General features: G+C 47.7%; 2 protein-coding genes across 8 annotated transcripts in view; both read left to right on the forward strand.

Moving 5' to 3' along the window:
- Window positions 1-3,247: 3,247 nt before the first annotated feature.
- LOC110491163 (alpha-enolase) lies at window positions 3,248-36,044 on the forward strand. Of its 2 annotated transcripts, none has more exons than XM_036947763.2 (12): window positions 3,248-3,307; window positions 7,013-7,107; window positions 21,160-21,255; window positions 21,393-21,451; window positions 22,469-22,538; window positions 24,780-24,913; window positions 25,680-25,902; window positions 31,246-31,443; window positions 32,748-32,949; window positions 33,393-33,501; window positions 34,692-34,750; window positions 35,463-36,044. In XM_036947763.2, exons 2-12 carry the CDS (start codon window positions 7,023-7,025, stop codon window positions 35,524-35,526), a joined length of 1,299 nt encoding a protein of 432 aa, XP_036803658.1. In that variant the 5' UTR covers window positions 3,248-3,307; window positions 7,013-7,022; the 3' UTR covers window positions 35,527-36,044. The 2 variants fall into 2 exon arrangements, with proteins under 2 accessions (XP_036803658.1, XP_036803657.1); XM_036947762.2 differs by lacking the exon at window positions 21,393-21,451 and adding an exon at window positions 21,883-21,941.
- A 6,519-nt stretch (window positions 36,045-42,563) lies between these two features.
- The window catches only part of LOC110491178 (arginine-glutamic acid dipeptide repeats protein), a 323,796-nt gene continuing 294,270 nt past the window's right edge, over window positions 42,564-72,089 (forward strand). For 4 of the 6 annotated variants that reach the window (XM_036947767.2, XM_090203963.1, XM_090203965.1 and 1 more), the window contains exon 1: window positions 42,564-42,908. The gene's annotated coding sequence lies outside the window, so the exon portion shown is untranslated. The remainder of the gene's footprint in view (window positions 42,909-72,089) is intronic. The other 2 variants (XM_036947766.2, XM_090203962.1) reach the window with 1 other exon arrangement.

The following is a 72,089-nucleotide window of genomic DNA, read 5'->3' on the forward strand; positions in this document are numbered from 1 at the left end:
AGGCAAAGGGAGAGGATGTGAGGAGAGAGGAGGTGAGGAGAGATGAGGCGAGGAGAGAGGAGGCAAGGAGAGAGGAGGCAAGGAGAGAGGATTCAAAGAATCACAGAAAGACAAATTGAGGTAGAGCCTGAAGTAAGCTGCGTCACAGCATGATCAGCATCACAGCTGCATGACAGTAGATGATCCATGATCAGCATCATAGACAGCTCAGCTCAGCCTCAGTGAGGAGGAGAACCACTATACCCCTACTGCCTTTCACACATCAGCTAGCAATACATGATTCAGCCAGGAAATTCCTCTTCACAAAATGGAGGTCCAGCCTCTGAACTGTCACTGTGTGTAGATCCTTTATTCACCATGGTCTGTCCCCTTGTGGCTCTCTATGGTCTGATTCAGCAGCATGACAGTAGGCTGGGCATGATCACAGCTCAGCTGCATGACAGTAGGCTGGGCATGATCACAGGTCAGCTGCATGACAGTAGGCTGGGCATGATCACAGCTGCATGATAGTAGACTGGTCATGATCACAGCTGCATGACAGTAGGCTGGGCATGATCACAGCTGCATGACAGTAGGCTGGGCATGATCACAGCTGCATGACAGTAGGCTGGGCATGATCACAGCTGCATGACAGTAGGCTGGTCATGATCACAGCTGCATGGCAGTAGGCTGGTCATGATCACAGCTGCATGGCAGTAGGCTGGTCATGATCACAGCTGCATGACAGTAGGCTGGTAATGATCACAGCTGCATGGCAGTAGGCTGATCATGATCACAGCTGCATGACAGTAGGCTGGTCATGATCACAGCTCTGCTGCAAGACAGTAGGCTGGGCATGATCACAGCTGCATGTTAGTAGGCTGGGCATGATCACAGCTGCAAGACAGTAGGCTGGTCATGATCACAGCTGCATGGCAGTAGGCTGGTCATGATCACAGCTGCATGGCAGTAGGCTGGTCATGATCACAGCTGCATGGCAGTAGGCTGGTCATGATCACAGCTGCATGGCAGTAGGCTGGTCATGATCACAGCTGCATGACAGTAGGCTGGGCATGATCACAGGTCAGCTGCATGACAGTAGGCTGGGCATGATCACAGCTGCATGATAGTAGGCTGGGCATGATCACAGCTCAGCTCCATGACAGTAGGCTGGGCATGATCACAGCTGCATGACAGTAGACTGGTCATGATCACAGCTGCATGACAGTAGGCTGGTCATGATCACAGCTGCATGACAGTAGGCTGGGCATGATCACAGCTGCATGACAGTAGGCTGGGCATGATCACAGCTGCATGACAGTAGGCTGGTCATGATCACAGCTGCATGGCAGTAGGCTGGTCATGATCACAGCTGCATGGCAGTAGGCTGGTCATGATCACAGCTGCATGACAGTAGGCTGGTCATGATCACAGCTGCATGGCAGTAGGCTGATCATGATCACAGCTGCATGACAGTAGGCTGGTCATGATCACAGCTCTGCTGCAAGACAGTAGGCTGGGCATGATCACAGCTGCATGTCAGTAGGCTGGGCATGATCACAGATGCATGGCAGTAGGCTGGTCATGATCACAGCTGCATGACAGTAGGCTGGTCATGATCACAGCTGCATGGCAGTAGGCTGATCATGATCACAGCTGCATGACAGTAGGCTGGTCATGATCACAGCTCTGCTGCAAGACAGTAGGCTGGGCATGATCACAGCTGCATGGCAGTAGGCTGGTCATGATCACAGCTGCATGGCAGTAGGCTGGTCATGATCACAGCTGCATGACAGTAGGCTGGTCATGATCACAGCTGCATGGCAGTAGGCTGGTCATGATCACAGCTGCATGGCAGTAGGCTGGTCATGATCACAGCTGCATGGCAGTAGGCTGGTCATGATCACAGCTGCATGACAGTAGGCTGGTCATGATCACAGCTGCATGGCAGTAGGCTGGTCATGATCACAGCTGCATGACAGTAGGCTGGTCATGATCACAGCTGCATGGCAGTAGGCTGGTCATGATCACAGCTGCATGACAGTAGGCTGGTCATGATCACAGCTGCATGGCAGTAGGCTGGTCATGATCACAGCTGCATGGCAGTAGGCTGGTCATGATCACAGCTGCATGGCAGTAGGCTGGTCATGATCACAGCTGCATGACAGTAGGCTGGTCATGATCACAGCTGCAAGACAGTAGGCTGGTCATGATCACAGCTGCATGACAGTAGGCTGGTCATGATCACAGCTCAGCTCCAGTGAGGAAGAGAACCATAGAAGGGAAAACACACTATGCTGCTATTGGCCTCCAGGAATCAGAGAGAAATGGGACAGAGATGGGTTTTATTTAGTGAGTGCGCATGATGATTCAGCCATGAAATCCTCTTCAAAATAGAATAGCATAATCATACGTGAACGTCATAAACATCGTCAGGCCTCATAATTGAATTTGTACATCATGCATTCACACGATACACTCAGATTATACTTTGCATGTGAAATGTTGTCCTATACTGAAACTATAATTTAAAAAAAATTACTAGGCCTAATTTGGATTAGGAAGATTTTCCACAGTAGACTATCACATCCTTATGACAAGTTAATGGGAGTGGAGTCCACTCCTTTATTAGAATTAATAGCTTTATATGGTAGACCTGTAATGAAGGCGGTACTAGATGTATAGACTGTTACGTAATAAATAAATCACTGTGTTAACATACTTCTGGGAGGAAAACGTTAACATTAGTACAGTCTATCAAGCAGCATAAACTCTCTACCCCACACAGTGAGTGAAATGATGTGCCTCGCCCTCATTTGGACCCGGGCCTGGGACACTGAAACACAGGCTGCAAACTGACGTTGAGACAACAACAAAAAAGCTGCGTCTATCTAACGAACCATCCTGTGTCGTTGTAGAGAGCCGCATCTGATATGATTTCTGCACGTATTCAAAATCTGCATCGTCACATCGCCCTTTTCCTTGCCCACTCGTGTTGGATCAATTCAACAACTTGTAGCCTATACATTTCTTCTGCACTTGTGTTTTTATAGGCATGTTATCCTTTACGTTTGAGGGGTGATGCTGGAGTATAGAAACCTCCGCAACCGTTCTCTAATCTAATTGTCAGTCTTGGTATCGCTTGTGAACGTGCAGTCCGATTCGCACCCTCCGGCCACGTGGTTCCCATCCCAGCCAATCAAACGGCGAGGAAGAATGTCTTCCTGATTCGGTCCATTTATCAGCATCGCGGACTGTAACGACCGCCTTCTCTGTCGACCCGAACGAGAGACAACACTACCCTTGCACACAGTTAGGCCAGATAAAGGTAAGATGAAGGCCTTCTATTTCCTATATTTTGCGGAATTCGTTTATTTTTTTGTAATGACTATAATTGTCTCAAATCGTATAAAATATCCGCTACTTTTGCATTATTTGTCTGATGCCATTGTAGACCCTACATTATTTCCCCGTTATCGTATCATCAGAAATGCAAAGTGGTCTCATAAAGTGTTATACATTTTGTCTTTTGCCTTTTCTTTTTCAAGCTATTAATGACTTTCCTAGTTAAATAAAGATAAAATAAATTAATGACATGATGGTGCCTGGCCACGGTTTGCAGCTTGGTAGCTTGTCTATTTTTAACCCCGTCAGCTGGCGAGATGTCACTCCATTTAGAAACGGCAGTGAGGGGGAAAAGGGAAAAAGGCGTCAAGTTGCAACCACACAGCTAGATAACAGTGTTTTATCACTACTGAACTACTCTGCCGCACCTTCCTGTGCCAATTTTCACAGGCAAAGGCATTTCACTGTTCATTCATTGCTTGTCATGCAGGTAGCCTAGTGCTTTTAGTGCTTTTGGCCAAGTAACCGAAAGGTCGGCAGGTTCGAATCCCCGAGCCGGCAAGGTGGACATAACTGCTGTTCTGCCCTTGAGAATGGCAGTTATACCTCAACAAGTGCTCCCCTGACGCCTATGACGTGGACATGGATTAAGGCAGCCTCCCTGCACCTCTCTGATTCAGAGGGGTTGGGTTGGATGCAGAAGACACATTTTCAGATGAATGCAATCAGTTGTGCAACTGACTAGGTAAACCCCCCCCCCTTTCCCCGTTCACTTCTATACAGTGTGGCCAACTACCAGTTTCTGACTGACATGGTGGACAGAATATTAAATGTAGCAATCTGTTGCAGATACAATGTAGCAATCTGTAGCAGATACAATGTAGCAATCTGTAGCAGATACAATGTAGCAATCTGTAGCAGATACAATGTAGAAATCTGTTGCAGATACAATGTAGCAATCTGTTGCAGATACAATGTAGCAATCTGTAGCAGATACAATGTAGCAATCTGTAGCAGATACAATGTAGCAATCTGTAGCAGATACAATGTAGCAATCTGTAGCAGATACAATGTAGCAATCTGTAGCAGATACAATGTAGCAATCTGTAGCAGATACAATGTAGCAATCTGTAGCAGATACAATGTAGCAATCTGTTGCAGATACAATGTAGCAATCTGTTGCAGATACAATGTAGCAATCTGTTGCAGATACAATGTAGAAATCTGTTGCAGATACAATGTAGAAATCTGTTGCAGATACAATGTAGCAATCTGTTGCAGATACAATGTAGCAATCTGTTGCAGATACAATGTAGCAATCTGTTGCAGATACAATGTAGCAATCTGTTGCAGATACAATGTAGCCAACTGTTGCAGATACAATGTAGCCAAATGTGGTTACTTTGTTGTTCCCTTTCAGAGATGCTAAGAAATCAATGTTTCCATTGCACACGCAAAGATAAATGTTTAACAAATAGAAATTAAACTATTTATTTAAAGTGAATCATTAAACTAGGGAGAAAACACAGCAAAAAAAATATACTTATTGTCATACCCAGAGATAAATAAATAAAAACAGGCGAAGGAACGAAGCTGAATTAAATACTTGAATGTCAAGTCTTTTATTATTTATTTCAGTGTGAGGAAGCCATTTTATAGTAGCCATTTTATAGTAGCCATTTTATAGTAGCCATTTTATAGTAGCCATTTTATAGTAGCCATTTTATAGTAGCCATTTTATAGTAGCCATTTTATAGTAGCCATTTTATAGTAGCCATTTTATAGAAGCCATTTTATAGAAGCCATTTTATAGAAGCCATTTTATAGAAGCCATTTTATAGTAGCCTATCAGCAGGTTCAACTCTGTCTTTCTCTGTCTCTGCACACTGAGACAACAGGGAAAAAACCCATTGCCGTTATACATGTTAACTACATGTTATAAGTAATGTGTTATAGCTGTGTTATCCTAGCTACCACACAAATTATGTTCTGTTTCTTTCAAATGTCAGGTGACGTTAGGTGTTTTTGTTGCCCAACTGTAGGCTAAACATGAGTCCTGACCAGTGTTGTGAGTGCTATAGAGAAGACAATCCTGTCTGTGTCTGTTTATGTGGGTTGACATTGGCCCTTCTTCTCCTCTCTGTGCTTTGTCATCCAATGGAAAGTTTCCACATCGTGGCCATTTAATACCTGATCATTTTCCGTTGTTCCAGTAAGGGGTCGGTTGATGGAGAGTGTGTCTGTCTGGTTTTAGTGGCTTAAAGACTGGAACATGGGGCTTCATTCATCAGGGAAAGTCCGATAAAACCGATGAAATGAAAATCCATAGTCTGTGTGCAGAACAGTCTAGTACAGACAAGGGTAGGGCAGGCCCAGACCTGTTATGTATTGGGGAACACAGTCCATTTCACCTGGGGCATCTGCAAAAATACTGAATATAGAGCCTCGATGTGGTTTAAAATCTCTATTCTCCAAACATGTTTGAAATGTGTGGTGCTAACTGGGATGTTTCATAGTAGGGTAATGTTTGGGACATTACAGACTTCACAGTAAAAGTATGTTTTTTTTTAAAAATGGTTTTGAACCAAAAGTACACGCTGTGCTGTATTTCCCCTGTAAAGTGGTACACGTACCTGCCAAAGCCTAGGCAATGTCATGTGTAGTCAGCTAGTCATTTGCTTTGTCATATTGGGGATAAAATGCTTGGATGCGGCATGCAGCAATTGATTTAGGCCTACGACACACATGATTCAGCAGAAAACATCGGTGAAAACATCGGTGAAGTAACACTGTCAGGCGAAGTCTGCATCTTATCCCAGGGGTCATTTGACCAAGTCATGCTGCAGAGATCGATGCTTTCAGCCCCGTGGAGCCCCACCCATACATATTTTACAAGGACGCACCCATGCTTTGGCAAAACACAGACTGCAGCAACTGTGTACAGGTTGTGCTGACGTCGCATGACATTGTCTACAGTATTATCTGCACAGGTCTGTCAACTCATTTCCCCATGGCAGTGGGTACATAGGTACAGTCCGTGGACTTTCATGTTGACTTTATGACTTTGTGTTTTATACCTTAAACTCTTCTGTTTTATACTGTTGAATTCTGTCATTGAGCATTTCAAATATTGCCACATTTCTGTCCTGACTCACTGTCCTGACTCACTGTCCTGACTCACTGTCCTGACTCACTGTCCTGACTCACTGTCCTGACTCACTGTCATGACTCACTGTCGTGACTTCAGACCTAGATCCTCACTGAGGGCTGGTCTTCAACATTTACCTCTAACCCATCCTCCTTTCTCTCCTGTCTCCCATCCTCCTCTCTCCCATCCTCCTCTCTCTCCCATCCTCCTTCTCTCTCATCCTCCTCTCTCTCCTCTCTCCCATCCTCCTCTCTCTCATCCTCCTCTCTCTCTCTCCCATCCTCCTCTCTCCCATCCTCTTTTCTCTCCCTCTCTCATCCTCCTCTCTCCCATCCTCTTTCTCTCTCCTCCTCTTTCTCTCCCATCCTCTTTTCTCTCCTCTCTCTCTCCTCTCTCCCATCCTCCTCTCTCCCATCCTCCTCTCTCTCTCCTCTCTCTCATCCTCCTCTCTCTCATCCTCCTCTTTCTCTCTCCTCCTCCTCCTCTCTCTCTCTCACATCCTCTTCCTTACTTGTCTCTCCTCTCTTCTCTCCTGTGTAGTTCCAGAACCATGTCCATCCTGAAGATTCACGCTCGTGAGATTTTCGACTCCCGTGGAAACCCCACCGTGGAGGTCGACCTGTACACCAAGAAAGGTAAGAAGAGGTTATACTAGAGCAGGACTATCTGTACACTTTGTTCTCTGTAGGGTCAGGGTTCAACTTTGTTCTCTGTAGGGTCGGGGTTCAACTTTGTTCTCTGTAGGGTCGGGGTTCAACTTTGTTCTCTGTAGGGTCGGGGTTCAACTATGTTCTCTGTAGGGTCGGGGTTCAACTTTGTTCTCTGTAGTGTCGGGGTTCAACTTTGTTCTCTGTAGGGTCGGGGTTCAACTTTGTTCTCTGTAGGGTTAGGGTTCAACTTTGTTCTCTGTAGGGTCGGGGTTCAACTTTGTTCTCTGTAGGGTTAGGGTTCAACTTTGGGGGCCAGTTTTCATAGTTTAAGCAACATTGCATGCATGCACATTACCTAGGATATATTTAGCAACTGTCTGCGGTTATCAGATTTAAAATAAAGCATTGCTAATTATGGAACGCCGTTTGGGTCTTTTTGATGTAAAAATAAATTAATTAATACACGTCAAATAACACCATTTGTCCCGTTAAATAAGCTCGTTGACCAATCAGGACCTGCATATGACTGCATCATCATTTAACACGTTCATTACTTTTTTTTAACGTAGCTATTGAACTAAATTCTCCAGACCTCCAAGGAAGGTGTGACAACGACGTGATTTTGGAGGTATGGCAACACGAGGCTAGCTCCAGGCTAGTCCCTCTCCTACTGACAGAGTGAGTTAGCTCCAGGCTAGTACCTCTCTGACTGACAGAGTGAGTTAGCTCCAGGCCAGTCCCTCTCCTACTGACAGAGTGAGTTAGCTCCAGGCTAGTCCCTCTCCGACTGACAGAGTGAGTTAGCTCCAGGCTAGTCCCTCTCTGACTGACAGAGTGAGTTAGCTCCAGGCTAGTCCCTCTCTGACTGACAGAGTGAGTTAGCTCCAGGCTAGTCCCTCTCTGACTGACAGAGTGAGTTAGCTCCAGGCTAGTCCCTCTCTGACTGACAGAGTGAATTAGCTCCAGGCTAGTCCCTCTCTGACTGACAGAGTGAGTTAGCTCCAGGCTAGTCCCTCTCTGACTGACAGAGTGAGTTAGCTCCAGGCTAGTCCCTCTCTGACTGACAGAGTGAGTTAGCTCCAGGCTAGTCCCTCTCTGACTGACAGAGTGAGTTAGCTCCAGGCTAGTCCCTCTCTGACTGACAGAGTGAGTTAGCTCCAGGCTAGTCCCTCTCTGACTGACAGTGAGTTAGCTCCAGGCTAGTCCCTCTCTGACTGACAGAGTGAGTTAGCTCCAGGCTAGTACCTCTCTGACTGACAGAGTGAGTTAGCTCCAGGCCAGTCCCTCTCCTACTGACAGAGTGAGTTAGCTCCAGGCTAGTCCCTCTCTGACTGACAGAGTGAATTAGCTCCAGGCTAGTCCCTCTCTGACTGACAGAGTGAGTTAGCTCCAGGCTAGTCCCTCTCTGACTGACAGAGTGAGTTAGCTCCAGGCTAGTCCCTCTCTGACTGACAGAGTGAGTTAGCTCCAGGCTAGTCCCTCTCTGACTGACAGTGAGTTAGCTCCAGGCTAGTCCCTCTCCTACTGACAGAGTGAGTTAGCTCCAGGCTAGTCCCTCTCCGACTGACAGAGTGAGTTAGCTCCAGGCTAGTCCCTCTCTGACTGACAGAGTGAGTTAGCTGCAGGCTAGTCCCTCTCTGACTGACAGAGTGAGTTAGCTCCAGGCTAGTACCTCTCTGACTGACAGAGTGAGTTAGCTCCAGGCCAGTCCCTCTCCTACTGACAGAGTGAGTTAGCTCCAGGCTAGTCCCTCTCTGACTGACAGAGTGAATTAGCTCCAGGCTAGTCCCTCTCTGACTGACAGAGTGAGTTAGCTCCAGGCTAGTCCCTCTCTGACTGACAGAGTGAGTTAGCTCCAGGCTAGTCCCTCTCTGACTGACAGAGTGAGTTAGCTCCAGGCTAGTCCCTCTCTGACTGACAGAGTGAGTTAGCTCCAGGCTAGTCCCTCTCTGACTGACAGTGAGTTAGCTCCAGGCTAGTCCCTCTCTGACTGACAGTGAGTTAGCTCCAGGCTAGTCCCTCTCCTACTGACAGAGTGAGTTAGCTCCAGGCTAGTCCCTCTCCGACTGACAGAGTGAGTTAGCTCCAGGCTAGTCCCTCTCTGACTGACAGAGTGAGTTAGCTCCCAGGCTAGTCCCTCTCCGACTGACAGAGTGAGTTAGCTCCCAGGCTAGTCCCTCTCCGACTGACAGAGTGAGTTAGCTCCCAGGCTAGTCCCTCTCCGACTGACAGAGTGAGTTAGCTCCAGGGTAGTCCCTCTCCGACTGACAGAGTGAGTTAGCTCCCAGGCTAGTCCCTCTCTGACTGACAGAGTGAGTTAGCTCCCAGGCTAGTCCCTCTCTGACTGACAGAGTGAGTTAGCTCCCAGGCTAGTCCCTTCCCCTCAGTCGGTTGCAGATACAATGTAGCCAACTGTGGTTACTTTGTTGTTCCCTTTCAGACATGTCGATGAAATCAATGCTACTATGTTTCCATTTGCACATCGACAATGGAATAGACATAGTGCACATTTACTAAATATAAATAGTTGAATATCCTATCTGTTAGAGTTATTAAACTAGGTTGAAAACACAGCAAAATATAAATGAAAAACAGGCGAAAGCAAAAAGCTGAATTTAATACTTGAATAAGTATTTTATTATTTATTATTATTATTATTATTTATTCAATTGCACAAGACATTTCATTGCAGCTATTTAATCGTAGCCTGTCAGCAGGTTCTATCCCTCCATCTCCAATCTGACACCTCTGGTTCCCAAATGGCACCCTATTCCCTATTATAGCGCACTACTTTTGCCTGCTACTTTCAGTGCACCCCTATGAGCCCTGGTCAGAAGTAGTGCGCTATATATTGAATAGGGTACTATTTGAGATGGAGCCGTGGATACTTACAGTACAGAGTTCACAGGTCGGACTCTGTAATACCTAGAGGCCTTAATACTTATTATAAACTGGGTGGTTCCAGCCCTGAATGCTGATTGGCTGACAGCTGTGGTATATCAGACCGTATTTCAAGGGGATTGCAAAACGTATATTTTTACTGCTCTAATTACGTTTGTAACCAGTTTATAATAGCAATAAGGCACCTCAGGGGTTTGTGGTAAGAACAGCCCTTAACCGTGGTCTATTGGCCATATACCACACCCCCTCGTGGTAAGAACAGCCCTTAACTCCCTCGTGTTAAGAACAGCCCTTAACCCCCTCGTGGTAAGAACAGCCCATAACCCCCTCGTGGTGAGAACAGCCCATAACCCCCTCGTGGTGAGAACAGCCCATAACCCCCTCGTGGTGAGAACAGCCCATAACCCCCTCGTGGTGAGAACAGCCCATAACCCCCTCGTGGTGAGAACAGCCCATAACCCCCTCGTGGTAAGAACAGCCCATAACCCCCTCGTGGTAAGAACAGCCCATAACCCCCTCGTGGTAAGAACAGCCCATAACCCCCTCGTGGTAAGAACAGCCCATAACCCCCTCGTGGTAAGAACAGCCCATAACCCCCTCGTGGTAAGAACAACCCTTAACCCCCTCGTGGTAAGAACAACCCTTAACCCCCTCGTGGTAAGAACTTAACCCCCTCGTGGTAAGAACAACCCTTAACCCCCTCGTGCTTTATTGCTTAATTCTACTCCATCTTCTTAACCAGGAATTGGTCCTTTTTTTTTACTCTTTCTTTCCTGGGGGAATCACTGGAATCTTCCAATACTCTTCTTTGTGTGAATTTTGAAGTCATATTTAAAGTGTTGTTGATCATACAAGCACAGAACATGGCAGACCTGTCATTTGTAATGGGATTACAATTCATTGGAAATCAATACCTTAACTTTCAAGATGTACTTTAAATTATTTTAATTTTTTTATCTCAACCAACCTAACAATATTCAACCAACTAACTATGGGATATCCTGAATGGGATATCCTGAATGGGATATCCTGAATGGGATACCCTGAATGGGATATCCTGAATGGGATATCCTGAATGGGATACCCTGAATGGGATATCCTGAATGGGATACCCTGAATGGGATATCCTGAATGGGATATCCTGAATGGGATATCCTGAATGGGATACCCTGAATGGGATACCCTGAATGGGATATCCTGAATGGGATACCCTGAATGGGATATCCTGAATGGGATATCCTGAATGGGATATCCTGAATGGGATATCCTGAATGAGATATCCTGAAATGGGATATCCTGAAATGGGATATCCTGAAATGGGATATCCTGAAATGGGATATCCTGAAATGGGATATCCTGAAATGGGATATCCTGAAATGGGATATCCTGAATGGGATTGTTACGGTGCGTGAATGAGGACCCAAAAGCGAATTAACGTAAACAGAGCTTCTTTAATAACAAAACAAAACGTAGGCTCAGATGGACCGGCAGGTTCCGACAGGACAGGACAAGGTTGCAGCAAACATGACGATAGTCTGGTTCAGGCATGAACAACACAAACAAGAATCCGACAAGGACAGGAACAAAAACAGAGAGAGATATAGAGGACTAATCAGAGGGAAAAAGGGAACAGGTGGGAAAAGGGGTGACGAGGTAGTTAGGAGGAGACAAGGAACAGCTGGGGGAAAGCGGGGGAGAAAAGGTAACCTAATACGACCAGCAGAGGGAGACAGGGTGAAAGGAAAGGACAGAAAGACACAACATGACAATACATGACAGTACCCCCCCACTCACCGAGCGCCTCCTGGCGCACTCGAGGAGGAAACCTGGCGGCAACGGAGGAAATCCTCGATCAGCGCACGGTCCAGCACGTCCCGAGAGGGAACCCAACTCCTCTCCTCAGGACCGTACCCCTCCCAATCTACGAGGTACTGGTGACCACGGCCCCGAGGACGCATGTCCAAAATCCTGCGGACCCTGTAGATGGGTGCGCCCTCGACAAGGATGGGGGGGGGGGGGGGGGGAAGACGAGCGGGGGCGCGAAGAACGGGCTTGATACAGGAGACATGGAAGACCGGGTGGACGCGACGAAGGTATCGCGGAAGAAGAAGTCGAACTGCGACAGGATTAATGACCCGAGAAATACGGAACGGACCAATGAACCGCGGGGTCAACTTGCGAGAAGCCGTCTTAAGGGGAAGGTTCTGAGTGGAGAGCCAAACTCTCTGACCGCGACAATATCTAGGACTCTTAGTTCTACGCTTATTAGCAGCCCTCACAGTCTGCGTCCTATAACGGCAAAGTGCAGACCTGACCCTCTTCCAGGTGCGCTCGCAACGTTGGACAAAAGCCTGAGCGGAGGGGACGCTGGACTCGGCGAACTGAGATGAGAACAGCGGAGGCTGGTACCCGAGGCTACTCTGAAAAGGAGATAGCCCGGTCGCAGACGAAGGAAGCGAGTTGTGGGCGTATTCTGCCCAGGGGAGCTGTTCTGACCAAGACGCAGGGTTGCGAAAAGAAAGACTGCGTAAGATGCGACCAATAGTCTGATTGGCCCGTTCTGCTTGACCGTTAGACTGGGGGTGAAAGCCGGAAGAGAGACTGACGGAAGCCCCAATCAAACGGCAAAACTCCCTCCAAAATTGAGACGTGAATTGCGGACCTCTGTCCGAAACGACGTCTGACGGAAGGCCATGAATTCTGAAAACATTCTCGATGATGATTTGTGCCGTCTCTTTAGCAGAAGGAAGCTTAGCAAGGGGAATGAAATGAGCCGCCTTAGAGAACCTATCGACAACCGTAAGAATAACAGTCTTCCCCGCTGACGAAGGCAGTCCGGTGACAAAATCTAAGGCGATGTGAGACCACGGTCGAGAGGGAATGGGAAGCGGCCTGAGACGGCCGGCAGGAGGAGAGTTACCGGACTTAGTCTGCGCGCAGACCGAACAAGCAGCCACAAAACGACGCGTGTCATGCTCCCGGGTGGGCCACCAAAAACGCTGGCGAATGGAAGCAAGCGTACCCCGAACGCCAGGGTGGCCGGCTAACTTGGCAGAGTGAGCCCACTGAAGAACGGCCAGACGAGTAGGAACGGGGACGAAAAGAAGGTTCCTAGGACAAGCGCGCGGCGACGGAGTGTGAGTGAGCGCTTGCTTTACCTGCCTCTCAATTCCCCAGACAGTCAACCCGACAACACGCCCCTCAGGGAGAATCCCCTCGGGGTCAGTGGAGGCTACTGAAGAACTGAAGAGACGAGATAAAGCATCAGGCTTGGTGTTCTTAGAGCCCGGACGATAAGAAATCACGAACTCGAAACGAGCGAAAAACAGCGCCCAACGCGCCTGACGCGCATTAAGTCGTTTGGCAGAACGGATGTACTCAAGGTTCCTATGGTCAGTCCAAACGACAAAAGGAACGGTCGCCCCCTCCAACCACTGTCGCCATTCGCCTAGGGCTAACCGGATGGCGAGCAGTTCGCGGTTTCCCACATCATAGTTACGTTCCGACGGCGACAGGCGATGAGAAAAATACGCGCATGGGTGGACCTTGTCGTCAGAGAGGGAGCGCTGAGAAAGAATGGCTCCCACGCCCACCTCTGACGCGTCAACCTCGACAACGAACTGTCTAGAGACGTCAGGTGTAACAAGGATAGGAGCGGATGTAAAACGATTCTTGAGGAGATCAAAAGCTCCCTGGGCGGAAACGGACCACTTAAAGCACGTCTTGACAGAAGTAAGGGCTGTGAGAGGAGCTGCCACCTGACCGAAATTACGGATGAAACGACGATAGAAGTTCGCGAAGCCGAGAAAGCGCTGCAGCTCGATGCGTGACTTAGGGGCGGGCCAATCAATGACAGCTTGGACCTTAGCGGGATCCATCTTAATGCCTTCAGCGGAAATAACAGAACCGAGAAATGTGACGGAGGAGGCATGAAAAGTGCACTTCTCAGCCTTCACAAAAAGACAATTCTCTAAAAGGCGCTGGAGGACACGTCGAACGTGCTGAACATGAATCTGGAGTGACGGTGAAAAAATCAGGATATCGTCAAGGTAAACGAAAACAAAGATGTTCAGCATGTCTCTCAGGACATCATTGACTAATGCCTGAAAGACAGCTGGAGCGTTAGCGAGGCCGAAAGGAAGAACCCGGTATTCAAAGTGCCCTAACGGAGTGTTAAACGCCGTCTTCCACTCGTCCCCCTCCCTGATGCGCACGAGATGGTAAGCGTTACGAAGGTCCAACTTAGTGAAAAACCTGGCTCCCTGCAGGATCTCGAAGGCTGAAGACATAAGAGGAAGCGGATAACGATTCTTCACTGTTATGTCATTCAGCCCTCGATAATCTATGCAGGGGCGCAGAGACCCGTCCTTCTTCTTGACAAAAAAAAACCCCGCTCCGGCGGGAGAGGAGGAGGGGACTATGGTACCGGCGTCAAGAGCTACAGACAAATAATCCTCGAGAGCCTTACGTTCGGGAGCCGACAGAGAGTATAGTCTACCCCGGGGGGGAGTGGTTCCCGGAAGGAGATCAATACTACAATCATACGACCGGTGTGGAGGAAGAGAGGTGGCCCTGGACCGACTGAACATCGTGCGCAGATCGTGATATTCCTCCGGCACCCCTGTCAAATCACCAGGCTCCTCCTGTGAAGAAGAGACAGAGGAAACAGGAGGGATAGCAGACATTAAACATTTCACATGACAAGAGACGTTCCAGGAGAGGATAGAATTACTAGACCAATTAATGGAAGGATTATGACAAACTAGCCAGGGATGGCCCAAAACAACAGGTGTAAAAGGTGAACGAAAAATTAAAAAAGAAATGGTTTCGCTATGATTACCAGAAACAGTGAGGGTTAAAGGTAGCGTCTCACGCTGAATCCTGGGGAGAGGACTACCATCCAGGGCGAACAAGGCCGTGGACTCCCTTAACTGTCTGAGAGGAATGTCATGTTCCCGAGCCCAGGTCTCGTCCATAAAACAGCCCTCCGCCCCAGAGTCTATTAAGGCACTGCAGGAAGCTGACGAACCGGTCCAGCGTAGATGGACCGACAAGGTAGTGCAGGATCTTGAAGGAGAGACAGGAGTAGTAGCGCTCACCAGTAGCCCTCCGCTTACTGATGAGCTCTGGCTTTTACTGGACATGAAGTGACAAAATGACCAGCAGAACTGCAATAGAGACAGAGGCGGTTGGTGATTCTCCGTTCCCTCTCCTTAGTCGAGCTGCGGATACCTCCCAGCTGCATAGGCTCAGCACCCGAGCCGGCAGAGGAAGATGGTAGTGATGCGGAGAGGGGGGCAACGGAGAACGCGAGCTCCTTTCCACGAGCTCGGTGACGAAGATCAACCCGTCGCTCAATGCGAATAGCGAGTTCAATCAAGGAATCCACGCTGGAAGGAACCTCCCGGGAGAGAATCTCATCCTTTACCTCTGCGCGGAGACCCTCCAGAAAACGAGCGAGCAAAGCCGGCTCGTTCCAGCCACTGGAGGCAGCAAGAGTGCGAAACTCAATAGAGTAGTCTGTTATGGATCGATTACCCTGACATAGGGAAGACAGGGCCCTGGAAGCCTCCTCCCCAAAAACAGATCGATCAAAAACCCGTATCATCTCCTCCTTAAAGTCCTGATACTGGTTAGTACACTCAGCCCTTGCCTCCCAGATTGCCGTGCCCCACTCACGAGCCCGTCCAGTAAGGAGAGATATGACGTAGGCGACACGAGCAGTGCTCCTGGAGTAAGTGTTGGGCTGGAGAGAAAACACAATATCACACTGGGTGAGGAACGAGCGGCATTCAGTGGGCTCCCCAGAGTAACACGGCGGGTTATTGATTCTGGGCTCCGGAGATTCGAAAGCCCTGGAAGTGGCCGGTGGATCGAGGCGGGGATGGTGAACCTGTTCTGTGAGGTTGGAGACTTGGGTGGCCAGGGTCTCAACGGCATGTCGAGCAGCAGAAAATTCCTGCTTGTGTCTGCCTAGCATCGCTCCCTGGATCTCGACGGCTGAGTGGAGAGGATCCGAAGTCGCTGGGTCCATTCTTGGTCGGATTCTTCTGTTACGGTGCGTGAATGAGGACCCAAAAGCGAATTAACGTAAACAGAGCTTCTTTAATAACAAAACAAAACGTAGGCTCAGATGGACCGGCAGGTTCCGACAGGACAAGGTTGCAGCAAACATGACGATAGTCTGGTTCAGGCATGAACAACACAAACAAGAATCCGACAAGGACAGGAACAAAAACAGAGAGAGATATAGAGGACTAATCAGAGGGAAAAAGGGAACAGGTGGGAAAAGGGGTGACGAGGTAGTTAGGAGGAGACAAGGAACAGCTGGGGGAAAGCGGGGGAGAAAAGGTAACCTAATACGACCAGCAGAGGGAGACAGGGTGAAAGGAAAGGACAGAAAGACACAACATGACAATACATGACAGGGATACCCTGAATGGGATACCCTGAATGGGATATCCTGAATGGGATATCCTGAATGGGATATCCTGAATGGGATACCCTGAATGGGATACCCTGAATGGGATATCCTGAAATGGGATATCCTGAAATGGGATATCCTGAAATGGGATATCCTGAATGGGATATCCTGAATGGGATATCCTGAATGGGATATCCTGAAATGGGATATCCTGAAATGGGATATCCTGAATGGGATACCCTGAATGGGATATCCTGAATGGGATCGGGGTTTTCCGCCGCCCTTGTTCAAGAGTGGAGTCCCCCTTTTTGTCGTTCTGCTCCGTGGGCTGAAAACAAAGCAGTTATTTCAACTTAATGAATGAATGTCCAGAATGTTAATGAAGCTATCTGAATTAGGCCACCGAGGAAGAGGAAAGGGGTGGGGGGGGGGGGGGGGGGGCGGGGGGGTTGAGAGAAGACATGTTGGATTTAACATGGGCTTGAAATCCCCCCCCCCCCAAAAGGGAAAGCGTTTTCCATTTGTCTTGCTCTGAGTGAGTTAAGAACAAATTCTTATTTTCAATGACGGCCTAGGAACAGTGGGTTAACTGGTCTAGGAACAGTGGGTTAACTGGTCTAGGAACAGTGGGTTAACTGGCCTAGGAACAGTGGGTTAACTGGTCTAGGAACAGTGGGTTAACTGGCCTAGGAACAGTGGGTTAACTGGTCTAGGAACAGTGGGTTAACTGGCCTAGGAACAGTGGGTTAACTGGCCTAGGAACAGTGGGTTAACTGGCCTAGGAACAGTGGGTTAACTGGTCTAGGAACAGTGGGTTAACTGGTCTAGGAACAGTGGGTTAACTGGTCTAGGAACAGTGGGTTAACTGGCCTAGGAACAGTGGGTTAACTGGCCTAGGAACAGTGGGTTAACTGGCCTAGGAACAGTGGGTTAACTGGTCTAGGAACAGTGGGTTAACTGGTCTAGGAACAGTGGGTTAACTGGTCTAGGAACAGTGGGTTAACTGGTCTAGGAACAGTAGGTTAACTGGTGTAGGAACCGTGGGTTAACTGGTGTAGGAACCGTGGGTTAACTGGTGTAGGAACAGTGGGTTAACTGGTCTAGGAACAGTGGGTTAACTGGTCTAGGAACAGTGGGTTAACTGGTCTAGGAACAGTGGGTTAACTGGTCTAGGAACAGTGGGTTAACTGGTCTAGGAACAGTGGGTTAACTGGTCTAGGAACAGTGGGTTAACTGGTCTAGGAACAGTGGGTTAACTGGTCTAGGAACAGTAGGTTAACTGGTGTAGGAACCGTGGGTTAACTGGTGTAGGAACCGTGGGTTAACTGGTGTAGGAACAGTGGGTTAACTGGTCTAGGAACAGTGGGTTAACTGGTCTAGGAACAGTGGGTTAACTGGTCTAGGAACAGTGGGTTAACTGGTCTAGGAACAGTGGGTTAACTGGTCTAGGAACAGTGGGTTAACTGGTCTAGGAACAGTGGGTTAACTGGCCTAGGAACAGTGGGTTAACTGGCCTAGGAACAGTGGGTTAACTGGCCTAGGAACAGTGGGTTAACTGGTCTAGGAACAGTGGGTTAACTGGTCTAGGAACAGTGGGTTAACTGGTCTAGGAACAGTGGGTTAACTGGTCTAGGAACAGTGGGTTAACTGGTCTAGGAACAGTGGGTTAACTGGCCTAGGAACAGTGGGTTAACTGGTCTAGGAACTGATTTGGCATTGGATGCGTCCCGAATGATGCCGTATTACCTTTATACTGCTCCAGAGCCCAACGGGATCCCCATAGGGCTCTGTTCAAAAGAATGTTATTATAAAGAGAATAGAGGGCAATTCGGGATACACTTTGTGTTGTCTGCTGCTGTATAAATAGGATTGGATTGTTGGAGCATGCAGAGACGAGCCCCCCCCCCCCCCCCCCCCCCCCCCCCCCCCCACAGATTTAATGTGTCTCTGCTATATAACACAAAAGGGGTTTGAATTACAGTCGTTACTAGACGGGCTGCATCGTCGTTGTGTTTTCTATTTTCAGATCCTGTACTAATCCTCTGGGATGAGAGTGACTGTACTCACTGGAAATACTCTTTCAGTTTTTTTAGCCACAGAGGTCAGAAGGGACGGGATGGCTGCCATCGAAACGCGTTTGTTTGTTCTGGTCTCTGCTGCTAAAAGAAACACATTCAAAACGGAAAACGGAAAATAAATATTTATTTCAGTGAGTGGCGGTTTTTCCCCTTTCTTCAAGTATATTATTTTGTGGAACCCGGCACCCAAAGACTTTTTGTTTCAACAAACATTTGAGCTGAGCTAATTTCTCTTTCTCTGAGAGTGACTGTCACGTCCTCCGATGGGGGTTTACAACCACAAAAATAACTTCCGAGTGGTGCAGCGGTCTAAGGAGACCCTGGATTTCATCCAGACTGTATCTCAGCAGTCTGGTTCGATTCCAGGCTGTAGCACAACCGGCCGTGATTGGGAGTCCCATAGGGCGGCGGGACAATTGGCCCAGCGTCGTCTGGGTTCGGCTGGTGGAGGCCGTCATTGTAAATAAGAATTTGTTCTTAACTGACCTGCCTAGTTAAATAAAGGTTAAAAAATAAAATGAAACTGAATCTAGGCATATGTTAAAAAATATAACCTTTCTGAATTCAGACATACTTTATGTGTCCAAAATACAATATGTTGCATGCTTTGATTGTAGTTGATTTGAAAACAAGTGAAATCACTAAGACTAAATTAATCTGAATAGGTTTACTGGGCTTGACTGCTAAACTATATCAAGCATAGCTGATTTCTAGCTGATGCAGATGCTTTGATAAGCCTGAACTCATGGCCTAAATCTCTCTGTGTGTCTCTGTGGTTAAGCTTTAAATCCCTCCTGATCTCAGGACCCCTGTCATTGGTTTGATCAGCATTTTTTATATATATTTTTTGCCCAATGAGCAGTTAGAATCAAATGTACACATCCTGTATCTTTCTTGAATCCCAAATGTCTGACCTTGGTGTGTGCCTGAGCCAGCAGTCGCATCCTGGATGTTGCACTGTGTGTGTGTGTGTGTGTGTGTGTGTTACATCAAATCAAATCAAATTTATTTATATAGCCCTTCGTACATCAGCTGATATCTCAAAGTGCTGTACAGGAATCCAGCCTAAAACCCCAAAACAGCAAGAAATGCAGGTGTAGAAGCACCTGCATCACATTGATCTGCTTAGCATGTGCAACCCCCTCCTCTCCTCGTCTGGGAACAAAATGTGATTAAAATAGGACCGAAGGGATACTTGCTGCTCATTGGATAATTTTGATTTCCTGTTGCTTTTACTATGAATAACAAACAACCTTCATACTACTACAGTAGAAGTACAAATATTTTCCATACTGTCTTATGATTTATCTTATCTTAAGTATGATTTTCAGGAAGGATATTTATGGATAGAGTTTTTTTCTGGATCTGAAATGTTGCTGGACATGGCAGTGGGCGTGGCCATTGGCTCGGTCACCAACCAAACATTTTTAGAAGCCCTCTTGTTGGCCAGCGAGACAAAATGTTGCTGGACATGGCAGTGGGCGTGGCCATTGGCTCGGTCGCCAACCAAACATTTTTAGAAGCCCTCTTGTTGGCCAGCGAGACAAAATGTTGCTGGACATGGCAGTGGGCGTGGCCATTTGCTCGGTCGCCAACCAAACATTTTTAGAAGCCCTCTTCTTGGCCAGCGAGACAAAATGTTGCTGGACATGGCAGTGGGCGTGGCCATTGACTCGGTCACCAACCAAACATTTTTAGAAGCCCTCTTCTTGGCCAGCGAGACAAAATGTTGCTGGACATGGCAGTGGGCGTGGCCATTGGCTCGGTCACCAACCAAACATTTTTAGAAGCCCTCTTCTTGGCCAGCGAGACAAAATGTTGCTGGACATGGCAGTGGGCGTGGCCATTGGCTCGGTCACCAACCAAACATTTTAGAAGCCCTCTTCTTGGCCAGCGAGACAAAATGTTGCTGGACATGGCAGTGGGCGTGGCCATTGACTCGGTCACCAACCAAGCATTTTAGAAGCCCTCTTCTTGGCCAGCGAGACAAAATGTTGCTGGACATGGCAGTGGGCGTGGCCATTGGCTCGGTCACCAACCAAACATTTTAGAAGCCCTCTTGTTGGCCAGCGAGACAAAATGTTGCTGTTTTAAAGCTAACTGCCGGGAATTCCACACATTTTGCCATTTGGCTGCTTCGTAAACAACAGGTAGACTAACAATAAAATGCGTACTTGCGGGTCCTTTTTCAAAAGTGTAGAGTTGAAGATAAAAAATATATAAAAATGTAATTATAATAATAATTATATAATATTTGCAGTTTTAAAGCTAAACATTTTGCCATGGCTTATGCTGTGTTCATATGCTGTCTGAGTGACTCAAACATTCTAACAAAAATCAATGGGGACCCCATGCTATGACAGAAATCAGTGGGGACCCCATGCTATGACAGAAATCAGTGGGGACCCCCTGCTAAGACAGAAATCCTCCTGAATGCATCATTTAAAAGTCATAATCGTGGATCTAATATTGATGTATTAAGGTCGGTTCAGGGTTGCAGTGACAAACATTTCGAGGATGGATATTTCTAATATTGATTTCTTTAATTAGGAAGCAACAGTCAGCCTCTTGCAGTGAGTCAGGAAATTAATTTAAAACACAGTAGAGTCATTCAAAATCCTCTGTGTTCTCCAGGTCTGTTCAGGGCCGCCGTCCCCAGCGGGGCCTCTACTGGTATCTATGAAGCTCTGGAGCTCCGTGACAATGACAAGACGCGCTACCTGGGCAAAGGTACGCTTTTTGATTTTCCCAATGTCCAAAGTCACCCTGCTTTAAAAAACTAAAATGTTCCGTTACATTTTTTTCTTTCCTTTTCCATCTTCATCCTTCCTTTCTGATACTTCATCAATCTTTCCTCCTCCTGTCAGGGGTGAAAAGGGCTGTTAAATATATCAATGAGTACTTGGCCCCAGCTCTGTGTAACCAGGTAAATGAACAGTGTGGAGGAGGATCAGGAGTAAGACACTGAAATGAACTGGAGTTGATGACTTTTGAGTGGGTTTGCTTTGATTTGGACAACTAACTGACCTCTGTCGCAGGCATTCACAGACGATCACAGATCTGTTATTACCCGTTATTACCCAGACAGCAGTAGGGTGACTATAACGGACATCCCTATTCAAGTCAGCGTTCCAAGATGGGTGGATTTAACCGGCGGGCGTTTTGTCATTCTATTTCTGCGACTACCCCCCATGATCCCAATAGTTTGAAGTTTGTTTAACCAGCCTAGTTGCTGCCACCCAAAGCAGCTAGTCTTAGCGAGAGCTCTGTGATCGTCTGGGAATGCATGCTGCTGCTGCTGCTGCTGAATGGTCTACTTCTCCCTGGGTCGTGACGCTCTGCTTGTCCCCTCTGCAGGTGTCTCAAAAGCCGTTGATCATATCAATAAAACTATTGCACCTGCGCTTGTACGGCAGGTAGGAACATTCACTGTTTGACTAACATTGACAACATTGTGCTGGTGTCGAGTCAGAGTTGCAAAGAGTTTACAGTGCGAGATGGAATAGTCACGGCAGTATGTTTGTCATGTAGTAGATTGGTAAACACGGTCCTGACTGAAGACAATTGAGTCAAAGTGGTAAGTTATCTCTATGTAGTATGTATTAATAGTATCTTTGCATTTTTTTGTCTGTTACATTTATCTCTTGAGTTGTTGTAGAAATACAGCACTGTACTTTGATCACTGTCAATGTGATTACTGTCCTTGAGCACAGTGACTGTCACTGCAGAGCGCCAAAGATCTCATCCCCTAACCTGCCTAGTAACACCTCACGATGCTGTGTGCAGTGTGTACTAGTGAACCATAAACGTCCTTCAAGCCTGGTGTTTTGAGCTAACCTGTTTGAACTTTGAACCTTTTTTTTGTTTGTTTGTTGTCAGTTCCTCTCATCTCTAATGACTGGTGTGTTGTTCTGTGTCTGTCCTGTCCTGTCCTGTTGTTCAGGATGTCAGCGTCCTGGAGCAGGAGAAGGTTGACCAGCTGATGCTGGACATGGATGGCACAGAGAACAAGTGTAAGTTGGGGAAACATTTTACTTAGAGCCTGCAGGTTTAAAGCTTTATAACTTGGTATTAACATGTACAAGCCTTTATTATAAGGCATAGTGATAGTGATAGTTGGGTGATGGATGCCTAGCGAACCGTATGTCCCACTTTAAACAATTGATAAAGGCTGATTAGAGCAGTCACTAAGTCTTTACGAGCACCACGTGGATGGTTCACATTTCATTTAGACTAAAATGTTTGCTGCTTCTCTTGGCTTATTTATTAGTTGGGAATATTCAGCAGGCAGAGCAAAAAGTTAAGGTTAAGCATAGGGACTGATGGGTTAGGGTTAGGGACTGATAGGTTAGGGTTAGGGACTGATAAGTTAGGGTTAGGGACTGATGGGTTAGGGTTAGGGACTGATAAGTTAGGGTTAGGGACTGATGGGTTAGGGACTGATAAGTTAGGGTTAGGGACTGATGGGTTAGGGACTGATAGGTTAGGGTTAGGGACTGATAGGTTAGGGACTGATACGTTAGGGTTAGGGACTGATATGTTAGGGTTAGGGTTAGGGACTGATAGGTTAGGGTTAGGGACTGATATGTTAGGGTTAGGGACTAATAGGTTAGGGACTGATAGGTAAAGGACTGATAGGTTAAGGACTGATAGGTTAGGGTTAGGGACTGATAGGTTAGGGACTAGGGACTGATAGGTTAGGGACTAGGGACTGATGGGTTAGGGACTGATAGGTTAGAGACTAGTAGGTTAGGGTTAGGGACTGATAGGTTAGGGTTAGGGACTGATGTGTTAGGGTTAGGGACTGATAGGTTAGGGTTAGGGACTGATATGTTAGGGTTAGGGACTGATAGGTTAGGGTTAGGGACTGATAGGTTAGGGACTAGGGACTGATGGGTTAGGGACTGATGGGTTAGGGACTGATGGGTTAGGGACTAATAGGTTAGGGTTGGGGACTGATAGGTTAGGGACTGATGGGTTAGGGACTGATGGGTTAGGAACTGATGGGTTAGGGACTGATGGGTTAGGGACTGATGGGTTAGGGACTGATGGGTTAGGGTTAGGGACTGATGGGTTAGGGTTAGGGACTGATATGTTAGGGTTAGGGACTGATGGGTTAGGGTTAGGGACTGATGGGTTAGGGTTAGGGACTGATATGTTAGGGTTAGGGACTGATATGTTAGGGTTAGGGACTGATAGGTTAGGGTTAGGGACTGATAGGTTAGGGTTAGGGACTAATAGGTTAGGGTTAGTGACTGATGGGTTAGGGACTGATGGGTTAGAGTTAGGGACTGATAGGTTAGGGTTAGGGACTGTTAGGTTAGGGACTGATGGGTTAGAGTTACATCTAGATGTAGAAATGGTGAGCTGCCGGCTGTACACTGCCTTATTCATTCACAGCATTGAGTTAACATGGAGATTCTGGTTACACATTACATATACAGCACACCAGTGTACTAGGCGTCAATGCAAATTCCCCAAATAGGCTTTCGTTGTCCCCTTGAAGAGAATAGAATACAGAAAAGAGAATAGAAGCTGTTTATAGAAAAGAGAATAGAAGCTGTTTATAGAAAAGAGAATAGAAGCTGTTTATAGAAAAGAGAATAGAAGCTGTTTATAGAAAAGAGAATAGAAGCTGTTTATAGACAAGAGAATAGAAGCTGTTTATAGACAAGAGAATAGAAGCTGTTTATAGACAAGAGAATAGAAGCTGTTTATAGACAAGAGAATAGAAGCTGTTTATAGACAAGAGAATAGAAGCTGTTTATAGACAAGAGAATAGAAGCTGTTTATAGAAAAGAGAATAGAAGCTGTTTATAGAAAAGAGAATAGAAGCTGTTTATAGAAAAGAGAATAGAAGCTGTTTATAGAAAAGAGAATAGAAGCTGTTTATAGAAAAGAGAATAGAAGCTGTTTATAGACAAGAGAATAGAAGCTGTTTATAGACAAGAGAATAGAAGCTGTTTATAGACAAGAGAATAGAAGCTGTTTATAGAAAATCACTGTATTGGCTGTTAAATCTTGGAACCGAGAACTAAATTTAGGGTGCCAGCTATTAATTATGATAACAGTCATTCACAATAGACTACTGGCTCTCTTTTGGTTCCCCCCTCAGCTAAGTTTGGTACCAAGGGTTAGGGTAAAGTTTAGTCATGGGGTTGGTACTCTGCCAGGAACCACTTTTTAAAACCAACGATGAGAGGAGTAAGAGGCAGAAAAGAGCTGTATGGGCACTTACCTCCTCCCCCCCCCAGCTAAGTTTGGTGCCAACGCCATCCTGGGCGTGTCCCTGGCTGTGTGCAAGGCCGGTGCTGCTGAGAAAGGTGTCCCCCTGTACCGTCACATCGCTGACCTCGCTGGAAACCCCGATGTCATCCTCCCCGTCCCCGTAAGCCTGTGTTTAGATTGTATATTTATGTGACTGACTTTGGCTCGGACCTCGGTCTCCTGCTACCAATAAGTCTGTTAGTCCTCCGAGCTAAAGCCCAGGCACTGGGCTCGGGGAGTTCACACAACTCTACAGGTTTCAGACAACATTACTCATCACCCCATAGTTGTAAATGAGAACTTGTTCTCAACTGGCCAACCTGGTTAAATAAAAGGTGAAATAAAATAAACAAATAAAATAGTGGTTCACTCAATGACCTCTTATATTTACAACAAGACTTTACTTAACTTTAACTGTAATTACAGAACCACCTCTTATATTTACAACAAGACTTGACTTAACGTTAACTGTAATTACAGAACCACCTCTTATATTTACAACAAGACTTTACTTAACTTTAACTGTAATTACAGAACCACCTCTTATATTTACAACAAGACTTTACTTAACTTTAACTGTAATTACAGAACCACCTCTTATATTTACAACAAGACTTTACTTAACTTTAACTGTAATTACAGAACCACCTCTTATATTTACAACAAGACTTTACTTAATGTTAACTGTAATTACAGAACCACCTCTTATATTTACAACAAGACGTTACTTAACTTTAACTGTAATTACAGAACCACCTCTTATATTTACAACAAGACTTAATGTTAACTGTAATTACAGAACCACCTCTTATATTTACAACAAGACATGACTTAACGTTAACTGTAATTAGAAACTTAAGCTCAAACCTCTGTTGTTTCCGTCCAAGGCCTTCAACGTGATCAACGGAGGTTCCCACGCAGGCAACAAGCTGGCCATGCAGGAGTTCATGATCCTCCCTGTAGGAGCCAGCACCTTCAAGGAGGCCATGAGGATCGGAGCCGAGGTCTACCACAACCTGAAGAACGTCATCAAGAAGAAGTATGGCCAGGACGCCACTAACGTGGGAGACGAGGGAGGCTTCGCCCCAAACATCCTGGAAAACAAGGAAGGTAAGAGAGAGAAGGAGGGAGGGAGGGGAGAGGGGGGGGGGGAAGGGGTTGAGAGAGGGTGGGAGGGGTTGAGAGAGGATGGGAGGGGTTGAGAGAAGATGGGAGGGGTTGAGAGAAGATGGGAGGGGTTGAGAGAAGATGGGAGGGGTTGAGAGAGGATGGGAGGGGTTGAGAGAGGGTGGGAGGGGTTGAGAGAGAGAGGGTGGGAGGGGTTGAGAGAGGGTGGGAGGGGTTGAGAGAGGATGGGAGGGGTTGAGAGAGGGTGGGAGGGGTTGAGAGAGGGTGGGAGGGGTTAAGAGGGAGAGGTAGAGAATGGGAGAGATGGGGTGGGAGGGAGGGGTAGAGAATGGGAGAGATGGGTTGAGAGAGGGAGGGAGAGGTTGAGTGGGGGGAGAGGGAGGGATGGATGGGTTGAGAGGGAGGGGTAGAGAATGGGAGAGATGGGTTGAGAGAGGGAGGGAGGGGTTGAGAGAGGGAGGGAGGGGTTGAGAGAGGATGGGAGGGGTTGAGAGAGGGTGGGAGGGGTTAAGAGGGAGAGGTAGAGAATGGGAGAGATGGGGTGGGAGGGAGGGGTAGAGAATGGGAGAGATGGGTTGAGAGAGGGAGGGAGGGGTTGAGCGAGGGGAGGGAGGGATGGAGGGGTAGAGAGGGAGGGATTGAGAGATGTAGGGAGGGGTTGAGAAATGTAGGAATGGGTTGAGAGATGTAGGGAGGGGTTGAGAGAGGGAGAATGGAGGAATACCACCAATGTAGAAGACAAGGGAGGCTTCTCCCCCAACATCCTGGAGAACAAGGACGGGGAGAGACCATGAGCGCCAGTCAGTTAATCAGTCAGTTAACCAGTCTGTCAGATTGACAGTCAGTCAGTTAATCAATCAGTCAGATTGACAGTAACTCTGTCAAGTCAGTTAATCAAGCAGTTAGATTGACAATAAATCAGTCAGTCAGTTAATCAATCAGTCAGATTGACAATAAATCAGTCAGTCAGTTAATCAATCTAACTGCTTGATTAACTGACTGACTGTCAATCTGACTGATTGATTAACTGACTGACTGATTTATTGTCAATCAGTCAGATTTGACAGTAAATCGGTCAGTCGATCAATCCATCCAATAATCAGTCAGTCAGTCAGTCAGTCAGTCAGTCAGTCGGATGTGACAGTCAGTCAGACAGTCAGTCAGACAGTCAGTCGGATGTGACAGTCAGTCAGACAGTCAGTCAGACAGTCAGCCGGATGTGACAGTCAGTCAGACAGTCAGATGTGACAGTCAGACAGTCAGTCAGACAGTCAGTCGGATGTATAGCCCTTTTCACAGCATCAGTTGTCACAAGCTGCAACAGGAACACCTTTCTTTTCCCAAGACCAGCAATATGGCACCACTGCAGCTTCAGTTGGATAATGAGTAGTGCTGCTAACATTATTTCCTTACACTTCTGTGCCTTATAGCTGAGAGGGAATGTCCACTGACTTTAACATTCCCAGAACCCTCTAGTACTTCACCAGCATAGACCCCTTTGCCCCCAGTCCCTATCTCCACCTCCCCCCGAGTCGCTATCGCCACCTCCCCCCAGTCCCCATCTTCACCTCCCCCCAGTCCCCATCTTCACCTCCCCCCAGTCCCCATCTTCACCTCTCCCCAGTCCCCATCTTCACCTCCCCCCAGTCCCCATCTCCACCTCCCCCCAGTCCCCATCTCCACCTCCCCCTAGTCCCCTTCTCCACCTCCCCCTAGTCCCCTTCTCCACCACCCCCAGTCCCCTTCTCCACCTCCCCCCAGTCCCCTTCTCCACCTCCCCCCAGTCCCCTTCTCCACCTCCCCCCAGTCCCCTTCTCCACCTCCCCCCAGTCCCCTTCTCCACCTCCCCCCAGTCCCCTTCTCCACCTCCCCCCCAGTCCCCTTCTCCACCTCCCCCCCAGTCCCCTTCTCCACCTCCCCCCAGTCCCCTTCTCCACCTCCCCCCAGTCCCCATCTCCACCTCCCCCCAGTCCCCATCTCCACCTCCCCCCAGTCCCCATCTCCACCTCCCCCCAGTCCCCATCTCCCCCTCCCCCCAGTCCCCTTCTCCACCCCCCCCGTCCCCTTCTCCACCCCCCCAGTCCCTATCTCCACCTCCCCCCGAGTCGCTATCGCCACCTCCCCCCAGTCCCCATCCCCACCTCCCCCCAGTCCCCATCTTCACCTCCCCCCAGTCCCCATCTCCACCTCCCCCCAGTCCCCATCTCCACCTCCCCCTAGTCCCCATCTCCACCTCCCCCTAGTCCCCTTCTCCACCACCCCCAGTCCCCTTCTCCACCTCCCCCCAGTCCCCTTCTCCACCTCCCCCCAGTCCCCTTCTCCACCTCCCCCCAGTCCCCTTCTCCACCTCCCCCAGTCCCCTTCTCCACCTCCCCCCCAGTCCCCTTCTCCACCTCCCCCCCAGTCCCCTTCTCCACCTCCCCCCCGTCCCCATCTCCACCTCCCCCCAGTCCCCATCTCCACCTCCCCCCAGTCCCCATCTCCACCTCCCCCCAGTCCCCATCTCCACCTCCCCCCAGTCCCCATCTCCCCCTCCCCCAGTCCCCATCTCCCCCTCCCCCGTCCCCTTCTCCACCCCCCCCGTCCCCTTCTCCACCCCCCCCAGTCCCCTTCTCCACCACCCCCCAGTCCCCTTCTCCACCTCCCCCCAGTCCCCATCTCCACCTCCCCCCAGTCCCCATCTCCACCTCCCCCCAGTCCCCATCTCCACCTCCCCCCAGTCCCCATCTCCACCTCCCCCCAGTCCCCATCTCCACCTCCCCCCAGTCCCCATCTCCACCTCCCCCCAGTCCCCATCTCCACCTCCCCCCAGTCCCCATCTCCACCTCCCAGCTCCACCTTCCCCCAGTCCCCATCTCCACCTCCCCCCAGTCCCCATCTCCCCCTCCCCCCAGTCCCCTTCTCCACCCCCCCAGTCCCCATCTCCACCTCCCCCAGTCCCCATCTCCACCTCCCCCAGTCCCCATCTCCACGTCCCCATCTCCACCTCCCCCCAGTCCCCATCTCCACCTCCCCCCAGTCCCCATCTCCACCTCCCAGCTCCACCTTCCCCCAGTCCCCATCTCCACCTTCCCCCAGTCCCCATCTCCACCTTCCCCCAGTCCCCATCTCCACCTTCCCCCAGTCCCCATCTCCACCTCCCCCCAGTCCCCATCTCCACCTCCCCCCAGTCCCCATCTCCCCCTCCCCCCAGTCCCCTTCTCCACCCCCCCAGTCCCCATCTCCACCTCCCCCAGTCCCCATCTCCACCTCCCCCAGTCCCCATCTCCACCTCCCCCCAGTCCCCATCTCCACCTCCCCCCAGTCCCCATCTCCACCTCCCAGCTCCACCTTCCCCCAGTCCCCATCTCCACCTTCCCCCAGTCCCCATCTCCACCTTCCCCCAGTCCCCATCTCCACCTTCCCCCAGTCCCCATCTCCACCTTCCCCCAGTCCCCATCTCCACCTTCCCCCAGTCCCCATCTCCACCTTCCCCCAGTCCCCATCTCCACCTCCCCCCAGTCCCCATCTCCACCTCCCCCCAGTCCCCATCTCCACCTCCCCCCAGTCCCCATCTCCACCTCCCCCAGTCCCCATCTCCACCTCCCCCAGTCCCCATCTCCACCCCCCCAGTCCCCATCTCCACCCCCCCCCAGTCCCCATCTCCACCTTCCCCCAGTCCCCATCTCCACCTCCCCCCAGTCCCCATCTCCACCTCCCCCCAGTCCCCATCTCCACCTCCCCCCAGTCCCCATCTCCACCTCCCCCCAGTCCCCATCTCCACCTCCCCCCAGTCCCCATCTCCACCTCCCCCCAGTCCCCATCTCCCCCTCCCCCCAGTCCCCATCTCCCCCTCCCCCGTCCCCTTCTCCACCCCCCCCCGTCCCCTTCTCCACCCCCCCCAGTCCCCTTCTCCACCACCCCCCAGTCCCCTTCTCCACCACCCCCCAGTCCCCTTCTCCACCTCCCCCCAGTCCCCTTCTCCACCTCCCCCCAGTCCCCATCTCCACCTCCCCCCAGTCCCCATCTCCACCTCCCCCCAGTCCCCATCTCCACCTCCCCCCAGTCCCCATCTCCACCTCCCCCCAGTCCCCATCTCCACCTCCCCCCAGTCCCCATCTCCACCTCCCCCCAGCTCCACCTTCCCCCAGTCCCCATCTCCACCTTCCCCCAGTCCCCATCTCCACCTTCCCCCAGTCCCCATCTCCACCTTCCCCCCAGTCCCCATCTCCACCTCCCCCCAGTCCCCATCTCCACCTCCCCCCAGTCCCCATCTCCACCTCCCCCCAGTCCCCATCTCCACCTCCCCCCAGTCCCCATCTCCACCTCCCCCCAGTCCCCATCTCCACCTCCCCCCAGTCCCCATCTCCACCTCCCCCCAGTCCCCTTCTCCACCTCCCCCCAGTCCCCATCTCCACCTCCCCCCAGTCCCCATCTCCACCTCCCCCCAGTCCCCATCTCCACCTCCCCAAGTGTTTACACCACAGTGACCCTATGTTGCTGGAGTTCTCTACTCATTCCCTGGGAATGCTGCTCCGGAGGCGACAGATGGTTTCCAAATTAAGACCTCAACCCAATACCGAATAATGCATAAACTGGCCAGCCACTGTGGCTCAATGTAGCTCAGTGCCAGGTCAGTGTAGCTCAGTGCCAGGTCAGTGTAGCTCAGTGCCAGGTCAGTGTAGCTCAGTGCCAGGTCAGTGTAGCTCAGTGCCAGGTCAGTGTAGCTCAGTGCCAGGTCAGTGTAGCTCAGTGCCAGGTCAGTGTAGCTCAGTGCCAGGTCAGTGTAGCTCAGTGCCAGGTCAGTGTAGCTCAGTGCCAGGTCAGTGTAGCTCAGTGCCAGGTCAGTGTAGCTCAGTGTAGCTCAGTGCAGCTCAGTGCCAGGTCAGTGCCAGGTCAGTGTAGCTCAGTGCAGCTCAGTGCCAGGTCAGTGTAGCTCAGTGTAGCTCAGTGCCAGGTCAGTGTAGCTCAGTGCCAGGTAAGTGCCAGCTCAGTGCCAGGTTATTGGTCAAGGTGCTAAGATAGTAGAACTCCCAGTGGGGCACTTAGCAGAGTTCATGATGAAACTGTAAAATAATTGAGGATTTATTCTCCTAATCATGTATTTATTGTGCAAGCTCCCTGAAGAATATCTTAACAATTGCATGACCAAAATCAACTCAAATCAGTTCAATGACTAGGTTTGAAGTTACTTGAAGTGATTTGGCCACAAATTATAGCCTACTCAATATTGTATTTTGTTAATGGTATTGTACACTATTTAAATACGAAGGAAAAATATACCAAGCTAAGCAAATCTCATAATTTAGCGTGAGGGAATCTCTTATTCATCTATGTTCCTCTCAGCTCTGGAGCTGCTGAAGGAAGCCATTAGCAAAGCCGGCTACACCGACAAGATCGTGATCGGCATGGACGTGGCCGCCTCCGAGTTCTACAAGGACGGGAAGTACGACCTGGACTTCAAGTCACCTGACGACTCCAGCCGTTACATCACCCCAGACCAGCTGGGAGACCTCTACAAGAGCTTCGTCAAGGATTACCCAGGTGGGTGTTCATGTGTCCCAAATGGCACCCTATTCCCTAGATAGTGCACTACTTTAAACCAGAGCCCTATCGCACCCTATTCCCTATATAGTGCACTACTTTAGACAAGAGCCCTATTCCCTATATAGTGCACTACTTTTGTCCAGGGTCCCCATCACCAAGGGGGATAGGTTGCCTGGGGTTGGCAGTGCTACTACCACTAGATGAAGAATTACCCAGGTCTGTTACTGAGATAACAGTATAATGAGGATCAGTGTTAAGACTCCGGCTGAGTTACCCAGGTCTGTTACTGAGATAACACTGATCCTCATTATACTGTTAAGACTCCGGCTGAGTTACCCAGGTCTGTTACTGAGATAACACTGATCCTCATTATACTGTTAAGACTCCGGCTGAGTTACCCAGGTCTGTTACTGAGAACACTGATCCTCATTATACTGTTAAGACTCCGGCTGAGTTACCCAGGTCTGTTACTGAGATAACACTGATCTTCATTATACTGTTAAGACTCCGGCTGAGTTACCCAGGTCTGTTACTGAGATAACACTGATCCTCATTATACTGTTAAGACTCCGGCTGAGTTACCCAGGTCTGTTACTGAGATAACACTGATCCTCATTATACTGTTAAGACTCCGGCTGAGTTACCCAGGTCTGTTACTGAGAACACTGATCCTCATTATACTGTTAAGACTCCGGCTGAGTTACCCAGGTCTGTTACTGAGATAACACTGATCCTCATTATACTGTTAAGACTCCGGCTGAGTTACCCAGGTCTGTTACTGAGATAACACTGATCTTCATTATACTGTTAAGACTCCGGCTGAGTTACCCAGGTCTGTTACTGAGATAACACTGATCCTCATTATACTGTTAAGACTCCGGCTGAGTTACCCAGGTCTGTTACTGAGATAACACTGATCTTCATTATACTGTTAAGACTCCGGCTGAGTTACCCAGGTCTGTTACTGAGATAACACTGATCCTCATTATACTGTTAAGACTCCGGCTGAGTTACCCAGGTCTGTTACTGAGATAAGACTGATCCTCATTATACTGTTAAGACTCCGGCTGAGTTACCCAGGTCTGTTACTGAGAACACTGATCCTCATTATACTGTTAAGACTCCGGCTGAGTTACCCAGGTCTGTTACTGAGAAAACACTGATCCTCATTATACTGTTAAGACTCCGAATTAACAATCCTAAATGGCACCCTATTACCCATTCACATTTGTAATTGCAGTCGATTAGGCTTTAGAGTTGCATGGATCTTCTTGCAACCCTTCTCTCTCTGTCTTCTACAGTGGTGTCCATTGAGGATCCCTTCGACCAGGATGACTGGGCGGCATGGTCTAAGTTCACGGCTGAGACCAGCATCCAGGTGGTGGGTGATGATCTGACCGTCACCAACCCCAAGCGCATCGCCAAGGGTGTGGCCGACAAGGCCTGCAACTGCCTGCTGCTCAAGGTCAACCAGATTGGCTCCGTCACAGAGTCCCTGCAGGCGTGAGTAACTGTCCACACACAGACGGCCATTTTGGTTCAGCCTGGTTCCATCACTGAGTGGAGTGTCACTCCACTGGCAGCCATTTTGTTGCCATTGTTTCAGACAGTGCTGAAGGTAGGGAGACTGATGAAAGGGGAAAACGTAGTGGATGTTAATGTGGACCTGGGTGTCAAACCCATCTGGGGACATTGGGTGTATCAGTGGAGGCTGCTGAGGGGAGGACAGCTCATAATAATGGCCGGAACGCAACAAATAGAATGGCATTAACCACATGGAAACCATGGAAACCATGTGTTTGATGTATTTGATACCACTCCACTTATTCCGCTCCAGCCATTATCACGAGCCCTTCCTCCCCAATTAAGGTGCCACCAGCCTCCTGTGGTATGTATGTGTAAGTTTCTGTACTAGCTAATGAATGTGTTCGCTGTTTCCTGTGTAGCTGCAAAATGGCCCAGACTAATGGCTGGGGGGTGATGGTCAGCCATCGCTCTGGAGAGACCGAGGACACTTTCATCGCTGACCTGGTCGTCGGTCTCTGCACTGGACAGGTAGGATACACCTTCTCATCAGATTACAGATTTAATTGGATCACTTTTATCAAAATTACATTTATTTAATGAAGCAGATTTTAATACTGGTGTGACCTAACACTGAAGGAGATGTTAGTTCAAAGTTCAGTAGACAGACACTTGGCTCTATCGTGTTGTGTTCCCACTGCAAGTTCCGTCGTGTTGTGATCCCACTGCAAGTTCCGTCCTGTTGTGATCCCACTGCAAGTTCCATCGTGTTGTGATCCCACTGCAAGTTCTGTCATGTTATGATCCCACTGCAAGTTCCGTCCTGTTGTGATCCCACTGCAAGTTCCGTCATGTTGTGATCCCACTGCAAGTTCCGTCGTGTTGTGATCCCACTGCAAGTTCCGTCATGTTGTGATCCCACTGCAAGTTCCGTCCTGTTGTGATCCCACTGCAAGTTCCGTCGTGTTGTGATCCCACTGCAAGTTCCGTCCTGTTGTGATCCCACTGCAAGTTCCATCGTGTTGTGATCCCACTGCAAGTTCCATCGTGTTATGATCCCACTGCAAGTTCCGTCATGTTATGATCCCACTGCAAGTTCCGTCATGTTGTGATCCCACTGCAAGTTCCGTCGTGTTGTGATCCCACTGCAAGTTCCGTCATGTTATGATCCCACTGCAAGTTCCGTCATGTTATGATCCCACTGCAAGTTCCGTCATGTTATGATCCCACTGCAAGTTCCGTCATGTTGTGATCCCACTGCAAGTTCCGTTATGTTATGATCCCACTGCAAGTTCCGTCGTGTTGTGATCCCACTGCAAGTTCCGTCATGTTATGATCCCACTGCAAGTTCCGTCATGTTATGATCCCACTGCAAGTTCCGTCATGTTGTGATCCCACTGCAAGTTCCGTCATGTTGTGATCCCACTGCAAGTTCCGTCGTGTTGTGATCCCACTGCAAGTTCCGTCGTGTTGTGATCCCACTGCAAGTTCCGTCATGTTGTGATCCCACTGCAAGTTCTGTCATGAGAGCATTGCTTTATTCTCACCATAGTTTTTTTCAGCATCAGCTTTTCCTGGAAATAATTATGTATTGATACCTGGTGTTCCGGTGAACCCTATTAACTGATGCTGTGTTCCGGTGAACTTAAATGACTGATATGCTGTGTTCCAGACAACTTAGATAACTGATATGCTGTGGTATGCTGTGTGTCCTTCTCCAGATCAAGACTGGTGCCCCATGCAGATCTGAGCGTCTGGCTAAGTACAACCAGCTGCTCAGGTGAGCGCCGTCTTTAAACTCTTAACTCAGTTGTATAAAATATTGTCACTAGTCATGTCATGTGTTCTTCATTAGGTATATCCTTAAAAGGTGTACATTTGTCCCAAATAGAGAGCAGTATAATGGCTTCTTTTTTTAGGCACTTCCTGTTGGGAAATGAATGGTGTTTTTACAGGGTTTTTGGCTAATCGCTGAATATAAGGTCTGAGGTAAACACAGGTTTAGGAGATCATATACGTTTTGTTCTATGATATAAGCTACATCAGCTAACGTCACTTTTTTGTGAATTCTGAAGCTCACATGAAGTCTTCATAATTCATAGAGGTCATGTTAACTGACTGATATTATCTCATAGAACAAAACAGGAAGTCTTCATAATTCATAGAGGTCATGTTAACTGACTGATATTATCTCATAGAACAAAACATGAACTCTTCATCATTCACAGAGGTCAGATCTCCTAAGCCTGTGTTCACCTCAGACCTTATTATCGTCGACTATCCCACAACCCTATTCTTTCCCCAATTAATTTCCCCCATAGGAATGACTGAACCAACCAGAAGTAACTCATTACTGGTTTTTAGGGCTACAAGATGGCGCGCTCTATATCCGTCATCTTAATATGCCATTATCAAGGATAATAGTAGGCTATTGTAGTACTCCTAACTGTTGAAACCTTCAGCCAAATTGAATGTCTGACTACCTTCCATAGGATTGAGGAGGAGCTTGGAGACAAAGCTGTCTTTGCTGGCCAGAACTTCAGGCACCCAATCTAAGGAGGTTCAACTTCTCACTTGGGCCCTTCGTGTTTTCATCCTGCATAAGTACAGTAAACACCACCACATAAAAGGCACGCTAGGTCTCTACGCACCGCCCTGTCCAGAGGAAGGAATGTCGAGCGGCATTGAAATTAAACCCCAATGTCCAAGTCTGTGGTTCCGTTAGCACGTTAGGAAACCCTACTGATCTAACTTGTCCTGCACTGACCGTAATGCGCCGTCACCAACCTAACCTCTATGACTCCTTAAGTAGTGTTTGTCCTTTGTGTCAGTGTAACCTTATCGCGTGACGATGAGAGATGTTTTGTTTTGCTTCTTGTGACTTGTAGTGATTCCTGGTTGTCACCTATGAGTACTATTATTCTAGTGGAGAGCTTCTGTAAGTTTAGCACTGTGCTGCTATTGGGCAGGACAGACAGAGGACTGTAATGTGTCACCTCTGAAGAGAAGTTCTCGTGTTGCTACTGTAAGCGTTGGCAGAATTACCAGAAATAAACCGATGAAACAGACAGTCATTCTGTGTGCTTTCTTGTTGTTATATAATCTGTAAGTTCCTGTATCACAAACTTCAGTGACACTGAAATCATTCTGGACCCAGAAGGCATTCATAGTTATCAACATTACCTTTTTTTTTAACTGACCTGAGTCCTGTATATAAGTGGGAGAACAGACCTGAGGCCTGTTTATATGTGGGAGAACAGACCTGAGGCCTGTTTATATGTGGGAGAACAGACCTGAGGCCTGTTTATATGTGGGAGAACAGACCTGAGGCCTGTTTATATGTGGGAGAACAGACCTGAGGCCTGTTTATATGTGGGAGAACAGACCTGAGGCCTGTTTATATGTGGGAGAACAGACCTGAGGCCTGTTTATATGTGGGAGAACAGACCTGAGGCCTGTTTATATGTGGGAGAACAGACCTGAGGCCTGTTTATAAGTGGGAGAACAGACCTGAGGCCTGTTTATATGTGGGAGAACAGACCTGAGGCCTGTTTATAAGTGGGAGAACAGACCTGAGGCCTGTTTATATGTGGGAGAACAGACCTGAGGCCTGTTTATATGTGGGAGAATGGGTATAATGGTTTTAAATGGGAGAACAGACCTGAGGCCTGTTTATAAGTGGGAGAACAGGTATAATGGTTTTAATTGGGAGAACAGACCTGAGGCCTGTTAATAAGTGTGTCTGCTGTGAAGTCCCTAGTCATCGATGTTGTAATTGTAACTGCCAGAGAGCAGCAGTAACATGAGCCTGCGGTAAGAAGGCCTGTGAGTTACAGACCTGGGTTTAAATACTATTTGAGATCTCAGAAACACTGTGTGTGTTTCCTGCAGTCTGCCTAGATTACCAGATGGTCTGTTTTTTAAAATTTATTTTTTTACATAAGTCAGTTAAGAACAAATTCTTATTTCCAATGACAGCCTACAGCAGGTTAACTGCCTTGTTCAGGGGCAGAACAACAGATATTTGACCTTGTCAGGCTCGGGGATTTGATTTAGGAACCTTTTGGTTACCAGCCCAACACTCTAACCACTAGGCTGCCTCTGCCAGCTAGAAGTTGAGACTATTCTATTGGTTCCATTTCGCCAGACAAGCCCAATCAAGCCCTGATAAAGGTTAGTTCAATAGTTGTTGAACCCAGGTCTGACTGAGCCCTGCCGAGATGGATGCTCAGTCAGCAGCATTACACTACACGCATGGGGCTGCTTGCCCATGGAGGCTGGAAGTTAATTCCTTTGCGGAAGTGTACAGACCTGGCTGCCACCATTGATTAGCTGTATACATTTTATTATCCTTATATAGATCATATGAAGCAAGAGGCAAACAGTCTACACTATTTATAATTCCCCTTTTAGGAGCAGTGAAACGGCTCATAATGTCTGGAACGGCGCCAATGGAATGGCATCAAACACTTGGATACCACGTGTTTGAAGTATTTTATAAACGTTCCACTGATTCCACTCCAGTCATTAGCACGAGCCCGTCCTAACCAATTAAGGCGCCACCAACCTCCTGTGACACAGGGACTGCTACAACGTCTCATAGTGAGGTAGCGCAATCAACTGCCTTTCAGTAAGGAAATGGGTCTTATTGATGTGTTTTTCCAAGACAGATTTGATTCAGGGACAGAAACATAAAAAGGCAGCATTTGGGAAAATCTGAATAATCTCCGCTGTGGAAAATCTGTAAACACTGACGAACCCCTCGCTTGTTTGAGAGCTGCGCTTCCATCTGTTTTCCTTTGAGTCATACACCCCCTGGTGGTTACTGCCATGAAGTACCACTATGCTCCTACCACTGATCGAAGTCAAATGTACCACTAGAGGTCTCTGTTTATCTTAGTTTAAGATTTTTATTTTGATTTACAGCGTACAGTCCTTTTACATGTAAATGGCTAATACATTGTCTTTTTAACTTCACCTTTATAAACAAATATGTCAACATATCAAATCTTACATAATATGACTTGACACAAAAATGTTGCATGACGTTTTGATTACATCGCTGATTCCAGATTACTTTCAGTTCATTTTTATGTAACCAATGATGTATATAAACACTTCACTAATGTAACTTCATAACGCCTAACTACAGACAAGGCAGACAGCGAGGTTTATATTAACCCCCCCCCCTGCTGTACCAAACTAAATGCTAGGCTGGAAGTGTGCAGGAAAGAATGTGCGAGTTGAGGTAAATATAAGAGATGGTTGGCACAGCAACAGTGACATGATATTCTTATGGAGGCGTAGTGATATGTTGTAGATGTAACTGTTATCTGTGACGTCCGATACATCACGGCTTGGAACGCTGCTCGTCCGTTCAGCATCCACGATCCAAACGACCGTTTTTTAAATAGGGCCAAGTTATTATAGTGGGTACACGAGCAGCGTGTACAGGCTTTTGTTGAAAGGGCTTTATAATTCATTGATTTGTTAAACCGTGTCTACTTACTGCATTCTGAAACAAAAATCTTATTGAAAGCTGTGACCACTGAAGTCCAGAGGTGGGACCAAGTCATTGTTTTTACGAGTCACAAGTAAGTCTCAAGTCTTAGCACTCAAGACAGGCAAGTCCGGGTCAAGTCTCAAGTCAAGACAGGCAAGTCCGGGTCAAGTCCCAAGTCAAGACAGGCAAGTCCGGGTCAAGTCTCAAGTCAAGACCGTCAAGTATCAAGTCAAGTCTCAAGTCCTAAACTTTGAGTTTCGAGTCCTAAACAAGTCATAATGTGCTCTTCACCAAATGTAATACCATTTCATATTTTTAACAAGAGTAATAGTATATTACATTTACTCAAATCATGAATGCTTTTCAAAATATCTATATATTTATTACTTACCAAAAAAACTTTATATTTCCATGGAAATACATGGGTAGCCATGAGAAAGAACGACGATCGTGGATCGCTATGGGGCGCAATCTGGCGATGTAGGCTTGTAACATCAGGCAGGATTTAGGCTACCAACTACTTAGCCAGTTGTAGCTCAATCTGGGTGCAATGATCACGTTCCCACACTAACTGACTGCGTGGAGGCTCATTGATTTAACGTTACGTTAGCGATACACGATACACCAGTAAAGTAATAAAATATATAGCTGTCGGCTATATTAGCCACGACTTAGCGTTCTTTGTGCAGCTTCAAATGTCGAACAAAGTTGGAAATTGTTGCGCCTCCGTCTGTAATTTTCTTCCAGCATGTTTTGCAAGTTGCAATCCGTTTTTAGTTGATGCAGCTTTGTCTTTACAGACAAAAATAATAATTTGGGGTATCATCTTTCCAAGGGCTCTGGGGGTATCTGAATTCACCCGCCGACGTTCCTCTGTACTGCCACGCACAGCTTTTTCTCAGCTGGCAAAATTTGATTGGCTGCTGTCCGATTCAAACTGTAATCTGTTAAATGAAGAGTTGCACACTTTTTTAAATATTTATATTTGGGCTTGAGGAGGGTTGGGGAGGGTTGAGGAGGGTTGGGGAGGGTTGAGGAGGGTTGAGGAGGGTTGGGGAGGCTTGGGGAGGGTTGAGGAGGGTTGAGGAGGGTTGGGGAGGGTTGAGGAGGGTTGAGGAGGGTTGGGGAGGGTTGGGGAGGCTTGGGGAGGGTTGAGGAGTGTTGGGGAGGCTTGGGGGGTTGGGGAGGCTTGGGGAGGGTTGAGGAGGCTTGGGGAGGGTTGAGGAGGCTTGAGGAGGGTTGGGGAGGGTTGAGGAGGCTTGGGGGGTTGGGGAGGCTTGGGGAGGGTTGAGGAGGCTTGGGGAGGGTTGAGGAGGCTTGAGGAGGGTTGGGGAGGGTTGAGGAGGCTTGGGGAGGGTTGAGGAGGCTCAGGGGGTTGGGGAGGCTTGGGAGGGTTGGGGATTATTGGGGAGGGTTGAGGAGGCTTGAGGAGGGTTGGGGAGGGCTGGGGAGGCTTGGGGAGGGTTGAGGAGGCTTGGGGAGGATTGAGGAGGGTTGGGGGAGGCTTGGGGAGGGTTGAGGAGGCTTGAGGAGTGTTGGGGAGGCTAGAGGAGGCTTGAGGAGTGTTGGGTAGGGTTGAGGAGGGTTGAGGAGTGTTGGGGAGGCTTGGGGAGGGTATCAAGTCAGGTCGAGTCAAAAGGCTCAAGTCCAAGTTAAGTCATGAGTCATTGGTGTTAAAGTCAAAGTCGAGTTGCAAGTCATGTGACTCGAGTCCAAGTCATGTGACTCGAGTCCACACCTCTGCTGAAGTCATACATGTTTTGTATCTTGTGAATTATTAATGTCGCTCACATTGTCTTGATTTATTGGTTAATAAAACACTCCCTAAGTAACAACCAAGTTAGTGTTCTGTACTGAGCAATGATTTACACTGAGTATACAAAACATTAAGTATACTCAAGTATACTCTTTCCATGACATAGACTGACCAGGTGAGTCCAGGTGAAAGCTATGATCCCTTATTGATGTCACTTGTTCAATCCACTTCAATCAGTGAAGGGAAGGAGACAGGTTTCCTACCCTTTTTTCTCCCTAATTTCATGATATCCAATTGGTAGTTACAGTCTTGTCCCATCGCTGCAACTCCCATTACGGCTGTAACCCGGAAGCCAGCCGCACCAATGTGTCAGCATGCATGCTCCCGGCCTGCCAAACCCTCCCCTAACCCGGATGGCACTGGGCCAATTGTGCGTCGCCTCATGGGTCTCCCGGTCGAGGCCGGCTACGACACAGCCCGGGATCTAACTCGGATCTGTAGTGACGCCTCAAGCACTGCAGTGCCTTAGACCACTGCACCACTCGGAAGGAAGCCTTGAAACATGGATTGTGTATGTGTGCCATTCAGAGGGTGAATGGGCAAGACTAAAGATTTACAGTTCATTCGTAAAGTATTCAGACACCTTGACTTTTTCCACATTTTGTTAAGTTACAGACTTATTCTAAAATGGATTCAATTGTTGTTTTTTTTCGTCATCAATCTACACACAATACCCCATAATGACAAAGCAAAAAAATACTGAGATTTTACATTTATATAAGTATTCAGACCCTCTACTCAGTACTTTGTTGAAGCACCTTTGGCATCGAGTACAGCCTTGAGTCTTCTTGGGCATGACGCTATAAACCTGGTACACCTGTATTTGGGGGGTTTCTCCCATTCTTCTCTGCATATCCTCTCAAGCTCTGTCAGGTTGGATTGGGAGCGTCGCAGCACAGCTATTCTCAGGTCTCTCCAGAGTTGTTCGATCGGGTTCAAGTCGGGGCTCTGGCTGGGCCACTCATGGACATTCAGCGACTTATCCTGTGTTGTCTTTGCTGTGGGCTTAGGGTCGTTGTCCTGTTGGAATGTGAAGCTTCACCCCAGTCTGAGGTCCTGGGTGCTCTGGAGAAGATTTTCATCAAGAATCTCTCTGTACTTTTCTCCGTTCATCGTTCCCTTGATCCTGTCTCCCAGTCCCTGCCGCTGAAAAACATCCCCACCCAATGATGCTGCCACCACCAGAGATGGTTGTCCTTCTGGAAGGTACTCCCATCTCCACAGAGGAACTTCAGAGCTCTGTCAGAGTGACAATTGGTTCTTGGTCACCTCCCTGACCATGGCCCTTCTCCCCCGATTGCTCAGTTTGGCTGGGCGGCCAGCTCTAGGAAAAGTCTTGGTGGTTCCAAACTTCTATTTAAGAACGATGGAGGCCACTGTGTTTTTGGGGATCTTCAATGCTGTAGAAATGTTTTGGTACCGTTCCCCAGATCTGTTAGAATCTGATAGTATCAGAGCTCTACGGACAATTCCTTTGACTTCATGGCTTGGTTTTTGCTCTGACATGCACTGTCAACTGTGGGACCTTATATAGACAGGTGTGTGCCTTTCCAAATCATGTCCAATCAATTGAATTTACCACAGGTGGACTCCAATCACGTTGTAGAAACATCTCAAGGATGATCAATGGAAATAGGATGGACCTGAGCTCAATTTTGAGTCTCATAGCAAAAGGCCTGAATACTGTAAATAAGGTATATATTTTATATTTTTTTGTATAAATTTGCAAACATTTCTAAAATCATGTTTACACTTTGTCATGATGGGGTATTGGGTATAGATTGATGAGATAAAATACATTTGATACATTTTAGAATAAGGCTGTAACATAACAAAATGTGGAGAAAGTCAAGGGGTCTGAATACTTTTCGAATGCACTGTAAGTGCCTTGGAACAGGGTATGGTAGTAGGTGCTAAGCGTACCGGTTGAAGTGTGTCAATAACTGCAACCCTGATGGGTTCTTCACGCTCAACATTTCTCTGTTGTGTATCAAGAGTGATCCACTATCCAAACGACATTCAACCAACTTGACACAACTGTGGGAAGCAATGGAGTCAACATCGGCCAGCATTCCTGTGGAACGCTTTCAACTCAACATAAGAAAGTTGAGTCAACTCAACATAAGAAAGGTGTTCCTAATGCTTTGTCCACTCGGTGTATACACATCAATGGCACTGATACATCAGAGTATGAAAGCCGTGGTCACGGTCTTGGAATGTCTCATTCTCAGTTTTACAGTAGATGGCGCTAATTCACCAGTAGATGGAATGCCCAATCACCACATCCAAATATGAAGAAGTGGGGGTGTTATGCTTGGTGTTGCTTCTCCCCACGCTATGTCTCTTTAGCTAACTGAAGAGAAAATAGTCCGACACCGATTAGTCCCTCTTTACTCCATACTCCATCATTTTATGACAGTATTATCAAACGCGGTCAGTTGCGTTTTTATTATTAGTTCCCCCACCCCCCACCCCAGTGGCTTGTGGCTGCCTAGCTAGGCTAGCTACTCCCCTGTGTAGCAGCGCTTGGCTGGCTAGCTAGCTGTCTGAGCTATTGTTTGTTGTTGTTGCAGTCAAATCTCAAACAAATCACAGATGGTGTAAAACAAGCCCTCCAAGGTAAGTGTTGCAATAGCTGTTGCTGTCTTATTAAGTTATACTCCTGCTTTGATGTTCACGAATAAAAAGGGGGGGGGGGTGATGGCAAATCAAACAAGTAATGTTATCTTGCTAGCTTATGTAGCTAGTTAGCTATTCTTTAGTTGTATCACGAATTATCATGATGGGTCATTGGGTCTTTGGTGTGTGGTGATGATGTCAACTAAATGTCACAAAGCTAATGTTAGCTAATAGCAGCTAACTAGCTTGCTAGCAATCAAAGCCTTAGCATTTGTTGACAGTTATTTGCCTTTTTTTGTCTTTGAGATCATCTGGATGATCCTATGGTATTATAACAGTGGCAATTAGCCATCTCACCCATCATATATTATCTCTAAGCTTGTCAGCTGTAGCAAGCTAACGTTGCTAAATCAACTCAACCAGAGACAGGCTAACGTTAGCAAGTGTTAGCTAGCTAGGTAACTAGCTAACCAGATACATTGCACCTACCAATAGTTAGCTAGCAAGCCAACTAGCTATGCTATCTAACATAGCTAGCTAGCCAGCTACCCAGAAAAATAATAGTAAGAAGTAACTTTAGCAAGCACGATAATGTTAGTTATTCGAAGCAGATTGCTACATTTGAAAGGTTGATTTGACTAGACGATTGTTGTTTTTAGATAAGCAGTTAGCATAGCTAAGCTAATTAGCTAGCTAGGTAACAATGACAGAACTGTCAAGGAGATGTTGCAGCTTCTAGACAAGACTCGTTTACTAGCAAACTGTTTGCGAAATCTGTGATTTCTGTAAATTCAGATTTAGGGTCATCATTTAAAAAAACACCGTTCATTTTAGGGTAAGAGTTGCCTGCTTGGTACCTTTCAATCTCTAGCTAGTTGTTTGTGTTCCCCCCCAAAGCAAACAATGAGTGCTGTTCTATTTCAATGCGTTATGCTTTTTTTTTTTGTCCTCTGAATGTTGCCACAACAAGCAGTTGGCAAATTTGATGTGAAAAGTGATTGCTGTGTACTGGACGTGTTCTCAACATAAGGAACTGTAACTGTGATCAAATTATACATGTTCTTTCTTACAAGTTGATATAAAAGCACCATGAATTCTTCCACCCCATGTTTGGCTCTTTACTGTACTGTCAGGAGGACAGTAGATCAATCATTTTAGTTTGGTCTCTCGGTGCTCTCTGTGTAAAACACAGCTTCTCAGTTGGAATAAGAGTGGTGGTGTTTTCACCATAAACATTGATTGAAGTGTACTGTCTGGGACCATTCTGTTCAGTCACACACACACACACACACACACACACACACACACACACACACACACACACTGTTAAATAGGCATGCAAGGGTCCTGTAAATGTCTGTCTACTGTTGCACAAGGCATTTTGTTTGGTTAGCCTAGATGTCTGCTGACTGAATAGGAGTAATCTGATGAACGTCTGGAGAGAAGAACACTTCACATTCACCCAAGAAGGTCATTTGTAATTGTTCAAGGATTGATTTGAGCGGGAATGGCAGCTTGGAGAGCAGGGAATGATGGTGTTGGCATACATCTGGAAGCCTTTGCCTATGAAGTGTTTGTCTGACTGGGGATCCCTTGGGAGTGCCTTATTCCCATGGTGGGCCTATTTTATTCCCATGGTGGGCCTATTTTATTCACTGGGTGGGCCTATTTTATTCCCTGGGTGGGCCTATTTTATTCCCTGGGTGGGCCTATTTTATTCACTGGGTGGGCCTATTTTATTCCCTGGGTGGGCCTATTTTATTCCCTGGGTGGGCCTATTTTATTCCCATGGTGGGCCTATTTTATTCCCATGGTGGGCCTATTTTATTCACTGGGTGGGCCTATTTTATTCCCTGGGTGGGCCTATTTTATTCCCTGGGTGGGCCTATTTTATTCACTGGGTGGGCCTATTTTATTCCCTGGGTGGGCCTATTTTATTCCCTGGGTGGGCCTATTTTATTCCCTGGGTGGGCCTATTTTATTCCCTGGGTGGGCCTATTTCATTACCCTGGGTGGGCCTATTTCATTCCCTGGGTGGGCCTATTTTATTCCCTGGGTGGGCCTATTTTATTCCCTGGGTGGGCCTATTTTATTCCCTGGGTGGGCCTATTTTATTCCCTGGGTGGGCCTATTTTATTCCCTAGGTGGGCCTATTTTATTCCCTGGGTGGTCCTATTTCATTCCCTGGGTGGGCCTATTTCATTCCCTGGGTGGGCCTATTTCATTACCCGGGTAGGCCTATTTCATTACCCGGGTAGGCCTATTTATTCACAGTGTACACCTAATTATTCACTGTGCTGCTGTGGCAAGTCTTTGTTAGTTGATTTGTCAATAGGCAGGATGGGGGAGGGGGGGGGGGGGGGTGTGGGTTCGTATGCAGTCAGGCAGCGTGCTGTTTCTTTGCTGCGTGTGTGGTGTTGTTCTTCACCTAGATCTCTCTTCAGAAACATCTTCCCCTCCTCAGCATTGTCCGTAAGATAATGCAGCATTATGGTTAGTCTCGGTGGAAGTCAAGTGAGTCAGAGAGTTGCGGTGAGAGAGGTAACATATTATCCACCATCTATGAACATATGTTTTGAAATTGAAGGAGACATTTTTTTTTCTTCTTCTCTCTGCTAGGTTCTTATTGTTTTTTATTTTCTTGTTAGGGATTTGAAGAATCCCTGTACGGTGAAAGCACTTTGTGACAACTGGTGTAATTTATTATTATTGTTTTTTTCAAAAAACCTTCATAAATAGGCTACATTTGATTTAAAAATAAAAAAAGTGGGTTATTTCTCCATTGAAATGGAGTCTTGGTATGTATGAAGTGATTCTGTTAGCCTCTTAGATGACACAGGGTAATTCAGCACAGGATTGACTGTTTAAACATTCCAGTACTAGGCTTCTTTTAGATGGTTTATTTATTACCGTTGCAATGTTATTCTTTGTGAAATCCTCTACACACCATAAGACTGCACTTGATATGGTTGGGTAGCATGAGTCATCTTGCTTTGTTTTTTTTAGTTCCTCAAACGTTGAGTGTTTTGGAGAAAACATTTTTTTTTTCTCTCTCTCTCTCTCTCTCTGTCTGTCTGTCTGTCTGTCTGTCTGTCTGTCTGTCTGTCTGTCTGTCTGTCTCTGTCTCTGTCTCTGTCTCTGTCTCTGTCTCTGTCTCTGTCTCTGTCTCTGTGTCTCTGTGTCTCTGTGTCTCTGTGTCTCTGTGTCTCTGTGTCTCTGTGTCTCTGTGTCTCTCTGTCTCTCTGTCTCTGTCTCTCTCTCTCTGTCTCTCTCTCTCTGTCTCTCTCTCTCTGTCTCTCTCTCTCTGTCTCTCTCTCTCTATCTGCCTGGTTACATTGTTACCTTGTAGTACAACGTTCCTTTGTCCAGAGCATTAATTTACAGTGTTCCCTCAAAGAGCTCTTGATGGGGCTGTTCAAGTGCTGAATATTTATTACAAGATGTATCTGTCATCCCATACTGATAGGCAGGCAGCACATGGTACTCTCTCACAAGACAAGCAGGCTTCTCGCTCTCTCGCCGTCTGTCTTTGTCTGTCTCTGTTTGTCTGTCATTGTTCTCCTCAAAATATATATATATATTTTTTTTCTGGTCATGCCAACAACCAGAGAAATTGGCTGTTGCAGTGGTTCTCATGTGTTGTTTTAAGATATTGGGCTGAGTGACAGGCCTGGCTTACTGGCAGGAATGAGACACACACAAACTCCTTTCTTTCTTTCTTTCTGTAGACATCTGTGGCCTTTTATTGTCCCCAGCACAAGGTGTACCTGTGTAATGATCATGCTGTTTAATTCGCTTCTTGATATGCCACAACTGTCAAGTGGATGGTTTATCTTGGCAATGAAAAAATGCTCACTAACAGTGATGTAAACAAATTTGTCCACAACATTTGAGAGAAATACGTTTTTCCTGGGCTGTTTTTTATTTCAGCTCATGAAACATGGGACCCAGATTTACATGTTGAGTTTATATTTCGTTCATTCCATTGCATGAGCCACCTAATTTACCATCATTTAAATGAACATTCTACATTACCATGGAAATGATTGCATCACAATACCAGGCAGCCATCGTGAGTGTACCTGTCAAATTGCCAGAGGTTAGCGGTTTCAAGCTCATTCTCATTAATTGTTCGCTGCAACGCCTTGCTAGTTTCAGAATGGGGCGACGTCAGTTTCATCATTTCATCCATGTTATCGCAGAAACAAGACGCATGAAAGCCTAGGCTGTCCCGTCTTCAGCCAGCTGTTGTGTAAACGGTTAAGCCGGTTGTTTTACATTCATCCACAACCGTCTGTGGCTATCCAATCAGCACCCTTCTACCCATGTGGACAGGAACATATTTTTGCGCAAAACACGCTGGAATCTGTTTTCTCCCAGAAAGCTCACTAAAGGCCGTCTTCTTCTCTGACCTTTTCCCAAGGGTTTTCCTGGCTTGTTTTGTAGTGATACAGATCAGTCCTACCAAATGTAGGCTAGTCCATCAATATCTGAAAGGCTTCATGTCTAATTGTCAATTCATGCCAGGGGTGTCAAACTCATTTTACGTCGGGGGTGGGGGTGGGGGGGGGGGGCGTTCTTGGTCTTCAGCGAGGTCCTGGGATCGCACTGAAAAAGTCCTCGCCGTCAAAATGTACAAAAGAAAGAAGACTGTCTCTCGTTTTGGGGGATTTTAGATATTCTCTGACAGTTTTAATATTTAATTTAGGTGATTTATTATTAGTGAGTTTGACACGGTCAAGAAACTGTATTAATTTAGATCCGCCATCATTTCTACTAGAGTTCGACCAATTTTAGGATTTTTCAATACTGATACCGATTTATTGGAAGACCAAAAAAAGCCGATACCAAATAATCTACCTTTTTATATATATATATATATTTTTTAATAATGACAATTACAACAATTCTGAATGAACACTTTTATTTTAACTTAATATAATACATAAATAAAATCTATTTAGTCTCAAATAAATATGCTAACATGAATTTCTTTTCACTAAATATTCAGGTTTAAAAATATATTCTTCTGTGTATTGATTTTAAGAAAGGCATTGATGTTTATGGTTAGGTACATCTGTGAAACGATAATGCTTTTTTCGCGAATGTGCTTTTGTTAAATCACCCGTTTGGCGAAGTTGAAGTAGGCTGAGATTCGATGATAAATTAACAGGCACCGCATCGATTATATGCAACGCAGGACAAGCTAGTTAACCTAGTAATATCGTCAACCGTGTGTCGTTAACTAGTGATTATGTGAAGATCGATTGTTTTTTTTTCTAAGAAGTTTAATGCTAGCTAGATACTTTCATTGGCTCCTTACTGCCCCAAAGTCCTTTTGACGCTGCGCTCAGGTGGTCAGCGCGTAACAGGTGGTCAGCGCGTAACAGGTGGTCAGCGCGTAACAGGTGGTCAGCGCGTAACAGGTGGTCAGCGCGTAACAGGTGGTCAGCGCGTAACAGGTGGTCAGCGCGTAACAGGTGGTCAGCGCGTAACAGGTGGTCAGCCTGCCACTCAGTCTCCTCGTGGAGTAACAGGTGGTCAGCGCGTAACAGGTGGTCAGCCTGCCACTCAGTCTCCTCGTGGAGTAACAGGTGGTCAGCCTGCCACTCAGTCTCCTCGTGGAGTAACAGGTAGTCAGCCTGCCACTCAGTCTCCTCGTGGAGTAACAGGTAGTCAGCCTGCCACTCAGTCTCCTCGTGGAGTAACAGGTAGTCAGCCTGCCACTCAGTCTCCTCGTGGAGTAACAGGTAGTCAGCCTGCCACTCAGTCTCCTCGTGGAGTAACAGGTGGTCAGCGCGTAACAGGTGGTCAGCCTGCCACTCAGTCTCCTCGTGGAGTAACAGGTGGTCAGCCTGCCACTCAGTCTCCTCGTGGATTGCAATGTAATCTTCCATAATCGACGTCCAAGAAGGCCCATTACCGATTTGTTCTGAAAACTTGAAATCGGCCCTGATTAATCGGTCGACCTCCTAATTACACACCGTTTTGATTGATTTGATTTGGTTTGAGTCATTTTCAAGTGTATTGATTTGGGTCTCTCTACCTGTAGGCCATCTATCTGATGCTGTCTGGTCCAAACGAGACATTGTTGCCGCCCATAGCATTGAAGGCAAGCGAAGCCAGCGACCATCTGGCCTCCCTTGACAAAAAAAACGTATACAAAATTTGCTAAACTGAGCGAGCTCAACTGTGAATAGTTCTGTTGCACCAACAAGAAGACAGTAGAAGGATGACCCCCCCTGTAGTGTAGTCTGGGACACTAGAAGGATGCCCCTCCCCCCCTGTAGTGTAGTCTGGGACTCTAGAAGGATGCCCCTCCCCCCCTGTAGTGTAGTCTGGGACACTAGAAGGATGCCCCCCCCCCCCCCCTGTAGTGTAGTCTGGGACACTAGAAGGATGCCCCCCCCCCCCCCCTGTAGTGTAGTCTGGGACACTAGAAGGATGCCCCTCCCCCCCTGTAGTGTAGTCTGGGACACTAGAAGGATGCCCCTCCCCCCCTGTAGTGTAGTCTGGGACACTAGAAGGATGCCCCCCCCCCCCCCCCCCTGTAGTGTAGTCTGGGACACTAGAAGGATGCCCCCCCCCCTGTAGTGTAGTCTGGGACACTAGAAGGATGCCCCCCCCCCACCCCCCCCACCCCCCTGTAGTGTAGTCCGGGACACTAGAAGGATGCCCCCCTGTAGTGTTTTCATGGGACACTAGGAGGAGAGGGAAGACAGGACAACACAGTAGGATCTGAGTGAACTATTTAACTAGAGAACATTGTCGCTCCCTGCTGCTACTAGTGGCACTTCCAGAAGCAGACTCTGAGTTCTGTTAAACAGCGCTCCGTCAAGCCTTTGACTCCCCTTTCATTAGGAGATGAAGTGTTTGTCTTTGAACTGAGGGACACAAATGGGACACTATTCCCTATGTAGTGCACTACCTTTGACCAGAGTCCTATGGGCCCTAATCAAATGTAGTGCACTACATAGGGAATAGGGTGTCATTTGGGACTCACAGCTGTGAATAATGGAGGTAAGGTGCAGTCGTTATTGACACACACACAGACACACAGACACACAGACACACACACACACACATACACACAGATAAACACACACACACAGATACACACACACACAGATACACACACACACACAGATACACACACACACAGATACACACACACACAGATACACACACACACAGACACACACACAGATACACACACACACACACACACACACACACACACACACACACACAGATACACACACACACACACACACACAGATACACACACACACACACACACACAGATACACACACACACACACACACACAGATACACACACACACACACAGATACACATGCACACAGACACAGACACACACACAGACACATAGACACACACACATGCACACAGAGCGAGCACACACACACTAATACTAACACTGATACACAGGATACCTTATTGCTTTCCCCTCTCTGGTAATGGGACCTCCAATACATCTGGACACCATGTTGTTGACAGACACAAAATGGTAGCAAAGTGTAAGCTCCGATCTCTTGACACCAGATCAAAGGTAAATAATGATTCATATTTAATCAGCAATTATTAGGAAAGACGTTTCTAGGCTGTGTTTGTGTCTGTGATCAGTTGAATTATTCTGTGGACTAAATTGATCAGTTTTATAGAGGAGGGGGGTCCGTATGAAAGGGGGGGAGGATCCATAGGAAGGGGGGGATCCATATGAAGGAGGGGGGAGGATCCATATGAAGGAGGGGGGGAGGATCCATATGAAGGAGGGGGGGAGGATCCATATGAAGGAGGGGGGGAGGATCCATATGAAGGAGGGGGGGAGGATCCATATGAAGGAGGGGGGGAGGATCCATATGAAGGAGGGGGGGGGATCCATATGAAGGAGGGGGGAGGATCCATATGAAGGAGGGGGGAGGATCCATATGAAGGAGGGGGGAGGATCCATATGAAGGAGGGGGGGAGGATCCATATGAAGGAGGGGGGAGGATCCATATGAAGGAGGGGGGGAGGATCCATATGAAGGAGGGGGGAGGATCCATATGAAGGAGGGGGGGATCCATATGAAGGAGGGGAGGAGGATCCATATGAAGGAGGGGGGGAGGATCCATATGAAGGAGGGGGGAGGATCCATATGAAGGAGGGGGGGAGGATCCATATGAAGGAGGGGGGAGGATCCATATGAAGGAGGGGGGAGGATCCATATGAAGGAGGGGGGGAGGATCCATATGAAGGAGGGGGGAGGATCCATATGAAGGAGGGGGGAAGATCCATATGAAGGAGGGGGAGAAGATCCATATGAAGGAGGGGGGGAGGATCCATATGAAGGAGGAGGGGGAGGATCCATATGAAGGAGGGGGGAGGATCCATATAAAGGAGGGGGGAGGATCCATATAAAGGAGGGGGAGGATCCATATGAAGGGGTGGGGGAGGATCCATATGAAGGAGGGGGGAGGATCCATATGAAGGGGGGGATCCATATGAAGGGGGGGATCCATATGAAGGGGGGGATGATCCATATGAAGGGGGGGATCCATATGAAGGGGGGATCCATATGAAGGGGGGGATCCATATGAAGGAGGGGGGAGGATCCATATGAAGGGGGGGATCCATATGAAGGGGGGGATCCATATGAAGGGGGGGATCCATATGAAGGAGGGGGGGAGGATCCATATGAAGGATGGGGGGAAGGATCCATATGAAGGAGGGGGGGAGGATCCATATGAAGGAGGGGGGGAGGATCCATATGAAGGAGGGGGGGAGGATCCATATGAAGGAGGGGGGGAGGATCCATATGAAGGAGGGGTGTATGAAGGAGGGGTGTACCCTCCTGTAGTTGTAGGGTGCCTTCTGTACCCTTCTCTAGCTGTAGGGTGCCATCTGTACCCTTCTCTAGTTGTAGGGTGCCATCTGTACCCTTCTCTAGTTGTAGGGTGCCATCTGTACCCTCCTCTAGTTGTAGGGTGCCATCTGTACCCTTCTCTAGTTGTAGGGTGCCATCTGTACCCTTCTCTAGTTGTAGGGTGCCATCTGTACCCTTCTCTAGTTGTAGGGTGCCATCTGTACCCTTCTCTAGTTGTAGGGTGCCATCTGTACCCTTCTCTAGTTGTAGGGTGCCTTCTGTACCCTTCTCTAGCTGTAGGGTGCCATCTGTACCCTTCTCTAGCTGTAGGGTGCCATCTGTACCCTTCTCTAGTTGTAGGGTGCCTTCTGTACCCTTCTCTAGCTGTAGGGTGCCATCTGTACCCTTCTCTAGCTGTAGGGTGCCATCTGTACCCTTCTCTAGTTGTAGGGTGCCATCTGTACCCTTCTCTAGTTGTAGGGTGCCATCTGTACCCTCCTCTAGTTGTAGGGTGCCATCTGTACCCTCCTGTAGTTGTAGGGTGCCATATGTACCCTTCTCTAGTTGTAGGGTGCCATCTGTACCCTTCTCTAGTTGTAGGGTGCCTTCTGTACCCTTCTCTAGCTGTAGGGTGCCATCTGTACCCTTCTCTAGTTGTAGGGTGCCATCTGTACCCTTCTCTAGTTGTAGGGTGCCTTCTGTACCCTTCTCTAGCTGTAGGGTGCCATCTGTACCCTTCTCTAGCTGTAGGGTGCCATCTGTACCCTTCTCTAGCTGTAGGGTGCCATCTGTACCCTTCTCTAGTTGTAGGGTGCCATCTGTACCCTTCTCTAGTTGTAGGGTGCCATCTGTACCCTCCTCTAGTTGTAGGGTGCCATCTGTACCCTCCCCTCCTCTAGTTGTAGGGTGCCATCTGTACCCTCCTCTTCTCTAGTTGTAGGGTGCCATCTGTACCCTTCTCTTCTTGAGTGTCTGTCTGGAGAGTACATCCGCTCTGTGTAGTGGGTGGATATTTCCCACTGAACTACTTACAGTTTAAAACACACTACCATCAGGGAGAGGCTGGCAGAGAGAGAGAGAGAGGAGGGAGGGGGGGGGGGGGTTCAAGGGAGAGGCTGGCAGAGAGAGAGAGGAGGGAGGGGGGGGGGTTCAAGGGAGAGCGAACAGAGAGAGGGTGAAACACAGCAGTGCTATCTAATGGATCAATTTGTAATAAATCTGTTGCCTGAAGCTGTTGTGCAGGCAGCTCTAGTCTCCTCAGCTGAGAGGTGTCTGTTGCTGCGTCTCGCAGGCCAGAGACTGCTTGTTGGCTCGTCAGACAGCTGGGCATATCACTATCCTATCACTGAAGGAAATGTAGACTCACGTACATAAACGTTGAAGCATTTAAGCGTAGCAGAAGTTTTGTTTTGCCAGGGACAGTTTTATATGAGTGGGTCACGTTCCTTTTACATACAGAATTAATTGATATATATATATATATATATATATCTATTACATTTAACATTTTAGTAATTTATCCATTTAAAAGGCTTTTAACATTTTTTTTTTTACCAGCAAACACTGGGGACTTCCCCCAAAAGACTAGACTTCCCCCAAAAGACTAGACTTCCCCCGAAAGACTAGACTTCCCCCGAAAGACTAGACTTCCCCCGAAAGACTAGACTTCCCCCGAAAGACTAGACTTCCCCCGAAAGACTAGACTTCCCCCGAAAGACTAGACTTCCCCCTCCCCACTCTGCTAGCGACCCATATGGCCCTTACGCCAATCCATTCTCATTGATTCCACCTGGGGTTTGGTGAAGTGCTGTATGGCCGTAACATTATCAGCAGCACTGGTCTATGCTCGCACACGGTCTTGTTTAAGTAACCTTGTAAGGGACACACATTTATAGCCATTCAAAGTTCTATTTTCCCCTAAGTCATTAACCCCTAAACCTAGCTCTACTCTCCCTTAACCCTAAATCCATTAGAAATAGCATTTGACCGTGTGAGGATTAACAAAAATGTCACATTTTTGTTTTCGTTTACTATTCTTGTGGGGATTTCTGGTCCCCACAAGTATAGTTAAACACACACACCTTACACACACACACGCCTTACACACACACACACACGCACACACGCGCGCACACACGCCTTACACACACACACACACACACACACACACACACACACGCCTTACACACACACACACACACACACACACACACACACACGCCTTACACACACACACACACACACACACACACACACACACACACACACGAAAGCAGCACTTGAAGCAGTTGGTTGAAGCTGATGTGTTCCTCTCCATGTCTCTGAGCTGTTGCCTCTCAGACCAGTGTTCATTCTGTCTCAGATATTCCACTGTTCACTGTAGTTGTGAATCAATTGGAGGACCCAGTTTCTACGCGTTTGATACTTTAATGGTAAAAAATCTAATATTTTCCCTTCTTATATTGTCTTAAGCTCTTCTTGACCAAGGTTTTTCATAGTGTTCAATTATTTCAGTTGTCTATAGCTAGCACGGCTGTTGTGTATAGCTAGCAGCTAGTATGGCCGTTGCCCGTAGCTAGCACGGCTGTTGTGTATAGCTAGCAGCTAGTATGGCCGTTGCCCGTAGCTAGCACGGCTGTTGTGTATAGCTAGCAGCTAGTATGGCCGTTGCCCGTAGCTAGCACGGCTGTTGTGTATAGCTAGCAGCTAGTATGGCCGTTGCCCGTAGCTAGCACGGCTGTTGTGTATAGCTAGCAGCTAGTATGGCCGTTGCCCGTAGCTAGCACGGCTGTTGTGTATAGCTAGCAGCTAGTATGGCCGTTGCCCGTAGCTAGCACGGCTGTTGTGTATAGCTAGCAGCTAGTATGGCCGTTGCCCGTAGCTAGCATGGCTGTTGTGTATAGCTAGCAGCTAGTATGGCCATTGCCCGTAGCTAGCACGGCTGTTGTGTATAGCTAGCAGCTAGTATGGCCGTTGCCCGTAGCTAGCACGGCTGTTGTGTATAGCTAGCAGCTAGTATGGCCGTTGCCCGTAGCTAGCATGGCTGTTGTGTATAGCTAGCAGCTAGTATGGCCGTTGCCCGTAGCTAGCACGGCTGTTGTGTATAGCTAGCAGCTAGTATGGCCGTTGCCCATAGCTAGCACGGCTGTTGTGTATAGCTAGCAGCTAGTATGGCCGTTGCCCGTAGCTAGCATGGCTGTTGTGTATAGCTAGCAGCTAGTATGGCCATTGCCCGTAGCTAGCACGGCTGTTGTGTATAGCTAGCAGCTAGTATGGCCGTTGCCCGTAGCTAGCACGGCTGTTGTGTATAGCTAGCAGCTAGTATGGCCGTTGCCCGTAGCTAGCACGGCTGTTGTGTATAGCTAGCATTTTTACCAGAACAGGGAGATTTGGATTCTTACCAAGAGAGATTACATTAAGAGACCATATTTAAAGATGATTTAATCCCATCTGTTCTGTGGTGCGACAGAGGCTGCTTCTCAAATGGAGCCCAATGGGCCCTGGTCTAAAGTAGTGCACTACATGGGGAATAGGGTGCCATTTGGAACAGAACCATACGTTCTATCAAGGTTTTAATTAGGAAAGCAGACGTGACAACCCTGATGTTTGCTGTTGCCTCGGGGGTAGAGATATCTAGTAAGTGGTTTGAAGTGCTAAGTGTGACTGAGATTAAACCCTCTCTCTCTTTTCTCTCTCTCTCTGTCTGTCTCTCTCTCTGTGTCTCTCTGTGTCTCTCTCTGTCTCTCTTGCTCTCTCTCGCTCTCTCTCTCTCTCGCTCTCTCTCTCTCTCTCTCTCTGTCTGTCTGTCTGTCTGTCTCTGTCTGTCTCTCTGTGTCTGTCTCTCTGTGTCTGTCTCTCTGTGTCTGTCTCTCTGTGTCTGTCTCTCTGTGTCTGTCTCTGTCTGTCTGTCTCTGTCTCTCTGTCTCTCTCTCTCTCTCTCTCTGACTCTCTCTCTCTGTCTCTCTCTCCCTCCCTCTGTGTCTCTGTGTGTGTCTGTCTGTCTGTCTTTGTCTGTGTGTGTGTTTCTAAATCTTCTGTAGTAGTGTGTCATCATTAACAAAGGCTAAACGTGTGTGTGCCTGTGTGCGTATCTACCCCTTCTGTGGCTGTACACCGTCATGAACGGCTGGCTCATCTAGCCAGTGTAAATGATCTGTAGGTCTGCCACTGCCCTGCAGCCAAACCAATGCGGTTTGTTCGTTGAAAAGAGGCACATTTTCTTGTAATCATTGAAACTGATGTTTGTTACGTGACTGGAGGATCTGGAGTTTTACTAAAGTGGTGAGAAGAGACGGAAATGGACAATCAACCCTCCTTCCTTCCTGCCTTCTCTCACTCTCTCACCGTCTCTCTCTCTCTCTCTCTCTCTCACTCTCTCACCGTCTCTCTCTCTCTGTCTCTCTCTGTCTCTCTCTCTCTCACTCTCTCACCGTCTCTCTCTCTCTCTCTCTCTCTCTCTCTCTCTCTCTCACCGTCTCTCTCTCTCTCTATCTCACCCTCTCTCTCTCTCTCTCTCTCTTTCTCTCACCCTCTCTCTCTCTCTCTCTCTCTCTCTCTCTCTCTCTCTCTCTGTCTCTCTCTCTGTCTCTCTCTCTGTCTCTCTCTCTGTCTCTCTCTCTGTCTCTGTCTCTCTCTCTGTCTCTCTCTCTCTCTCTCTCTCTCTCAAACGAAGCAGCAGAAACACAGCAGAAGAAACACTGACGGGGGAGAGACCATAATGTCAGACAGAGGGGGAAGGAAACAAAGGAAACGGTCTCATCCCCCCCTCTGTCTGACGTTACGGTCTCTCCCCGACGTTACGGTCTCTCCCCCCTCTGTCTGACGTTACGGGCTCTCCCCGACGTTACGGTCTCTCCCCCCTCTGTCCGACGTTACGGTCTTTCTTCGACATCTTAAGTGTTCGTTGATTCCGAGTGCTGTGGCGAATACTCCTGTCTCTGCTGCACAAGACCTCAACAAGATTTGAGTTGTAATCGTTTGTGGACTTCAGATTAACTGATCGATCGTGTGTTTTATTATTGCCGTTTTAGGCAAGAGCAAATCTACGAGAGGAAACACAGACAGACAGACGGACAGTTGATGCTGTACTGTTCTGTTTAGAATGGTTGTAGCGGGTTATCTGTGTCTGAAGACTCTGAAATCTCAGTTGGCCTTTGACTCTATATGGCTGCGTTTACACAGGCAGTCCAATTCAGATCTTGTCCCTTAATGTGTGAAAGGCAGGAAAACACATGGAATCTGATCTTTTGGCTACCAATTTATACCACCTTCATATGTGGATCTCAGTCCTGAAACAAACCAGATCCTTCATATACAACCTCTGAACTCATTTTGCTCTAGTGTTTTCTTGTTTGCACGTTAACCTGACGTTACCATGACAACCTCCCAAAAAAATGTAACGGAACAGTGACCTGGAAATGAGAGCATTGCATACATAGAGATCCTATTAAATTACAAGAGGGGAAATGTCATAAACCTTCAAAGTTCCAGAATGGGTTTGAAAATGGCAGCCATATTGGTCAGGGAGAAATCCGAACCAGTTTAATTGGATTGAATGGCAGTAGTGCCATTCGCTATTTATAAAAGCACTTAATATGGGTTTTATACACATTTTCTGTATAAATTGCATCTAAAATATAAATATATGTAAACAGACCATATATTTTTCCCAAGAACACAGTGTCCTCCATCATTCTTAAATGGAAGAAGTTTGGAACCACCAACACTCTTCCTAGATGTGGCCGCACGGCCAAACTGAGAAATCGGGGGGGAGAGGGCCTTTTTCAGGGAAGTGACCAAGACCCGATGGTCGATCTGACAGAGCTCCAGAGTTCCTCTGTGGAGATGGGAGAACCTTCCAGAAGGACCACCATCTCTGCAGCACTCCACCAATCAGGCCTTTGTGTTAGAGTGGCCAGACAGAAGCCACTCCTCAGTAAAAGGCACATGACAGCCCGCTTAGGGTTTGCCAAAAGGCACCTAAAGGACACTCTGACCATGAGAAACCAGATTCTCTGGTCTGATGAAACCAATATTGAACTCTTTGGCCTGAATGCCAAGCGTCACATCTGGATGAAACCTGGCACCATCCCTACGGTGAAGCATGGTGGTGGCAGCATCATGCTGTGGGGATATTTTTCAGCGACGGGGACTGGGAGACTAGGCAGGATTGAGGGAAAGATGAACGGAGCAAAGTACAGAGAGATCCTTGATGAAAACCTGCTCCAGATTGCTCAGGACATCACACTGGGGGCGAAGGTTCACCTTCCAACGCAGGAGTGGTTTCCGGACAAGTCTCTGAATGTCCTCTAAGTGTCCCAGCCAGAGCCTGAACTTGAACCCGATCGAAACATTACTGGAGAGACCTGACTGAAAATAGCTGTGCAGCAACTCTCCCCATCCAACCTGACAGAGCTTGAGAGGATCTGCAGAGAAGAATGGGAGAAACTCCCCAAATACAGGTGTGCCAAGCTTGTAGCGACATACCCAAGAAGACTCAAGGCTGTAATCTCTGTCCAAGGTGCTTCAACAAAGTACTGAGTAAAGGGTCCGAGTACCTATGTAAATATGATACATATTAAATATCTAAAAAGCTGTTTTTCCTTTGTCATTATGGGATATTGTGTGTAGATTGATGAGGGGGGTAAACACTGATTAAAGTACTGAGTAAAGTACTGAGTAAAGTACTGAGTAAAGTACTGAGTAAAGTACTGAGTAAAGTACTGAGTAAAGGGTCTGAGGACTTATGTAAATGTAATTGTTCAGTGTTTTTTTTATTTTGAGTACATTTACAACAAAAAATTATCTAAAAAACCCTGTTTTTGCTTTGTCATTATGGGATATTGTATGTAGATTTGAGATTTAAGGCTGTAACGTAACGAAAGGGGTCTGAATACTTTCCAAATGCACTGCTATGTAACGATGTGTTAATAAACACCTCCCATTGATTAAATTGGTGAAATTATTAAAATGAGAATTTAATTATTATTACTGTCTTTATTCGCTTAGCTACTTACTTGTTCTATTGTTGTTGCGGTTAACCTGCAAGGGAGCATTTCATTACACTGGCTACTACATCAGGTGTACTCCATCAGGTGTACTCCATCAGGTGTACTACATCAGGTGTACTCCATCAGGTGTACTCCATCAGGTGTACTACATCAGGTGTACTTCATCAGGTGTACTCCATCAGGTGTACTCCATCAGGTGTACTCCACCAGGTGTACTCCATCAGGTGTACTCCATCAGGTGTACTCCATCAGGTGTACTACATCAGGTGTACTACATCAGGTGTACTCCATCAGGTGTACTTCATCAGGTGTACTTCATCAGGTGTACTCCATCAGGTGTACTTCATCAGGTGTACTCCATCAGGTGTACTCCATCAGGTGTTCTACATCAGGTGTTCTACATCAGGTGTACTACATCAGGTGTTCTACATCAGGTGTACTACATCAGGTGTACTCCATCAGGTGTACTCCATCAGGTGTACTCCATCAGGTGTACTACATCAGGTGTACTCCATCAGATGTACTTCATCAGGTGTACTTCATCAGGTGTACTCCATCAGGTGTTCTACATCAGGTGTACTCCATCAGGTGTACTTCATCAGGTGTACTTCATCAGGTGTACTCCATCAGGTGTTCTACATCAGGTGTACTCCATCAGGTGTACTCCATCAGGTGTACTCCATCAGGTGTACTCCATCAGGTGTACTCCATCAGGTGTACTTCATCAGGTGTACTTCATCAGGTGTACTCCATCAGGTGTTCTACATCAGGTGTACTCCATCAGGTGTTCTACATCAGGTGTACTCCATCAGGTGTTCTACATCAGGTGTACTCCATCAGGTGTTCTACATCAGGTGTACTCCATCAGGTGTTCTACATCAGGTGTACTCCATCAGGTGTACTTCATCAGGTGTACTTCATCAGGTGTACTCCATCAGGTGTTCTACATCAGGTGTACTCCATCAGGTGTTCTACATCAGGTGTACTCCATCAGGTGTTCTACATCAGGTGTACTCCATCAGGTGTACTCCATCAGGTGTACTCCATCAGGTGTTCTACATCAGGTGTACTCCATCAGGTGTTCTACATCAGGTGTACTCCATCAGGTGTACTCCATCAGGTGTATATGACAACAAACAAACAAAATTGAACTTAGAAGAGAAGGAGGAGAGCAGCCAGAAAGACAGGGAAAAAGATGGCCAGCTTTGTGGGTAGTTTGTGTGAAATATTGAAAATACCAAAGGTCCTTTAAATTATGTTAATCTAATCTCACGTTAGCTGTTAGAACTATGATTAAATGAATCATTAGAGGTTATAACTTCCATTCTTAAGATATGTTTTTTTTTTTTTTTTGGCTCATGTCTCTTTTTATATTCATATAGCCTTGGGCACATGTGCTAAACTCCAGGTCTGCTGGCCGAATCCGGCCCGTGACGCATTTCTATCCGGCCCGCGCAATGAATTGAGTTGACAATAAACGTTGCCCCGTTTCCATACAGCCCGCGAGATGCGCTGCACTACAAGTCCCAGCATGCACTGCCAACGTGCTGCACACCAAACGGCAGTGCATTACCACACACACACACACACACCTCTCCTCCCAGACCGACACACGCCCCTCGATATGAGTCAACAACATTTTATTATACTGTCAGAAATGTACGACTAAAGTGTAAATAGGATCATTTTGGTCGTAAAGTCAGTCTCGTCCAAAACTTGCATCACAACTTAAATGAAGGTTGGGTTTGTTTCAATCATGCCAACATGCCTGCAGCTGGCAGCACACAAGTAATCATCCATTTGGAGTGCAGCTGTACGCGACCCGATCATAATGCCTGTGGTAAATTTGGGTTGACTTTGGATATCCCTATGTGGCTAGTTAGGGACCATCTGTAAATTTTACAATGTACATGGGACAGAATGTTACAGTTCCAATAGCTCCACATTTCAATGACTTAAAAACCTCAAACCAACTATATACATTGTAGAAATTCATATTACAAATATTGAAAGCATTTAATGGGACGAGTGAAAGATGTGCAACATGAAAATACTGTCCCAATTACATTGTAATTTATTAACGGATATCCAAAGTCAAAGTCTAGTGGTCTCACACCAGCATGCTGAAGCTTAATTGGCTAAATAATTTGGCTACGTCTTCCCACCTGCGAACACACACACACACACACACACACACACACACACACAAGACTTCCACATTAAACCACCCCGAAACCAACTCACGTTTGAATTCAGTCAGGGCCACTTGCATTTCTTAATGAACCAAATCTAAAATGAGGCCAAATCAGGAAGTGCAAGTCGCCCTTTAAAACGAACTAATGACACGTTGCACCTCTACCTTTCTACCTTTTCAGATGAGCCAAGGAGGAGGACAGATGAGAACAGCAGGCCAGTGGAGCACTTAGAACAGCATCAGCCAGGGGCAAATGGTAGGGAAGAGGATGATTTAGGTGACCTAGGCACGAAACAAGTTAAACTACCCCAGTATCCCCTTGACCGTTTTGGATTGAAATACTAGAAAGACACCAGACAAGACACAGAGACAGCAACAGAAGAGCGAGACACCAGACAAGACACAGAGACAGCAACAGAAGAACAGGATATGATGGAGAGAGACACCAGACAAGACACAGAGACAGCAACAGAAGAGCGAGACACCAGACAAGACACAGAGACAGCAACAGAAGAGCGAGACACCAGACAAGACACAGAGACAGCAACAGAAGAACAGGATATGATGGAGAGAGACACCAGGCAAGACACAGAAAGTGACAGACGAGGGCAGATGGAGCGGGAACCGAGGTGGATTAAGCACACAGTAGACTGTATCACTTCAGGGTGCTCTATATATTTGCACAAATTATGAGAGGTGAAATCGAACAGTGAAAAAGTACAACATGGTTTACAAATAATTTGCAGGCGAGGTGAAAAAGCCTGTGAAATTACTATTAAAACAATTGTTTACTTTTACACTTTTTACAAACAGGACAGGAAGAGAGAGGAGGGCAGATGAGAGAGACAGCAACAGAATACTAAGAGACAGCAACAGAGGAGGGCAGATGAGAGAGACAGCAACAGAGGAGGGCAGACGAGAGACGGCAACAGAAGAGGGCAGACGAGAGAGACAGCAACAGAATACTAAGAGACAGCAACAGAGGAGGGCAGACGAGAGAGACAGCAACAGAATACTAAGAGACAGCAACAGAAGAGGGCAGACGAGTGAGACAGCAACAGAATACTAAGAGACAGCAACAGAGGGCAGACGAGAGACAGCAACAGAGGAGGGCAGACGAGAGAAGGCAACATACTACTAAGAGACCGCACCAGAGGAGGGCAGACGAGAGAGACAGCAACATACTACTAAGAGACAGTAACAGAGGAGGGCAGACGAGAGAGACAGCAACATACTACTAAGAGACAGCAACAGAGGAGGACAGATGAGAGAGACAGCAACAGACTACTAAGAGACAGTAACAGAGGAGGACAGACGAGAGAGACAGCAACATACTACTAAGAGACAGTAACAGAGGAGGGCAGACGAGAGAGACAGCAACAGAATACTAAGAGACAGCAACAGAGGAGGGCAGATGAGAGAGACAGCAACAGACTACTAAGAGACAGTAACAGAGGAGGACAGACGAGAGAGACAGCAACATACTACTAAGAGACAGCAACAGAGGATGGCAGATGAGAGAGACAGCAACAGAGGAGGGCAGACGAGAGATGGCAACATACTACTAAGAGACCGCACCAGAGGAGGGCAGACGAGAGAGACAGCAACATACTACTAAGAGACAGCAACAGAGGAGGGCTGATGAGAGAGACAGCAACATACTACTAAGAGACAGTAACAGAGGAGGACAGACGAGAGAGAGGGAGACGGCAACAGAAGAGGGCAGACGAGAGAGAGAGAGAGAGAGAGAAGGCAACAGAAGAGGTCAGACGATAGACAGCAACAGAGGAAGTGATGGATAGAGGCAGAGGTGTGAGCACACAGTAGACTGTATCACTTAAAGCAGCTCTATGGATTCTAATTACTGCACAGTGTAATATGTACTGTATGTGTGAGAAAAAGAGGGTGTTCGGGTACTGTGGGATTCATTAAAGGGATACTTTGGGATGTATCTACTTCCCCAGAGTCAGATGAACTCATGGACACCATTTTTATGTCTCTGTGTCCAGTATGAAGGAAGGTGGAGGTAATTTTGCTAGCCAATGCTAACTAGCGTTAGCGCGATGACTGAAAGTCTATGGGTATCTGCTAGCACAACCAAGAGCAGGTGTTCTTAGTGTTTTTGTACAATCAGTGTATATTATTATATATACTGAACAAAACTATAAGCGCATCATGATTAATTAATTTTACTGAATTACAGTGAGGAAATCATTGTCATTGTCATTTGGCCCTAATCTATGGATTTCATATGACTGAGAATACAGATATACATACATATGTTGGTCACAGATACCTTCAAAAACAATGGGCCTCAGGATCTCGTCACGGTATTTTTGTGCATTCAAATTGTCATTGATAAAATGCAATTGTGTTCGTTGTCTGTAGTTAATGCCAGCCCATTCTATAACCCCACCGCCACCATGGGGCACTCTGTTAGCAGCGTTGACATCAGCAAACCGCTCACCCACACGGTTGTGAGGCCGGTTGGACGTACTGCCAAATACTCTAAAACAGCTTTAGAGGCGGCTTATGGTAGAGAAATGAACATGACATTTTCTGGCAAAAGCTCTGGTGGACATTCCTGCAGTCAAGATGCCATTTGCACGCTCCCTCAACTTGAGGCATCTGTGGCATTGTGTTGTGGGACAAAACTGCACATTTTAAAGTGCCATTTTATTGTCCCCAGCACAAGGTGCACCTGTGTAGTGATCATGCTGTTTAATCAGCTTCTTGATATGTCACACCTGTCAGATGGATGGATTATCTTGGCAAAAAATAAATGCTCACTAACAGGGGTGTAAACAAATTTGTGACCCCCCCCCAAAAAGGTATTGTATTTCAGCTCATGTAAAGTCCCATGACTCATGTTACGTTTATAATTTTTGTTCAATACCAATATTTTTAAAATCTGTGTGTGTGTGTGTGTGTGGACTAGTAATCCATCAGGCCCACTTGATGTGTTGTATCTTTTTATGATTTTTTATTTTTTTAATTTAAACCTTTATTTAACCAGGCAAGTCAGTTAATTAAGAACAAATTATTATTTACAATGATGGCCTACACCGGCCAAACCCCGGACGACGCTAGGCCAGTTGTGGAACCGCCCTATGGGACTCCCAATCACGGCCGGTTGTGCTACAGCCTGGATTCGAACCTAGGGTGTCTGTAGTGAACGCCTCTAGCTTACTGAGAAGCAGTGCCTCAGACCGCTCTGCCACTCGAGAGCCACAATGGGATGTTGTTGTAGTGGGTTTAGTAAAAAGAGAGACATAGACATCATTGTTCTCACGTGTCAGCTGTCATTCAGTAATTACCCTGGCGTGTGCGTGTGTGCGCGTGTGTGTGTGTGTGTGTGTGTGTGTGTGTGGTTCCTCCTCTCTACAAGCGATAGCTACTGTAGTAAATGAGGCAGTGAGGTGACATCACCCTGAGCTAGCCTGGTCGCTCCTAGCAACAAGCCATGCTGTAATGAAAGACTAATATTTCTCCTGACAGCGGTAGTTTAAAAATCACTCCTCCTGGGTGAAACTACTTTGTCACGGTGACACCGATCACAGACTCGTACCTCTGGTTAGAAACACTTTATTCTCCCTCCCTCTCTTTTCTCTGTCTCTCCCGCTATCCATCTCTACATTACCTGCTTACTGTCGTCTCTAATCAACACCATTCACTCCCTTCTCTCGCTCTCCTCTCTTCTCTCTCTTCCCCCTCTTGCTCTCTCTCCCTCTCCCCCCCCCTCGCTCTCTCTCCCCTTTTCTCTCTCGCCTCCCCCTCTCTCTCGCCTCTCTCCCCTCTCCCTCTCTCTCGCCTCTCCCTCTCTCTCCCCTCCCCCTCTCTCTCGCCTCCCCTCTCTCTCCCCTCTCCCTCTCTCTCGCCTCCCCCTCTCTCTCGCCTCCCCTCTCTCTCGCCTCCCCCTCTCTCTCGCCTCCCCTTCTCTCTCGCCTCTCTCCCCTCTCCCTCTCTCTCGCCTCTCCCTCTCTCTCCCCTCCCCCTCTCTCTTGCCTCCCCCTCTCTCTCGCCTCCCCTTCTCTCTCGCCTCCCCCTCTCTCTCGCCTCCCCTTCTCTCTCGCCTCCCCCTCTCTCTCGCCTCTCTCCCCTCTCCCTCTCTCTCGCCTCTCCCTCTCTCTCCCCTCCCCCTCTCTCTCGCCTCCCCCTCTCTCTCCCCTCTCCCTCTCTCTCCCCTCTCCCTCTCTCGCCTCCCCCTCTCTCTCGCCTCCCCCTCTCTCTCGCCTCCCCTTCTCTCTCGCCTCCCCCTCTCTCTCGCCTCTCTCCTCTCGCCTCTCCCTCTCTCTCCCCTCCCCCTCTCTCTCGCCTCCCCCTCTCTCTCGCCTCTCCCCCTCTCTCCCCTCCCCCTCTCTCTCGCCTCCCCCTCTCTCTCGCCTCCCCCTCTCTCTCGCCTCCCCCTCTCTCTCGCCTCCCCCTCTCTCTCCCCTCTCCCTTCTCTCTCCCCTCTCCCTTCTCACTCTGTTTTCCCCTGATCTTTTTGTCTCTGCAGCTACTAAACCCACTACAACAACAGACCCATTGCCTTTTCTATCCCTCTACTTTACCTTTCTTTCTCGGTTTCATTTCACCTTGTCGCTTCTGCTGTCTCAGATGAACACCTTGAAAATTAGCTGTGTGCGTGTCCCTGTCTGGAGGGAGGGAGGGAGTGATGGCGGGAGGGAGTGAGGGCGGGAGGGAGTGAGGGCGGGAGGGAGTGAGGGCGGGAGGAGTGAGGGAGGGAGGGAGGGAGGAAGTGAGGGCGGGGAGGAGTGAGGGCGGGAGGAGGAGGGAGGTAGGGCGGGAGGAGGGAGGAGGGATGGAGGGCGGGAGGATGGAGGGCGGTCTCCATGCAGGAATCGACAGGCGGGTTTTAATTGTGTGTGACACGTGAAATGAGAAACAGCAATGTGTGAACAGTCAGAGGTCCCAGGAGACCAGATGAGAAGGAGATGAGTCTCCCTGCTCCTCGACATGTAAAAGAGAGGCTCTAGCTGTCCTCTCGGTCATATGGCTGAATCACTCTCTCTAGTGTTGCCTTTCCATTCTCTACCACAGAGGGGACAAAAAGAACTCGGGGCATTTCCACGGTAACGGAATGTACGAGAACTACTTTGAACAATTTACACAGAATATTTCACAAACACACATTTACTGGAACTTAAGAACTGTGCAGATGCAAAAGTTTGGTAACAGAATTAGGGTTAAATGAAAATGTAACGCAAGGAGTTTTACCATCGACAGCCATCCATATCGTTAAGCCCTGACCAACTAACGTGCCGTTTCCCATTTAACAACAGCAACAGAAATAAATGATGCTCAACTGGGACCACTGGCTGAGGTGATTTATTTGGACAAAACACAACGCAAGGAGAGTACGATATACATCTGTTACACAACAACAACAACAACAACATATATATTTAAAAAGAAGGGTTAAATCTCCCTCGGTTTACGGTGCCTTGTTTTCCAAAGACACTGTGGAATATCTGCTCTTAATTAATATTCTACGATGTCTGCAGGAAGAATGGGCTGCCAGCTATATGACGTGACATCTTGAGTTTGGGGGGGGGGGGGGGGGGGTCCATTTTTGTTATTGGACGATGGTAATGGAAGTGGATTAGCACCTGGTAACGGAATTACATTAGCTGATTGATGTCTCACGGGTCCGTGATCTGTACTACATAGAAATGCACAATGATGGATATGAGGGTTATTCTCTTCAGGGTGATGTACACTGAATAGGTAGGTACACAATGATGTACAATATCATCATTTTTAATATTTGGTCATTATTCTACACAATGGTTATTAATGTAATGAGCGCCGTCCCCCCAAAAAAAGGACCAAATTTGATTGGTTCGGCTCGGACCAAATCTGAGCCTGTCATAGTATTCAGACCCTTCGCTATGAGACTGGAAATTAATCTCAGGTGTGCATCCTGTTTCCCATTGATCATCCTTGAGATGTTTCTACAACTCGGAGTCCACCTGTGGTAAATTCAATTCTATATAAGGTCTCGCAGTTGACAATGCATGTCAGAGCGGAAACCAAGCCATGAGGTTGAAGGAATTGTGCGTAGAGCTATGAGACAGGATTGTGTCGAGGCACAGATCGGGGGAAGGGTACCAAAAATGTTCTGCAGTAGTGAAGGTCCCCAAGAACACAGTGGCCTCCATCAATCTTAAATGGAAGACGTTTGGAACCACCAAGACTCTTCCTAGAGCTGGCCGCTCGGCCAAATGGAGCAATCGGGGGAGAAGGGCCTTGGTCAGGGAGGTGTACAAGAACCCTCTGGTCACTCTGACAGAGTTCTAGAGTTCCTCTCTGGAGATGGGAGAACCTTCCAGAAGGGCAAACATCTTAGCAGCAGTCCACCAATCAGGCCTTTATGGTAGAGTGGCCAGACGGAAGCTACTCTTAAATTAAAGGCACATGACAGCCCACTTGGAGTTTGCCAAAAATGCACCTAAGGGACTCTGACCATGAAAAACAAGATTCTCTGGTCTGATGAAACCAAGATTGAACTCTTTGGCCTGAATGCCAAGTGTCATGTCTGGATAAAACCTGGCACCATCCCTACGGTGAAGCATGGTGGTGGCAGCATCATTCTGTGGGGATGTTTTACAGCGGCAGGGACTGAGAGACTAGTCAAGATCGAGGGAAAGATGAACGGAGAAAAGTACAGAGAGATCCTTGATGAAAACCTGCTCCAGTGCGCCCAGGACCTCAGACTGGGGCAAAGATTCACCTTCCAACAGGACAACGACCCTAAGCACACAGCCAAGACCACGCAGGACTGGCTTCGGAACAAGTCTCTGAATGTCCTTGAGTGGCCCGGACTTGAACCCGATCGAACATCTCTGGAGAAACCTGAAAATAGCTGTGCAGCGAAGCAACCCCATCCAACCTGACAGAGCTTGAGAGGATCTGCAGAGAAGAATGGGAGAAACTCCCCAAATACAGGTGTGCCAAGCTTGTTGCGTCATACCCAAGAAGACTCAAGGTTGTACTCGCTGTCAAAGGTGCTTCAACAAAGTACTGAGTAAAGGGTCTGAGTATTTATGTAAATATGATACTTTAGGTTTTTTTTAGAATTAGGCTGTAACGGGAACAAAATGCAGAAAACGTCGAGGGGTTTGAATACTTTCCGAATGCCATGTATCTACCCTGTATCTACCCTGTATCTACCCTGTGACTACCCTGTATCTACCCTGTATCTACCCCGTGTCTACCCCGTGTCTACCCTGTATCTACCCTGTATCTACCCTGTATCTACCCTGTATCTACCCCGTGTCTACCCCGTATCTACCCTGTATCTACCCTGTCTACCCTGTGTCTACCCTGTGTCTACCCTGTATCTACCCTGTATCGACCCTGTGACTACCCTGTATCTACCCTGTATCTACCCTGTATCTACCCCGTGTCTACCCTGTGTCTACCCCGTATCTACCCTGTATCTACCCTGTATCTACCCTGTATCTACCCCGTGTCTACCCCGTATCTACCCTGTATCTACCCTGTGTCTACCCTGTGTCTACCCTGTGTCTACCCTGTGTCTACCCTGTATCTACCCTGTATCTACCCTGTATCTACCCTGTCTACCCTGTATCTACCCTGTATCTACCCTGTGACTACCCTGTATCTACCCTGTATCTACCCCGTGTCTACCCTGTATCTACCCTGTATCTACCCTGTATTTACCCCGTGACTACCCCGTATCTACCCTGTGTCTACCCTGTGTCTACCCTATATCGACCCTGTATCGACCCTGTTTCTACCCTGTGTCTACCCCGTATCTACCCCGTATCTACCCCGTATCTACCCTGTGACTACCCTGTATCTACCCTGTATCTACCCTGTATCTACCCCGTGTCTACCCTGTATCTACCCTGTATCTACCCTGTGTCTACCCCGTATCTACCCCGTATCTACCCTGTATCTACCCTGTATCTACCCTGTATCTACCCCGTGTCTACCCCGTATCTACCCTGTATCTACCCCGTGTCTACCCCGTATCTACCCCGTATCTACCCTGTATCTACCCTGTGTCTACCCTGTGTCTACCCCGTATCTACCCTGTATCTACCCTGTATCTACCCCGTATCTACCCCGTGTCTACCCTGTGTCTACCCTGTGTCTACCCCGTATCTACCCTGTATCTACCCTGTATCTACCCCGTGTCTACCCTGTATCTACCCTGTGTCTACCCTGTGTCTACCCTGTATCTACCCTGTGTCTACCCTGTGTCTACCCTGTGTCTACCCCGTATCTACCCCGTATCTACCCCGTATCTACCCCGTATCTACCCTGTATCTACCCTGTATCTACCCCGTGTCTACCTTTCTAGATGTGACTACCCCTCATATCCCTGCACATTGACTCTGTACTGGTACTTCCTGTATATAGCCATGTTACTACCTTATATCCCTGCACATTGACTCTGTACTGGTACTTCCTGTATATAGCCATGTTACTACCTCATATCCCTGCACATTGACTCGGTACTGGTACTTCCTGTATATAGCCATGTTACTACCTGGTACTTCCTGTATATAGCCATGTTACTACCTGGTACTTCCTGTATATAGCCATGTTACTACCTCATATCCCTGCACATTGACTCGGTACTGGTACTTCCTGTATATAGCCATGTTACTACCTCATACCCCTGCACATTGACTCGGTACTGGTACTTCCTGTATGTTACTACCTGGTACTTCCTGTATATAGCCATGTTACTTTACTCGTTACAATTTTGTGTCACTATTTTTATCTTTATCTTTAACTCTGCGTTGTTGAAAAGGACCCGTAAGTAAGCATTTCACTGTTGGCACACAGCTGTTGTTTACTGAGCATGTGAACAAATACATTTTTATTACTTCTGTGAACTTTCATTTATTCTCCCTCCTCGTTAGGGAGAGAAATTAGGTAGTAATCTTTAAAGATATGTGGGTTTTTTGGTAACACAATTACAAGGCACATGTCACATGTTTCTTAAATTTACAGACGACAAGTAATTTATCCGAAACTAAATATGTGTTGACATTAGTTGGCAGGTGTCTTTCCTTGAACATAGTTGTGTTTTCTGATACCTTTTATATACCTTTTACTGGTAGCTGTTTTCAGACTGCTTTTCCATCTGTTAAAAACCTTTAGCCTCGTTTTGAAGATGGAAAATGGTTGAAACGTTTATTTATTCTATTTTATTTATTTATTCAAAATATTGACTGTTAGCTTTCATTTGACACCTAAATTCATATGCACCTTTGAACTTTACATGTTGGTGCTGATGGATCCTGTTGGTGCTGATGGGTCCTGTTGGTGCTGATGGATTCTGTTGGTGCTGATGGGTCCTGTTGGTGCTGATGGGTCCTGTTGGTGCTGATGGGTCATGTTGGTGCTGATGGATTCTGTTGGTGCTGACGGGTCCTGTTGGTCCTGATGGATCCTGTTGGTGCTGACGGGTCCTGTTGGTCCCGACGGGTCCTGTTGGTCCTGATGGATCCTGTTGGTGCTGATGGATCCTGTTGGTGCTGATGGATCCTGTTGGTGCTGATGGGTCCTGTTGGTGCTGATGGATCCTGTTGGTGCTGACGGGTCCTGTTGGTCCTGATGGATCCTGTTGGTGCTGACGGGTCCTGTTGGTCCTGATGGATCCTGTTGGTGCTGATGGGTCCTGTTGGTGCTGATGGGTCCTGTTGGTGCTGATGGGTCCTGATGGATCCTGTTGGTGCTGATGGGTCCTGTTGGTGCTGATGGGTTCTGTTGGTGCTGATGGGTCCTGTTGGTGCTGATGGGTCCTGTTGGTCCCGACGGGTCCTGTTGGTCCCGATGGATCCTGTTGGTGCTGATGGATCCTGTTGGTGCTGATGGATCCTGTTGGTGCTGACGGATCCTGTTGGTGCTGACGGATCCTGTTGGTGCTGATGGATCCTGTTGGTGCTGACGGACCCTCGTTAATGTTTTCCCAACACAGTGCTTTCACCACATCCAAAGAAAAGGGCAGTAAAGATACAGAACTATTGTTGCCTATTTCTCACTCGTATTGCTCGCCGGGCTTTCTAGTCTCGCCGATAAAGCACTCGGGGTCGTTTTTTAACAACCGTGTTTTCCTCGCCACCTCCCGGCTACTCTACTCCGTGTCCTGTGAAGCTGCTCGTAGAAAAGCTTGAGGCCAATTGAACGAGTCCTCTAGGATGTGTGTCTGAGCAGGTCTCTACCTGATTTGACTTGGTAATGGAGGATTGACGGGCCTGGATGGAAATCTGGCCCGGCGTAACACACTCTCACACCATGCAGAAAAACTGCCCTGTTAAATGTGCTGTCAGGTCGTTTTATCACGATCAATTAAGGGAGGGAATAAAGGAGGTGGGGATAAAGAGAGCGAGCTGTCATGTTGATGCCTGCAGCTAGCCTACTATTGATGCCTGCAGCTAGCCTGCTATTGATGCCTGCAGCTAGCCTGCTATTGATGCCTGCAGCTAGCCTACTATTGATGCCTGCAGCTAGCCTGCTATTGATGCCTGCAGCTAGCCTGCTATTGATGCCTGCAGCTAGCCTGCTATTGATGCCTGCAGCTAGCTGCTAGCCTGCTATTGATGCCTGCAGCTAGCCTGCTATTGATGCCTGCAGCTGGCCTGCTATTGATGCCTGCAGCTGGCCTGCTATTGATGCCTGCAGCTGGTCTGCTATTGATGCCTGCAGCTGGCCTGCTATTGATGCCTGCAGCTGGCCTGCTATTGATGCCTGCAGCTAGCCTGCTATTGATGCCTGCAGCTAGCTGCTAGCCTGCTATTGATGCCTGCTGCTAGCCTGCTATTGATGCCTGCAGCTAGCCTGCTATTGATGCCTGCAGCTAGCCTGCTATTGATGCCTGCAGCTGGCCTGCTATTGATGCCTGCAGCTAGCCTGCTATTGATGCCTGCAGCTAGCCTGCTATTGATGCCTGCAGCTAGCCTGCTATTGATGCCTGCAGCTAGCCTGCTATTGATGCCTGCAGCTAGCTGCTAGCCTGCTATTGATGCCTGCAGCTAGCCTGCTATTGATGCCTGCAGCTGGCCTGCTATTGATGCCTGCAGCTGGCCTGTTATTGATGCCTGCAGCTGGCCTGCTATTGATGCC

The sequence above is a fragment of the Oncorhynchus mykiss genome, chromosome 16, assembly GCF_057628025.1.
Source record: "Oncorhynchus mykiss isolate SJ-2025 chromosome 16, ASM5762802v1, whole genome shotgun sequence".
Lineage (NCBI taxonomy): Eukaryota > Metazoa > Chordata > Actinopteri > Salmoniformes > Salmonidae > Oncorhynchus > Oncorhynchus mykiss.

Bases quoted from the DNA above. Each gene is read 5' to 3' on its own strand.
- LOC110491163 (XM_036947763.2), top strand. From the start codon at position 7,023: ATGTCCATCCTGAAGATTCACGCTCGTGAGATTTTCGACTCCCGTGGA. The intron at 21,256-21,392 runs GTACGCTTTTTG...TCCTCCTGTCAG, and splicing joins GACGCGCTACCTGGGCAAAG to GGGTGAAAAGGGCTGTTAAA. The intron at 21,452-22,468 runs GTAAATGAACAG...CCTGTTGTTCAG, and splicing joins CCCCAGCTCTGTGTAACCAG to GATGTCAGCGTCCTGGAGCA.